General features: G+C 44.4%; 2 long non-coding RNA genes across 2 annotated transcripts in view; one reads left to right on the top strand and one right to left on the bottom strand.

Annotated features, from left to right (window-relative positions):
• LOC144992071 (uncharacterized) overlaps positions 1-328 on the top strand; it is a 10,459-nt gene extending 10,131 nt beyond the window's left edge. Inside the window, exon 2 of the long non-coding RNA XR_013655859.1 lies at positions 1-328. This exon is cut by the window's left edge and continues 4,990 nt beyond it. This is a non-coding gene — a long non-coding RNA (uncharacterized LOC144992071).
• A 40,774-nt stretch (positions 329-41,102) lies between these two features.
• Positions 41,103-59,145, bottom strand: LOC144992070 (uncharacterized). The gene is made up of 3 exons (XR_013655858.1): positions 56,456-59,145; positions 42,023-42,084; positions 41,103-41,169 (listed from the first exon to the last, which is right to left on the bottom strand). It is a non-coding gene; the product is annotated as an uncharacterized LOC144992070 (long non-coding RNA).
• Positions 59,146-70,690: the final 11,545 nt, after the last annotated feature.

Here is a 70,690-nt window from a genome sequence, read left to right as displayed (position 1 = left end):
GTTTAGCAACTCCCTCTGCTGGACAAAAAGGGGGAAAAAAAAGTGGTTAAGTGTCTCCAATTAGAATAATGGTGTTTTTTTCTCATTTAGGCCTCTAGGATGAAGGGTGTCTAATTTAGAAATCCAAATTCTTTCATTTTTTCTTCTCTCAGGGGCTGACCATCTGGGATTCATCTGAACGATCGTTGCTCTAACTGAATCCCATCCGTGAAGCATAAAGTGTTGTACCAGGTAAGTGTCTGTGTTTTTTTGTTTTGTGATGTTGTGTCTGTGTTGGGTGAATCTAACTAAGAGAGTGTTTCCAGTCTCCCCAACGTACTGTATCCCACAGGTGGAGCAGGAGATAATATAAATGCAGTTTTGAGAGTGGGGGCTCCCCCTGCATAGAGACGGAAACACATTTTTGTTGTGGTGGCTGCAAATCCAATCCAAATGTTTGAAAAAAGAGGTGAGTGCTCTGGATTTTGGTTGTGTAGGGGGAGGAAGTTTGGCTCTAATTAAAATGTCCTTAAGATTCTTGTTTCTCCTGTAGGCTGGCAGAAATCTGTGCTCCTCGAGCAGCCCCTGGCTCTGAACAAGATCCCGGAAGTTCCTCCTGAGGACTCTCACCATCCTGCACGTGGCTGCCGAATGTGTTGTGACAATGGGTAAAAGGGGGGCTGTATCAATAGGTTTAATTTCTTGAAATGACTTAAAACACTTTCTTAAAAAGGAGCGGGAATAACCCCTTGTGTATAATGCCGAAAAAAGAATTTTGGTGGCCTTTTTAAAGTCTGCCTGTTGGGTGCAGATTCTGTGGAAGCGGAGCAGCTGGGATTTAACCAGACCTGCAAATGTGTGTTTGGGATGAAAACTGGTTTTATGTAACAGTGCATGTGTGTCTGTGGGTTTAAAATAAACTTTAATGTCCAATTTGTGTGTGGTGTGAAAGTCACTTCCCTTAAATGTGGTTGTGTCTAGAAAGTCGACTGAAGAGGCGTGGCATGTTGATTTGAGTTTGATGGAAGGGTTGTGGCTGTTGAGAGTCCCCAGGAAGGTCCCAAACTCCTGCTCAGAGTGCGTCCACACGCCCCAGATGTCGTCGAGGTACCTGTAATAACAGAGCGGCTTTAAAGCACATTTCTGTAGTGCAGAGGATTCCCATTCTGCCATGAATATGTTGGCATAAGCCGGTGCAAATTTTTTGCCCATAGCTGTGCCCTTAATTTGAACAAAAAATTCCCCATTAAATTCAAAATCATTTCTGTTTAAATTAATCTCTAATAATTGGAGAAGTTCTTTATCTGGTCGTTTTTTGTCTGGGTATTTTTGAAAAATTCTTTTAATACTGTCAATGCCCTCTTTGTGGTCAATATTGGTATATAAGCTATCAATATCCATAGTGAAAAGAAAAGAGTCTGCTGGGATTACTAGCTGTTTAATTTTTTCAATAAAATGATATGTATCTTTAAGGTAACTGTCATGTTTATTAGATAAGGGATTCAGAAAAAAGTCCAAATATTCTGCTGTATAATAGGTTTCACTCTCACAGTCTGAAACAATGGGTCTGCCAGGAGGAATTTTAGATGGAACGGTCCATTTTTGGGGATCTTTATGGATTTTGGGTAACATATAAAAACGTCTGGGCCTCGGTTGCGAGTTGCCCTGCAGGTAAGTTTTTTGTTTTTTATTAATAAATTTCTTTTTCAATAAATTATTAATAATTGTATCTACTAGGGGGATTGTATCTAAATAAATGGGTTTATTGAGTTTATGATAATAGGTTACATCATTTAACTGTCTGTAACCTTCATATAAATAATCTTTTTTATCCATAATTACTGTTAGACTGCCCTTATCGGCTGGTTTGATCACTATATCTTTATTTTGGGCTAATTCTTTTAGAGCTTTGGTTTCCTCACCACTCAAATTTGGAGTGTTATGAATGATTTTAAAATCATTCTCAAAGTATGAAATATCCTGGTCTATTAAATGGTTAATTTGTGGTGGGAGAGTAGCAGATGGGGGTGTCCAGTCAGATTTCAGTGTAAATGGCTGAGGTTGGATGCTGCTTTTGTCCTTATAGTGAACAGTTAACTTAATTCTGCGATGGTACTCCTGTAAGTCATGTCTGGATTGAAAGGTCAAATTCTTACTGTTACATTTGGATGGGATGAAAGTAAGACCTCTGCTCAGTAGGGAAAGCTGTGTAAGAGAAAGAACAAAGTTATTACATAGATTCATAACTCCATCTTTCCCCTCCCTCTGTGAGAGGCTTAAGGGGAGCTTCAGTTTAACCAGGAAGACCAATGTTCGAGCATCCTCTTCGCGGTAGCTGCCGTCCAGTGGATGCTGTCAGTTTGGGTCTCAAAGAAGCCACTGAGTGGGGGGATGTAGTCTGTCAGTTCTTGGATGTGTTGATTTAAATGGATAAGGACGACTTTTTCATCTGGTGAAAGGTGAGGTGAAAAACTGACGTGAGGGACGAGGATCGTGGCGTCTGGGAATCTCTGTCCTGCTACAGTCAGGGCTTTGATCATCTCTTTGACTGGAGCTTTTTTATCCCTCTGGGATCTGTTGTTGAGACCGAAGGATAGCAGGAGAACCTCTGGTTTCGTCTGGAAGGTGGCCGTCTTCAGGAGAAATTCTGCATGATGCCATCTGGCGCCAGGAAAACTGTCCAACTGTACATTTCCACCTTTGAAAGGTGGAAGGCGGCTGATGTTTGAGTCTCCTATGATGACCTTCTTATGTTGTATGTGCAGGTGCCACTCTGTAAACTTGCGGGGTGTGTTGTCGTGTCGTGTTGGAGCACACACCTGCATTTCTGCTGCAGAAGTTGTCGTCTGCTCTGCTGGCTCGATGGCTAGGCGAGATTGCACGCTGGATCTCAGCTTGGAGAGAGTGGCAGGGGTGAGTGTGTGGTACCCTCTGCTCTCCATGGTGCTGGTTTGGACAGGAGGAGGAGGACTCCCTTCTCTGTGGGAGGAGCGTTGGCTTACTCTTCTCTGGCTCAGCGCTGTGATCTGCTCATCTGCTGGTTCTGGCTCCAGAGTGATTTCCTCTTCGGCTTCAGGGTCAGCCTTCTGCATGTCGAGAACTCGTACGACACTTTCTGCCGTAGAGCTTATTTGAGAGCGATTTATGCGTGCTGGAAGAGGTATTACAGGAGAAAGGCGAGACGGAGATGTGGGAGGAGAAAGTTCTGTTTCACTTGCCTCCTCCAGGTCAAACAGAGGTGACCAGTCCTCCTGCTGGGGTTCAGTCATAGTCTCCACTGAAACCCGGGAGATTGGCGCAGGTGGAGGCGCTGCGTGGATTTGGGCGATCGTGGTGATCTGATGACTGCTGTTTTGTGGTGAAGGGGGTGGCCGTGCTGCAGCTGGGCTCTGTGGTCTCGTGGAGGGAGGCTGGTTCACTGGGGGTGATGATGGAGCCAGCTCAATCACAACATGTGGGTCCTCTTCTGCTGTCTGGTCAGCTGTCTGCGTTGGGAGAGAAGAAACGGCAGCAGCAGCAGGAAGAGGAACAGGAGGTGCTGTTTCTGTCGTCCTGGCAATGATGACCGCCTGGGCACGGTCTATTGTATCCTGTCTCAGGCGTCTGCCTAAATTACGTTTCGCCCACGTTGTGGCTATTTCAAAGGGGCCTCTCCAGTCTGGTGAAGGAAACTGGGTGAGCTTTTGCATTTCAGAGTCAATGTTCTTTTGATAATGCTCTCTGAGGATGAGCACGGTCGTGAAGGCCCAATTTCTAGCATTGCCGTCAATCAAAGTCTGTGTTTGTAGATTTGGGGATGCTGGTTTGATAATTGTAGCTAGATTGTTTGTTATTTTGTCCAGGGAGGGAGGATGAGCCTCTCTGGACACATTGGTGAGGTGGTGTACAGCTTTAATCAGTCTGTTCATTACACGCACCTTCTCTGTGAAATCAGGGTCATTAGACTGTACCCTGTGGGGGGGGGCTTCATTCCGAGCACCTGCTGGTACAAAGACGTAGCGGCCATTTTGGTTGGAGGGACCGCGTGGCCTAGGTCTCGGCGCACGCCGAGCGCCATCTTGAAATGGGTAGCGCGGCCCGCTATAGAACGGCTGCGGTGCAGGGCGATGTCTCACCTGCTGTCTGCCGTAAAAGGTCGGCTCCAGAAAATGGGCTCCCTCTCTGGTGACGTCCGCATAGGATCGGCGTCCGTCTCGGCGTGGGTAGCTGGAAAAATCCGCAGCTGCACGTCTGTTCTGTGGCCTGTCGCGTTCATAGGCCCGTTCCCTCCGTCTGCCTCCTCTGGACTGCACCAGTATCCATCCGTCGTCGTGTGGGCGCGGTGGCATGGCTTACTGTGGTCCTTGTGTAATTCGGCCCGTTGCAGAAGGTACCTCCGTCACACGTGGCTAACAAGCTATGCTAATACTGGGAGGCTATGCTAATAATAAACTAGGAAACGTGATTTACCGATCAACTTCGGTTTAATAAAAAAATAATACAAGCCAAGGTTGCAACGTTTCGAACAAACTTAGTCTTCTTCAGGCTGGCTTGCAAACAATCAATATAAATGTCTCTTCATACGAACGGGAGTCTGCTCCAAGCGAGTCTTCGTGAGGTAATGAGCTGTAACCCATCATGCACCTGGGCTGCCCATCCAATCCGCAGGTGTTGTCGGGCAGGCTGTCGCCTTCAGGGGTCGCTGGGACTCAGATGCTCGGAGCGTTGCATTCAAGTGCATTCGTACATTGGCGTTTTAATATAAAAATAAATACTTTTTATAAAAATTAAATCTAAACATCTTAAAATGTATTGTAAACAAATAAAGTATATGTTAAACATTGTATTTTCCAGAACTAAATACAAGAAGCATACTGTAAATGAAACAAATAAATTATAATGCTATATATATTATAATGCTATATGCTATATAGCGATTCTGCACAGGACAATCCATTTCTGCAAAAGAGCACCATCCAAACATGCATTTGTTATATAAAAAATATTTTTCGTTTAATATCTATAGTCAAAAATTTGAACTAGATTCTCTATTGTTTTTTAAAAAAATATAATTAAGGCTCCAGTGGCAGAGGTGAGAACATCCCTTTAAAAGAAAGAATTGTGATAGATGTTAGTGTTTAAATTCCAGTCATGAATACACAAAACATGGCAATATTCATCTTTTTTAGAAAAAAGAGAACCAAAAAAAATGTTTTTTAATTTGAGGGGATAGAGAGAAGAGAGGCAGAGACCCTGCAGGGAATCAGAAGGTTCAGGCTAGTTAGGTGTTGGGGTTAGGGTTCCAAGCTGTACGCCTGGAGCCCTCATGCACGGACCATTTCTGTCCCCACTCAGATCTCGCTCTCCTGCAGGAAATATAGGATCAATAATTTTGTTTTTTCAATATCTAATTAGGTTTAGGGCTCATGGTGAATTTGGTTAGGGTTAGAGTTAGAACCTTTGGGGCAGGGCCATATGGAAACAGATTCTGGGGATTCATAAACTCCCTCTGCTGGAAAAAGAATTTACAGGGGGGTTAGAAAATCTGGTCATGCAGAGGGACTGTTTAGCAACTCCCTCTGCTGGACAAAAAGGGGGAAAAAAAAGTGGTTAAGTGTCTCCAATTAGAATAATGGTGTTTTTTTCTCATTTAGGCCTCTAGGATGAAGGGTGTCTAATTTAGAAATCCAAATTCTTTCATTTTTTCTTCTCTCAGGGGCTGACCATCTGGGATTCATCTGAACGATCGTTGCTCTAACTGAATCCCATCCGTGAAGCATAAAGTGTTGTACCAGGTAAGTGTCTGTGTTTTTTTGTTTTGTGATGTTGTGTCTGTGTTGGGTGAATCTAACTAAGAGAGTGTTTCCAGTCTCCCCAACGTACTGTATCCCACAGGTGGAGCAGGAGATAATATAAATGCAGTTTTGAGAGTGGGGGCTCCCCCTGCATAGAGACGGAAACACATTTTTGTTGTGGTGGCTGCAAATCCAATCCAAATGTTTGAAAAAAGAGGTGAGTGCTCTGGATTTTGGTTGTGTAGGGGGAGGAAGTTTGGCTCTAATTAAAATGTCCTTAAGATTCTTGTTTCTCCTGTAGGCTGGCAGAAATCTGTGCTCCTCGAGCAGCCCCTGGCTCTGAACAAGATCCCGGAAGTTCCTCCTGAGGACTCTCACCATCCTGCACGTGGCTGCCGAATGTGTTGTGACAATGGGTAAAAGGGGGGCTGTATCAATAGGTTTAATTTCTTGAAATGACTTAAAACACTTTCTTAAAAAGGAGCGGGAATAACCCCTTGTGTATAATGCCGAAAAAAGAATTTTGGTGGCCTTTTTAAAGTCTGCCTGTTGGGTGCAGATTCTGTGGAAGCGGAGCAGCTGGGATTTAACCAGACCTGCAAATGTGTGTTTGGGATGAAAACTGGTTTTATGTAACAGTGCATGTGTGTCTGTGGGTTTAAAATAAACTTTAATGTCCAATTTGTGTGTGGTGTGAAAGTCACTTCCCTTAAATGTGGTTGTGTCTAGAAAGTCGACTGAAGAGGCGTGGCATGTTGATTTGAGTTTGATGGAAGGGTTGTGGCTGTTGAGAGTCCCCAGGAAGGTCCCAAACTCCTGCTCAGAGTGCGTCCACACGCCCCAGATGTCGTCGAGGTACCTGTAATAACAGAGCGGCTTTAAAGCACATTTCTGTAGTGCAGAGGATTCCCATTCTGCCATGAATATGTTGGCATAAGCCGGTGCAAATTTTTTGCCCATAGCTGTGCCCTTAATTTGAACAAAAAATTCCCCATTAAATTCAAAATCATTTCTGTTTAAATTAATCTCTAATAATTGGAGAAGTTCTTTATCTGGTCGTTTTTTGTCTGGGTATTTTTGAAAAATTCTTTTAATACTGTCAATGCCCTCTTTGTGGTCAATATTGGTATATAAGCTATCAATATCCATAGTGAAAAGAAAAGAGTCTGCTGGGATTACTAGCTGTTTAATTTTTTCAATAAAATGATATGTATCTTTAAGGTAACTGTCATGTTTATTAGATAAGGGATTCAGAAAAAAGTCCAAATATTCTGCTGTATAATAGGTTTCACTCTCACAGTCTGAAACAATGGGTCTGCCAGGAGGAATTTTAGATGGAACGGTCCATTTTTGGGGATCTTTATGGATTTTGGGTAACATATAAAAACGTCTGGGCCTCGGTTGCGAGTTGCCCTGCAGGTAAGTTTTTTGTTTTTTATTAATAAATTTCTTTTTCAATAAATTATTAATAATTGTATCTACTAGGGGGATTGTATCTAAATAAATGGGTTTATTGAGTTTATGATAATAGGTTACATCATTTAACTGTCTGTAACCTTCATATAAATAATCTTTTTTATCCATAATTACTGTTAGACTGCCCTTATCAGCTGGTTTAATAACTATATCATTATTTTGGGCTAATTCTTTTAGAGCTTTGGTTTCCTCACCACTCAAATTTGGAGTGTTATGAATGATTTTAAAATCATTCTCAAAGTATGAAATATCCTGGTCTATTAAATGGTTAATTTGTGGTGGGAGAGTAGCAGATGGGGGTGTCCAGTCAGATTTCAGTGTAAATGGCTGAGGTTGGATGCTGCTTTTGTCCTTATAGTGAACAGTTAACTTAATTCTGCGATGGTACTCCTGTAAGTCATGTCTGGATTGAAAGGTCAAATTCTTACTGTTACATTTGGATGGGATGAAAGTAAGACCTCTGCTCAGTAGGGAAAGCTGTGTAAGAGAAAGAACAAAGTTATTACATAGATTCATAACTCCATCTTTCCCCTCCCTCTGTGAGAGGCTTAAGGGGAGCTTCAGTTTAACCAGGAAGACCAATGTTCGAGCATCCTCTTCGCGGTAGCTGCCGTCCAGTGGATGCTGTCAGTTTGGGTCTCAAAGAAGCCACTGAGTGGGGGGATGTAGTCTGTCAGTTCTTGGATGTGTTGATTTAAATGGATAAGGACGACTTTTTCATCTGGTGAAAGGTGAGGTGAAAAACTGACGTGAGGGACGAGGATCGTGGCGTCTGGGAATCTCTGTCCTGCTACAGTCAGGGCTTTGATCATCTCTTTGACTGGAGCTTTTTTATCCCTCTGGGATCTGTTGTTGAGACCGAAGGATAGCAGGAGAACCTCTGGTTTCGTCTGGAAGGTGGCCGTCTTCAGGAGAAATTCTGCATGATGCCATCTGGCGCCAGGAAAACTGTCCAACTGTACATTTCCACCTTTGAAAGGTGGAAGGCGGCTGATGTTTGAGTCTCCTATGATGACCTTCTTATGTTGTATGTGCAGGTGCCACTCTGTAAACTTGCGGGGTGTGTTGTCGTGTCGTGTTGGAGCACACACCTGCATTTCTGCTGCAGAAGTTGTCGTCTGCTCTGCTGGCTCGATGGCTAGGCGAGATTGCACGCTGGATCTCAGCTTGGAGAGAGTGGCAGGGGTGAGTGTGTGGTACCCTCTGCTCTCCATGGTGCTGGTTTGGACAGGAGGAGGAGGACTCCCTTCTCTGTGGGAGGAGCGTTGGCTTACTCTTCTCTGGCTCAGCGCTGTGATCTGCTCATCTGCTGGTTCTGGCTCCAGAGTGATTTCCTCTTCGGCTTCAGGGTCAGCCTTCTGCATGTCGAGAACTCGTACGACACTTTCTGCCGTAGAGCTTATTTGAGAGCGATTTATGCGTGCTGGAAGAGGTATTACAGGAGAAAGGCGAGACGGAGATGTGGGAGGAGAAAGTTCTGTTTCACTTGCCTCCTCCAGGTCAAACAGAGGTGACCAGTCCTCCTGCTGGGGTTCAGTCATAGTCTCCACTGAAACCCGGGAGATTGGCGCAGGTGGAGGCGCTGCGTGGATTTGGGCGATCGTGGTGATCTGATGACTGCTGTTTTGTGGTGAAGGGGGTGGCCGTGCTGCAGCTGGGCTCTGTGGTCTCGTGGAGGGAGGCTGGTTCACTGGGGGTGATGATGGAGCCAGCTCAATCACAACATGTGGGTCCTCTTCTGCTGTCTGGTCAGCTGTCTGCGTTGGGAGAGAAGAAACGGCAGCAGCAGCAGGAAGAGGAACAGGAGGTGCTGTTTCTGTCGTCCTGGCAATGATGACCGCCTGGGCACGGTCTATTGTATCCTGTCTCAGGCGTCTGCCTAAATTACGTTTCGCCCACGTTGTGGCTATTTCAAAGGGGCCTCTCCAGTCTGGTGAAGGAAACTGGGTGAGCTTTTGCATTTCAGAGTCAATGTTCTTTTGATAATGCTCTCTGAGGATGAGCACGGTCGTGAAGGCCCAATTTCTAGCATTGCCGTCAATCAAAGTCTGTGTTTGTAGATTTGGGGATGCTGGTTTGATAATTGTAGCTAGATTGTTTGTTATTTTGTCCAGGGAGGGAGGATGAGCCTCTCTGGACACATTGGTGAGGTGGTGTACAGCTTTAATCAGTCTGTTCATTACACGCACCTTCTCTGTGAAATCAGGGTCATTAGACTGTACCCTGTGGGGGGGGGCTTCATTCCGAGCACCTGCTGGTACAAAGACGTAGCGGCCATTTTGGTTGGAGGGACCGCGTGGCCTAGGTCTCGGCGCACGCCGAGCGCCATCTTGAAATGGGTAGCGCGGCCCGCTATAGAACGGCTGCGGTGCAGGGCGATGTCTCACCTGCTGTCTGCCGTAAAAGGTCGGCTCCAGAAAATGGGCTCCCTCTCTGGTGACGTCCGCATAGGATCGGCGTCCGTCTCGGCGTGGGTAGCTGGAAAAATCCGCAGCTGCACGTCTGTTCTGTGGCCTGTCGCGTTCATAGGCCCGTTCCCTCCGTCTGCCTCCTCTGGACTGCACCAGTATCCATCCGTCGTCGTGTGGGCGCGGTGGCATGGCTTACTGTGGTCCTTGTGTAATTCGGCCCGTTGCAGAAGGTACCTCCGTCACACGTGGCTAACAAGCTATGCTAATACTGGGAGGCTATGCTAATAATAAACTAGGAAACGTGATTTACCGATCAACTTCGGTTTAATAAAAAAATAATACAAGCCAAGGTTGCAACGTTTCGAACAAACTTAGTCTTCTTCAGGCTGGCTTGCAAACAATCAATATAAATGTCTCTTCATACGAACGGGAGTCTGCTCCAAGCGAGTCTTCGTGAGGTAATGAGCTGTAACCCATCATGCACCTGGGCTGCCCATCCAATCCGCAGGTGTTGTCGGGCAGGCTGTCGCCTTCAGGGGTCGCTGGGACTCAGATGCTCGGAGCGTTGCATTCAAGTGCATTCGTACATTGGCGTTAGGGTTAGGGTTAGGGTTAGGGGTTAGGGTTAGGGTTAGGGTTAGGCATAGGGTTAGGGGTTAGGGTTAGGGTTAGGGTTAGGGTTAGGGGTTAGGGTTAGGGTTAGGGTTAGGGTTAGGGTTAGGGGAAGAAAATTAGAAACTCACTGCCAAAGGCGGTGAGTTTCAAGTGCATTGACCATCCTCTCGTCCAGAAAGCCAGAATTATTTGCCCCACACTCAAAAATTAGGATAAAAGGACTTACATGTTCAAAAATTAGGCTCTAATGTCCTTGGAAAACTTGTATCTTCAATTGTGGTTCCTCTTCTTTTTTCTTTGCTTCTTCAGGTAAGTAGTCTTTTTCTGCAGGATCTTTTTCCTTTTTTCTTTCAGGTTCCTCTTGGATTCCTTTGTCGCCCAGAGCTTATGCATAATATTTCGAACTTTTTGGTTCTTCTTCAGATGCTGAACTGAGCGAAATTTGTTTGTTTCTCCTTTGTCCATACGAGCTTGGATGGAATAAAAATTATTTGTCCATGAATCCTGGCTTGGTTGCCTTCTGTTGTATTTTGCCTCTGTTGCAGGGCTGGAAGATGAGTGAGTGAGATGGAGAAAGCAGGCCAGCTTATAAAGAGCAGGTGGGCGGAGTTTGCCTTTGTATTCCTCCTATACGGCTGGTGGATCCATGCTATTCCGAAATTGTCCGTAACTTTATGGATATTTGACTTATAGACTCACTTATAGTTTTTAGGAGTGGGAGCACACCCCTCCTCACCATGATGAGGTCTAAACAGATAAGGAAGCCATCCAGCTGAACAAATATTATTTCTTTTCCTCTTCAGTCATTCCTCCTCCGAAAATCCTCTCAGAATTGGTTTTTTTAGGCTCTTCACTGAGGTTAGGGTTAGGATAGGTTGACTGGAAAGGCATGTAAAGTCCAACATCATGTCTGAGAAAAGGTGTCTTCTTCTGCAGCATGGTAGAAAGTGGGGCTCCAAACTCTGGCACCAGACCGACAAAGGGGCGCGAGCTTGTCAGGGGAAGAAAATTAGAAACTCACTGCCAAAGGCGGTGAGTTTCAAGTGCATTGACCATCCTCTCGTCCAGAAAGCCAGAATTATTTGCCCCACACTCAAAAATTAGGATAAAAGGACTTACATGTTCAAAAATTAGGCTCTAATGTCCTTGGAAAACTTGTATCTTCAATTGTGGTTCCTCTTCTTTTTTCTTTGCTTCTTCAGGTAAGTAGTCTTTTTCTGCAGGATCTTTTTCCTTTTTTCTTTCAGGTTCCTCTTGGATTCCTTTGTCGCCCAGAGCTTATGCATAATATTTCGAACTTTTTGGTTCTTCTTCAGATGCTGAACTGAGCGAAATTTGTTTGTTTCTCCTTTGTCCATACGAGCTTGGATGGAATAAAAATTATTTGTCCATGAATCCTGGCTTGGTTGCCTTCTGTTGTATTTTGCCTCTGTTGCAGGGCTGGAAGATGAGTGAGTGAGATGGAGAAAGCAGGCCAGCTTATAAAGAGCAGGTGGGCGGAGTTTGCCTTTGTATTCCTCCTATACGGCTGGTGGATCCATGCTATTCCGAAATTGTCCGTAACTTTATGGATATTTGACTTATAGACTCACTTATAGTTTTTAGGAGTGGGAGCACACCCCTCCTCACCATGATGAGGTCTAAACAGATAAGGAAGCCATCCAGCTGAACAAATATTATTTCTTTTCCTCTTCAGTCATTCCTCCTCCGAAAATCCTCTCAGAATTGGTTTTTTTAGGCTCTTCACTGAGGTTAGGGTTAGGATAGGTTGACTGGAAAGGCATGTAAAGTCCAACATCATGTCTGAGAAAAGGTGTCTTCTTCTGCAGCATGGTAGAAAGTGGGGCTCCAAACTCTGGCACCAGACCGACAAAGGGGCGCGAGCTTGTCAGGGGAAGAAAATTAGAAACTCACTGCCAAAGGCGGTGAGTTTCAAGTGCATTGACCATCCTCTCGTCCAGAAAGCCAGAATTATTTGCCCCACACTCAAAAATTAGGATAAAAGGACTTACATGTTCAAAAATTAGGCTCTAATGTCCTTGGAAAACTTGTATCTTCAATTGTGGTTCCTCTTCTTTTTTCTTTGCTTCTTCAGGTAAGTAGTCTTTTTCTGCAGGATCTTTTTCCTTTTTTCTTTCAGGTTCCTCTTGGATTCCTTTGTCGCCCAGAGCTTATGCATAATATTTCGAACTTTTTGGTTCTTCTTCAGATGCTGAACTGAGCGAAATTTGTTTGTTTCTCCTTTGTCCATACGAGCTTGGATGGAATAAAAATTATTTGTCCATGAATCCTGGCTTGGTTGCCTTCTGTTGTATTTTGCCTCTGTTGCAGGGCTGGAAGATGAGTGAGTGAGATGGAGAAAGCAGGCCAGCTTATAAAGAGCAGGTGGGCGGAGTTTGCCTTTGTATTCCTCCTATACGGCTGGTGGATCCATGCTATTCCGAAATTGTCCGTAACTTTATGGATATTTGACTTATAGACTCACTTATAGTTTTTAGGAGTGGGAGCACACCCCTCCTCACCATGATGAGGTCTAAACAGATAAGGAAGCCATCCAGCTGAACAAATATTATTTCTTTTCCTCTTCAGTCATTCCTCCTCCGAAAATCCTCTCAGAATTGGTTTTTTTAGGCTCTTCACTGAGGTTAGGGTTAGGATAGGTTGACTGGAAAGGCATGTAAAGTCCAACATCATGTCTGAGAAAAGGTGTCTTCTTCTGCAGCATGGTAGAAAGTGGGGCTCCAAACTCTGGCACCAGACCGACAAAGGGGCGCGAGCTTGTCAGGGGAAGAAAATTAGAAACTCACTGCCAAAGGCGGTGAGTTTCAAGTGCATTGACCATCCTCTCGTCCAGAAAGCCAGAATTATTTGCCCCACACTCAAAAATTAGGATAAAAGGACTTACATGTTCAAAAATTAGGCTCTAATGTCCTTGGAAAACTTGTATCTTCAATTGTGGTTCCTCTTCTTTTTTCTTTGCTTCTTCAGGTAAGTAGTCTTTTTCTGCAGGATCTTTTTCCTTTTTTCTTTCAGGTTCCTCTTGGATTCCTTTGTCGCCCAGAGCTTATGCATAATATTTCGAACTTTTTGGTTCTTCTTCAGATGCTGAACTGAGCGAAATTTGTTTGTTTCTCCTTTGTCCATACGAGCTTGGATGGAATAAAAATTATTTGTCCATGAATCCTGGCTTGGTTGCCTTCTGTTGTATTTTGCCTCTGTTGCAGGGCTGGAAGATGAGTGAGTGAGATGGAGAAAGCAGGCCAGCTTATAAAGAGCAGGTGGGCGGAGTTTGCCTTTGTATTCCTCCTATACGGCTGGTGGATCCATGCTATTCCGAAATTGTCCGTAACTTTATGGATATTTGACTTATAGACTCACTTATAGTTTTTAGGAGTGGGAGCACACCCCTCCTCACCATGATGAGGTCTAAACAGATAAGGAAGCCATCCAGCTGAACAAATATTATTTCTTTTCCTCTTCAGTCATTCCTCCTCCGAAAATCCTCTCAGAATTGGTTTTTTTAGGCTCTTCACTGAGGTTAGGGTTAGGATAGGTTGACTGGAAAGGCATGTAAAGTCCAACATCATGTCTGAGAAAAGGTGTCTTCTTCTGCAGCATGGTAGAAAGTGGGGCTCCAAACTCTGGCACCAGACCGACAAAGGGGCGCGAGCTTGTCAGGGGAAGAAAATTAGAAACTCACTGCCAAAGGCGGTGAGTTTCAAGTGCATTGACCATCCTCTCGTCCAGAAAGCCAGAATTATTTGCCCCACACTCAAAAATTAGGATAAAAGGACTTACATGTTCAAAAATTAGGCTCTAATGTCCTTGGAAAACTTGTATCTTCAATTGTGGTTCCTCTTCTTTTTTCTTTGCTTCTTCAGGTAAGTAGTCTTTTTCTGCAGGATCTTTTTCCTTTTTTCTTTCAGGTTCCTCTTGGATTCCTTTGTCGCCCAGAGCTTATGCATAATATTTCGAACTTTTTGGTTCTTCTTCAGATGCTGAACTGAGCGAAATTTGTTTGTTTCTCCTTTGTCCATACGAGCTTGGATGGAATAAAAATTATTTGTCCATGAATCCTGGCTTGGTTGCCTTCTGTTGTATTTTGCCTCTGTTGCAGGGCTGGAAGATGAGTGAGTGAGATGGAGAAAGCAGGCCAGCTTATAAAGAGCAGGTGGGCGGAGTTTGCCTTTGTATTCCTCCTATACGGCTGGTGGATCCATGCTATTCCGAAATTGTCCGTAACTTTATGGATATTTGACTTATAGACTCACTTATAGTTTTTAGGAGTGGGAGCACACCCCTCCTCACCATGATGAGGTCTAAACAGATAAGGAAGCCATCCAGCTGAACAAATATTATTTCTTTTCCTCTTCAGTCATTCCTCCTCCGAAAATCCTCTCAGAATTGGTTTTTTTAGGCTCTTCACTGAGGTTAGGGTTAGGATAGGTTGACTGGAAAGGCATGTAAAGTCCAACATCATGTCTGAGAAAAGGTGTCTTCTTCTGCAGCATGGTAGAAAGTGGGGCTCCAAACTCTGGCACCAGACCGACAAAGGGGCGCGAGCTTGTCAGGGGAAGAAAATTAGAAACTCACTGCCAAAGGCGGTGAGTTTCAAGTGCATTGACCATCCTCTCGTCCAGAAAGCCAGAATTATTTGCCCCACACTCAAAAATTAGGATAAAAGGACTTACATGTTCAAAAATTAGGCTCTAATGTCCTTGGAAAACTTGTATCTTCAATTGTGGTTCCTCTTCTTTTTTCTTTGCTTCTTCAGGTAAGTAGTCTTTTTCTGCAGGATCTTTTTCCTTTTTTCTTTCAGGTTCCTCTTGGATTCCTTTGTCGCCCAGAGCTTATGCATAATATTTCGAACTTTTTGGTTCTTCTTCAGATGCTGAACTGAGCGAAATTTGTTTGTTTCTCCTTTGTCCATACGAGCTTGGATGGAATAAAAATTATTTGTCCATGAATCCTGGCTTGGTTGCCTTCTGTTGTATTTTGCCTCTGTTGCAGGGCTGGAAGATGAGTGAGTGAGATGGAGAAAGCAGGCCAGCTTATAAAGAGCAGGTGGGCGGAGTTTGCCTTTGTATTCCTCCTATACGGCTGGTGGATCCATGCTATTCCGAAATTGTCCGTAACTTTATGGATATTTGACTTATAGACTCACTTATAGTTTTTAGGAGTGGGAGCACACCCCTCCTCACCATGATGAGGTCTAAACAGATAAGGAAGCCATCCAGCTGAACAAATATTATTTCTTTTCCTCTTCAGTCATTCCTCCTCCGAAAATCCTCTCAGAATTGGTTTTTTTAGGCTCTTCACTGAGGTTAGGGTTAGGATAGGTTGACTGGAAAGGCATGTAAAGTCCAACATCATGTCTGAGAAAAGGTGTCTTCTTCTGCAGCATGGTAGAAAGTGGGGCTCCAAACTCTGGCACCAGACCGACAAAGGGGCGCGAGCTTGTCAGGGGAAGAAAATTAGAAACTCACTGCCAAAGGCGGTGAGTTTCAAGTGCATTGACCATCCTCTCGTCCAGAAAGCCAGAATTATTTGCCCCACACTCAAAAATTAGGATAAAAGGACTTACATGTTCAAAAATTAGGCTCTAATGTCCTTGGAAAACTTGTATCTTCAATTGTGGTTCCTCTTCTTTTTTCTTTGCTTCTTCAGGTAAGTAGTCTTTTTCTGCAGGATCTTTTTCCTTTTTTCTTTCAGGTTCCTCTTGGATTCCTTTGTCGCCCAGAGCTTATGCATAATATTTCGAACTTTTTGGTTCTTCTTCAGATGCTGAACTGAGCGAAATTTGTTTGTTTCTCCTTTGTCCATACGAGCTTGGATGGAATAAAAATTATTTGTCCATGAATCCTGGCTTGGTTGCCTTCTGTTGTATTTTGCCTCTGTTGCAGGGCTGGAAGATGAGTGAGTGAGATGGAGAAAGCAGGCCAGCTTATAAAGAGCAGGTGGGCGGAGTTTGCCTTTGTATTCCTCCTATACGGCTGGTGGATCCATGCTATTCCGAAATTGTCCGTAACTTTATGGATATTTGACTTATAGACTCACTTATAGTTTTTAGGAGTGGGAGCACACCCCTCCTCACCATGATGAGGTCTAAACAGATAAGGAAGCCATCCAGCTGAACAAATATTATTTCTTTTCCTCTTCAGTCATTCCTCCTCCGAAAATCCTCTCAGAATTGGTTTTTTTAGGCTCTTCACTGAGGTTAGGGTTAGGATAGGTTGACTGGAAAGGCATGTAAAGTCCAACATCATGTCTGAGAAAAGGTGTCTTCTTCTGCAGCATGGTAGAAAGTGGGGCTCCAAACTCTGGCACCAGACCGACAAAGGGGCGCGAGCTTGTCAGGGGAAGAAAATTAGAAACTCACTGCCAAAGGCGGTGAGTTTCAAGTGCATTGACCATCCTCTCGTCCAGAAAGCCAGAATTATTTGCCCCACACTCAAAAATTAGGATAAAAGGACTTACATGTTCAAAAATTAGGCTCTAATGTCCTTGGAAAACTTGTATCTTCAATTGTGGTTCCTCTTCTTTTTTCTTTGCTTCTTCAGGTAAGTAGTCTTTTTCTGCAGGATCTTTTTCCTTTTTTCTTTCAGGTTCCTCTTGGATTCCTTTGTCGCCCAGAGCTTATGCATAATATTTCGAACTTTTTGGTTCTTCTTCAGATGCTGAACTGAGCGAAATTTGTTTGTTTCTCCTTTGTCCATACGAGCTTGGATGGAATAAAAATTATTTGTCCATGAATCCTGGCTTGGTTGCCTTCTGTTGTATTTTGCCTCTGTTGCAGGGCTGGAAGATGAGTGAGTGAGATGGAGAAAGCAGGCCAGCTTATAAAGAGCAGGTGGGCGGAGTTTGCCTTTGTATTCCTCCTATACGGCTGGTGGATCCATGCTATTCCGAAATTGTCCGTAACTTTATGGATATTTGACTTATAGACTCACTTATAGTTTTTAGGAGTGGGAGCACACCCCTCCTCACCATGATGAGGTCTAAACAGATAAGGAAGCCATCCAGCTGAACAAATATTATTTCTTTTCCTCTTCAGTCATTCCTCCTCCGAAAATCCTCTCAGAATTGGTTTTTTTAGGCTCTTCACTGAGGTTAGGGTTAGGATAGGTTGACTGGAAAGGCATGTAAAGTCCAACATCATGTCTGAGAAAAGGTGTCTTCTTCTGCAGCATGGTAGAAAGTGGGGCTCCAAACTCTGGCACCAGACCGACAAAGGGGCGCGAGCTTGTCAGGGGAAGAAAATTAGAAACTCACTGCCAAAGGCGGTGAGTTTCAAGTGCATTGACCATCCTCTCGTCCAGAAAGCCAGAATTATTTGCCCCACACTCAAAAATTAGGATAAAAGGACTTACATGTTCAAAAATTAGGCTCTAATGTCCTTGGAAAACTTGTATCTTCAATTGTGGTTCCTCTTCTTTTTTCTTTGCTTCTTCAGGTAAGTAGTCTTTTTCTGCAGGATCTTTTTCCTTTTTTCTTTCAGGTTCCTCTTGGATTCCTTTGTCGCCCAGAGCTTATGCATAATATTTCGAACTTTTTGGTTCTTCTTCAGATGCTGAACTGAGCGAAATTTGTTTGTTTCTCCTTTGTCCATACGAGCTTGGATGGAATAAAAATTATTTGTCCATGAATCCTGGCTTGGTTGCCTTCTGTTGTATTTTGCCTCTGTTGCAGGGCTGGAAGATGAGTGAGTGAGATGGAGAAAGCAGGCCAGCTTATAAAGAGCAGGTGGGCGGAGTTTGCCTTTGTATTCCTCCTATACGGCTGGTGGATCCATGCTATTCCGAAATTGTCCGTAACTTTATGGATATTTGACTTATAGACTCACTTATAGTTTTTAGGAGTGGGAGCACACCCCTCCTCACCATGATGAGGTCTAAACAGATAAGGAAGCCATCCAGCTGAACAAATATTATTTCTTTTCCTCTTCAGTCATTCCTCCTCCGAAAATCCTCTCAGAATTGGTTTTTTTAGGCTCTTCACTGAGGTTAGGGTTAGGATAGGTTGACTGGAAAGGCATGTAAAGTCCAACATCATGTCTGAGAAAAGGTGTCTTCTTCTGCAGCATGGTAGAAAGTGGGGCTCCAAACTCTGGCACCAGACCGACAAAGGGGCGCGAGCTTGTCAGGGGAAGAAAATTAGAAACTCACTGCCAAAGGCGGTGAGTTTCAAGTGCATTGACCATCCTCTCGTCCAGAAAGCCAGAATTATTTGCCCCACACTCAAAAATTAGGATAAAAGGACTTACATGTTCAAAAATTAGGCTCTAATGTCCTTGGAAAACTTGTATCTTCAATTGTGGTTCCTCTTCTTTTTTCTTTGCTTCTTCAGGTAAGTAGTCTTTTTCTGCAGGATCTTTTTCCTTTTTTCTTTCAGGTTCCTCTTGGATTCCTTTGTCGCCCAGAGCTTATGCATAATATTTCGAACTTTTTGGTTCTTCTTCAGATGCTGAACTGAGCGAAATTTGTTTGTTTCTCCTTTGTCCATACGAGCTTGGATGGAATAAAAATTATTTGTCCATGAATCCTGGCTTGGTTGCCTTCTGTTGTATTTTGCCTCTGTTGCAGGGCTGGAAGATGAGTGAGTGAGATGGAGAAAGCAGGCCAGCTTATAAAGAGCAGGTGGGCGGAGTTTGCCTTTGTATTCCTCCTATACGGCTGGTGGATCCATGCTATTCCGAAATTGTCCGTAACTTTATGGATATTTGACTTATAGACTCACTTATAGTTTTTAGGAGTGGGAGCACACCCCTCCTCACCATGATGAGGTCTAAACAGATAAGGAAGCCATCCAGCTGAACAAATATTATTTCTTTTCCTCTTCAGTCATTCCTCCTCCGAAAATCCTCTCAGAATTGGTTTTTTTAGGCTCTTCACTGAGGTTAGGGTTAGGATAGGTTGACTGGAAAGGCATGTAAAGTCCAACATCATGTCTGAGAAAAGGTGTCTTCTTCTGCAGCATGGTAGAAAGTGGGGCTCCAAACTCTGGCACCAGACCGACAAAGGGGCGCGAGCTTGTCAGGGGAAGAAAATTAGAAACTCACTGCCAAAGGCGGTGAGTTTCAAGTGCATTGACCATCCTCTCGTCCAGAAAGCCAGAATTATTTGTCCCACACTCAAAAATTAGGATAAAAGGACTTACATGTTCAAAAATTAGGCTCTAATGTCCTTGGAAAACTTGTATCTTCAATTGTGGTTCCTCTTCTTTTTTCTTTGCTTCTTCAGGTAAGTAGTCTTTTTCTGCAGGATCTTTTTCCTTTTTTCTTTCAGGTTCCTCTTGGATTCCTTTGTCGCCCAGAGCTTATGCATAATATTTCGAACTTTTTGGTTCTTCTTCAGATGCTGAACTGAGCGAAATTTGTTTGTTTCTCCTTTGTCCATACGAGCTTGGATGGAATAAAAATTATTTGTCCATGAATCCTGGCTTGGTTGCCTTCTGTTGTATTTTGCCTCTGTTGCAGGGCTGGAAGATGAGTGAGTGAGATGGAGAAAGCAGGCCAGCTTATAAAGAGCAGGTGGGCGGAGTTTGCCTTTGTATTCCTCCTATACGGCTGGTGGATCCATGCTATTCCGAAATTGTCCGTAACTTTATGGATATTTGACTTATAGACTCACTTATAGTTTTTAGGAGTGGGAGCACACCCCTCCTCACCATGATGAGGTCTAAACAGATAAGGAAGCCATCCAGCTGAACAAATATTATTTCTTTTCCTCTTCAGTCATTCCTCCTCCGAAAATCCTCTCAGAATTGGTTTTTTTAGGCTCTTCACTGAGGTTAGGGTTAGGATAGGTTGACTGGAAAGGCATGTAAAGTCCAACATCATGTCTGAGAAAAGGTGTCTTCTTCTGCAGCATGGTAGAAAGTGGGGCTCCAAACTCTGGCACCAGACCGACAAAGGGGCGCGAGCTTGTCAGGGGTTAGGGTTAGGGTTAGGGTTAGGGTTAGGGTTAGGGTTAGGGTTAGGGTTAGGGGGTTAGGGTTAGGGTTAGGTGTTAGGGTTGGGGCGAGAGCTCCACGCTGTAAACCTGGAACCCCCATATGTACAGACCATTTCTGTCTCCACTCAGATCTCGCCCTCCTCTCCAGACCATATAGAATATTTAAAATTTAGTATTTTTTGTGTTGAATCTAAATTCTCACAATCTGATTAGGCTTAGGGCCTTCAAGTCAGAGACGGTTAGGTTTAGGGGCAGAAATCTTTGGGCAGGGCTATATGGAGATGGATTGTGTCAATTATTGGTCTCCCTCTGCTGGACACAAAAATGAAAGGGGGTTACAAAATATGAATGTGTAGAGGGAATGTTTAGCATCTCCCTCTGCTGGACAATGGAAGGAAGAGCAGCCAAGCGTCACCTATGAGAACAAAGATGGTTTTTTCTCATTAAGACCTTTTGGATGGAGGGTGTCTAATTTAGAAATCCAAATTCTTTCATTTTTTCTTCTCTCAGGGGTTGACCATCTGGGATTCATCTGAACGATCGTTGCTCTAACTGAATCCCATCCGTGAAGCATAAAGTGTTGGACCAGGTAAGTGTCTGTGTTTTTTTGTTTTGTGATGTTGTGTCTGTGTTGGGTGAATCTAACTAAGAGAGTGTTTCCAGTCTCCCCAACGTACTGTATCCCACAGGTGGAGCAGGAGATAATATAAATGCAGTTTTGAGAGTGGGGGCTCCCCCTGCATAGAGACGGAAACACATTTTTGTTGTGGTGGCTGCAAATCCAATCCAAATGTTTGAAAAAAGAGGTGAGTGCTCTGGATTTTGGTTGTGTAGGGGGAGGAAGTTTGGCTCTAATTAAAATGTCCTTAAGATTTTTGTTTCTCCTGTAGGCTGGCAGAAATCTGTGCTCCTCGAGCAGCCCCTGGCTCTGAACAAGATCCCGGAAGTTCCTCCTGAGGACTCTCACCATCCTGCACGTGGCTGCCGAATGTGTTGTGACAATGGGTAAAAGGGGGGCTGTATCAATAGGTTTAATTTGTTGAAATGACTTAAAACACTTTCTTAGAAAGGAGCGGGAATAACCCCTTGTGTATAATGCCGAAAAAAGAATTTTGGTGGCCTTTTTAAAGTCTGCCTGTTGGGTGCAGATTCTGTGGAAGCGGAGCAGCTGGGATTTAACCAGACCTGCAAATGTGTGTTTGGGATGAAAACTGGTTTTATGTAACAGTGCATGTGTGTCTGTGGGTTTAAAATAAACTTTAATGTCCAATTTGTGTGTGGTGTGAAAGTCACTTCCCTTAAATGTGGTCGTGTCTAGAAAGTCGACTGAAGAGGCGTGGCATGTTGATTTGAGTTTGATGGAAGGGTTGTGGCTGTTGAGAGTCCCCAGGAAGGTCCCAAACTCCTGCTCAGAGTGGGTCCACACGCCCCAGATGTCGTCGAGGTACCTGTAATAACAGAGCGGCTTTAAAGCACATTTCTGTAGTGCAGAGGATTCCCACTCTGCCATGAATATGTTGGCATAAGCCGGTGCAAATTTTTTGCCCATAGCTGTGCCCTTAATTTGAACAAAAAATTCTCCATTAAATTCAAAATCATTTCTGTTTAGATTAATCTCTAATAATTGGAGAAGTTCTTTATCTGGTCGTTTTTTGTCTGGGTATTTATGAAAGATTCTTTTAATACTGTCAATGCCCTCTTTGTGGTCAATATTGGTATATAAGCTATCAATATCCATAGTGAAAAGAAAAGAGTCTGCTGGGATTACTAGCTGTTTAATTTTTTCAATAAAATGATATGTATCTTTAAGGTAACTGTCATGTTTATTAGATAATGGATTCAGAAAAAAGTCCAAATATTCTGCTGTATAATAGGTTTCACTCTCACAGTCTGAAACAATGGGTCTGCCAGGAGGAATTTTAGATGGAACGGTCCATTTTTGGGGATCCTTATGGATTTTGGGTAACATATAAAAACGTCTGGGCCTCGGTTGCGAGTTGCCCTGCAGGTAAGTTTTTTGTTTTTTATTAATAAATTTCTTTTTCCATAAATTATTAATAATTGTATCTACTAGGGGGATTGTATCTAAATAAATGGGTTTATTGAGTTTATGATAATAAGTTACATCATTTAACTGTCTGTAACCTTCATATAAATAATCTTTTTTATCCATAATTACAGTTAGACTGCCCTTATCGGCTGGTTTGATCACTATATCTTTATTTTGGGCTAATTCTTTTAAAGCTTTGGTTTCCTCCCCATTCAAATTTGGAGTGTTATGAGTGATTTTAAAATCATTCTCAAAGTATGAAATATCCTGGTCTATTAAACGGTTAATTTGTAGTGGGAGAGTAGCAGATGGGGGGGTCCAGTCAGATTTCAATGTAAATGGCTGAGGTTGGATGCTGTTTTTGTCCTTATAGTGAACGATTAACTTAATTCTGCGATGGTACTCCTGTAAGTCATGTCTGGATTGAAAGGTCAAATTCTTACTGTTACATTTGGATGGGATGAAAGTAAGACCTCTGCTCAGCAGGGAAAGCTGTGTAAGAGAAAGAACAAAGTTATCACATAGATTCATAACTCCATCTTTCCCCTCCCTCTGTGAGAGGCTTAGAGGGAGCTTCAGTTTAACCACGAAGCCCAGTGTTCCAGAATCCTCTTCGCGGTAGCTGCCGTCCAGTGGATGCTGTCAGTTTGGGTCTCAAAGAAGCCACTGAGTGGGGGGATGTAGTCTGTCAGTTCTTGGATGTGTTGATTTAAATGGATAAGGACGACTTTTTCATCTGGTGAAAGGTGAGGTGAAAAACTGACGTGAGGGACGAGGATCGTGGCGTCTGGGAATCTCTGTCCTGCCACCGTCAGGGCTTTGATCATCTCTTTGACTGGAGCTTTTTTATCCCTCTGGGATCTGTTGTTGAGACCGAAGGATAGCAGGAGAACCTCTGGTTCCGTTTGGAAGGTGGCCGTCTTCAGGAGAAATTCTGCATGATGCCATCTGGCGCCAGGAAAACTGTCCAATTGTACATTTCCACCTTTGAAAGGTGGGAGGCGGCTGATGTTTGAGTCTCCTATGATGACCTTCTTCTGTTGTATGTGCAGGTGCCATTCTGTAAATTTGCGGGGCGTGTTGTCGTGTCGTGTTGGAGCACACACCTGCATTTCTGCTGCAGAAGTTGTCGTCTGCTCTGCTCGCTCGATGGCTAGGCGAGATTGCACGCTGGATCTCAGCTTGGAGAGAGTGGCAGGGGTGAGTGTGTGGTACCCTCTGCTTTCCATGGTGCTGGTTTGGACGGGAGGAGGAGGACTCCCTTCTCTGTGGGGGGAGCGTTGGCTTACTCTTCTCTGGCTCAGCGCTGTGATCTGCTCATCTGCTGGTTCTGGCTCCAGAGTGATTTCCTCTTCGGCTTCAGAGTCAGCCTTCTGCATGTCGAGAACTCGTACGACACTTTCTGCCGTAGAGCTTATTTGAGAGCGATTTATGCGTGGTGGAAGAGGAATTACAGGAGAAAGACGAGATGGAGAATTGGGAGGAGAAAGTTCTGTTTCACTTGCCTCCTCAAGGTCAAACAGAGGTGACCAGTCCTCCTGTTGTGGTTCTGTCATGGTCTCCACTGAAACCCGGGAGATTGGCGCAGGTGGAGGCGCTGCGTGGATTTGGGCGATCGTGGTGATCTGATGACTGCTGCTTTGTGGTGAAGGGGGTGGCTGTGCTGCAGCTGAGCTCGGTGGTCTCGTGGAGGGAGGCTGGTTCACTGGAGGTGATGATGGAGCCAGCTCAATCACAGCATGTGGGTCCTCTTCTGCTGTCTGGTCAGCTGTCTGCGTTGGGAGAGAAGAAACGGCAGCAGCAACAGGAAGTGGAGCAGGAGGTGCTGTTTCTGTCGTCCTGGCAATGATGACCGCCTGGGCACGGTCTATTGTATCCTGTCTCAGGCGTCTGCCTAAATTACGTTTCGCCCACGTTGTGGCTATTTCAAAGGGGCCTCTCCAGTCTGGTGAAGGAAACTGGGTGAGCTTTTGAACTTCAGAGTCAATGTTCTTTTGATAATGCTCTCTGAGGATGAGAACGGTAGTGAAGGCCCAATTTCTAGCATTGCCGTCAATCAAAGTCTGTGTTTGTAGATTTGGGGATGCTGGTTTGATAATTGTAGCTAGATTGTTTGTTATTTTGTCCAGGGAGGGAGGATGAGCCTCTCTGGACACATTGGTGAGGTGGTGTACAGCTTTAATCAGTCTGTTCATTACACGCACCTTCTCTGTGAAATCAGGGTCATTAGACTGTACCCTGTGGGGGGGGGCTTCATTCCGAGCACCTGCTGGTACAAAGACGTAGCGGCCATTTTGGTTGGAGGGACCGCGTGGCCTAGGTCTTGGCGCACGTTGAGCGCCATCTTGAAATGGGTAGCGCGGCCCGCTATAGAACGGCTGCGGTGCAGGGCGATGTCTCACCTGCTGTCTGCCGTAGAAGGTCGGCTCCAGAAAATGGGCTCCCTCTCTGGTGACGTCCGCATAGGATCGGCGTCCGTCTCGGCGTGGGTAGCTGGAAAAATCCGCAGCTGCACGTCTGTTCTGTGGCCTGTCGCGTTCATAGGCCCGTTCCCTCCGTCTGCCTCCTCTGGACTGCACCAGTATCCATCCGTCGTCGTGTGGGCGCGGTGGCATGGCTTACTGTGGTCCTGGTGTACTTAGGCCCGTTGCAGAAGGTACCTCCGTCACACGTGGCTAAGAAGCTATGCTAATACTAGGAGGCTATGCTAATAATAAACTAGGAAACGTGATATACCGATCAACTTCGGTTTAATAATAAAAAAATAATACAAGCCAAGGTTGCAACGTTTCGATCAAAATAAATCTTCTTCAGGCTGGCTTATCAACAATAAACATGTAAGTAGGCATACACACGAAGAACAGCTCCGAGCGTGCGCTTCCTCACAGTGTTGGAAGCAACTGTTTGTAAGATGGCGGACCATGTCCCATCCTGCACCTGGGCTGCTCATCCAATCCGGAGGCGTTGCTGGGTAGAATGTTGCCTTCACAGGTCGCTGGGTCATGAAGGCTCGGAGCGTTGCATTCAAATGCATACGAACATTTGTAATTTCATATAAAATTAAACTTTTTTTATATAAAAAAATCTCAACATTTTAAAGAGTATTGTAAATAAATGAACAATATATTTAAACATTACATTTTCAAGAATTGAATGCAAAAAAATAGTAAGTGAATATAATAAATTACAACGCTATGGAAATTCTGCACAGGATCAATCACTGTGTTCTGTGTAAAAAAACATTCAACTATGCATTTATTGTATATTGTTCTTAATGTAACAGTGATAACCAAAAAATGAACTAGAGTATTGTTTTTTATCCAATATAATTAAGGCTGCAGTGGCAAAGGTGAGAGTAATCCCTTTAAAAGAAAAAGATGTGATAGATGTTAGTTTTAAATTGCAGTCATGAAAATAAAGAACATGGCAATATTCAATTTTTTTAAAAAAATAGAAAGAAGTGATTTGGGGGGGAGAGAAGAGAGACAGAGACCCTGCGGAGAAGCAGAAGGTTCAGACGAGTTAGGTGTTAGGGTTGGGGCGAGAGCTCCACGCTGTAAACCTGGAACCCCCATATGTACAGACCATTTCTGTCTCCACTCAGATCTCGCCCTCCTCTCCAGACCATATAGAATATTTAAAATTTAGTATTTTTTGTGTTGAATCTAAATTCTCACAATCTGATTAGGCTTAGGGCCTTCAAGTCAGAGACGGTTAGGTTTAGGGGCAGAAATCTTTGGGCAGGGCTATATGGAGATGGATTGTGTCAATTATTGGTCTCCCTCTGCTGGACACAAAAATGAAAGGGGGTTACAAAATATGAATGTGTAGAGGGAATGTTTAGCATCTCCCTCTGCTGGACAATGGAAGGAAGAGCAGCCAAGCGTCACCTATGAGAACAAAGATGGTTTTTTCTCATTAAGACCTTTTGGATGGAGGGTGTCTAATTTAGAAATCCAAATTCTTTCATTTTTTCTTCTCTCAGGGGTTGACCATCTGGGATTCATCTGAACGATCGTTGCTCTAACTGAATCCCATCCGTGAAGCATAAAGTGTTGGACCAGGTAAGTGTCTGTGTTTTTTTGTTTTGTGATGTTGTGTCTGTGTTGGGTGAATCTAACTAAGAGAGTGTTTCCAGTCTCCCCAACGTACTGTATCCCACAGGTGGAGCAGGAGATAATATAAATGCAGTTTTGAGAGTGGGGGCTCCCCCTGCATAGAGACGGAAACACATTTTTGTTGTGGTGGCTGCAAATCCAATCCAAATGTTTGAAAAAAGAGGTGAGTGCTCTGGATTTTGGTTGTGTAGGGGGAGGAAGTTTGGCTCTAATTAAAATGTCCTTAAGATTTTTGTTTCTCCTGTAGGCTGGCAGAAATCTGTGCTCCTCGAGCAGCCCCTGGCTCTGAACAAGATCCCGGAAGTTCCTCCTGAGGACTCTCACCATCCTGCACGTGGCTGCCGAATGTGTTGTGACAATGGGTAAAAGGGGGGCTGTATCAATAGGTTTAATTTGTTGAAATGACTTAAAACACTTTCTTAGAAAGGAGCGGGAATAACCCCTTGTGTATAATGCCGAAAAAAGAATTTTGGTGGCCTTTTTAAAGTCTGCCTGTTGGGTGCAGATTCTGTGGAAGCGGAGCAGCTGGGATTTAACCAGACCTGCAAATGTGTGTTTGGGATGAAAACTGGTTTTATGTAACAGTGCATGTGTGTCTGTGGGTTTAAAATAAACTTTAATGTCCAATTTGTGTGTGGTGTGAAAGTCACTTCCCTTAAATGTGGTCGTGTCTAGAAAGTCGACTGAAGAGGCGTGGCATGTTGATTTGAGTTTGATGGAAGGGTTGTGGCTGTTGAGAGTCCCCAGGAAGGTCCCAAACTCCTGCTCAGAGTGGGTCCACACGCCCCAGATGTCGTCGAGGTACCTGTAATAACAGAGCGGCTTTAAAGCACATTTCTGTAGTGCAGAGGATTCCCACTCTGCCATGAATATGTTGGCATAAGCCGGTGCAAATTTTTTGCCCATAGCTGTGCCCTTAATTTGAACAAAAAATTCTCCATTAAATTCAAAATCATTTCTGTTTAGATTAATCTCTAATAATTGGAGAAGTTCTTTATCTGGTCGTTTTTTGTCTGGGTATTTATGAAAGATTCTTTTAATACTGTCAATGCCCTCTTTGTGGTCAATATTGGTATATAAGCTATCAATATCCATAGTGAAAAGAAAAGAGTCTGCTGGGATTACTAGCTGTTTAATTTTTTCAATAAAATGATATGTATCTTTAAGGTAACTGTCATGTTTATTAGATAATGGATTCAGAAAAAAGTCCAAATATTCTGCTGTATAATAGGTTTCACTCTCACAGTCTGAAACAATGGGTCTGCCAGGAGGAATTTTAGATGGAACGGTCCATTTTTGGGGATCCTTATGGATTTTGGGTAACATATAAAAACGTCTGGGCCTCGGTTGCGAGTTGCCCTGCAGGTAAGTTTTTTGTTTTTTATTAATAAATTTCTTTTTCCATAAATTATTAATAATTGTATCTACTAGGGGGATTGTATCTAAATAAATGGGTTTATTGAGTTTATGATAATAAGTTACATCATTTAACTGTCTGTAACCTTCATATAAATAATCTTTTTTATCCATAATTACAGTTAGACTGCCCTTATCGGCTGGTTTGATCACTATATCTTTATTTTGGGCTAATTCTTTTAAAGCTTTGGTTTCCTCCCCATTCAAATTTGGAGTGTTATGAGTGATTTTAAAATCATTCTCAAAGTATGAAATATCCTGGTCTATTAAACGGTTAATTTGTAGTGGGAGAGTAGCAGATGGGGGGGTCCAGTCAGATTTCAATGTAAATGGCTGAGGTTGGATGCTGTTTTTGTCCTTATAGTGAACGATTAACTTAATTCTGCGATGGTACTCCTGTAAGTCATGTCTGGATTGAAAGGTCAAATTCTTACTGTTACATTTGGATGGGATGAAAGTAAGACCTCTGCTCAGCAGGGAAAGCTGTGTAAGAGAAAGAACAAAGTTATCACATAGATTCATAACTCCATCTTTCCCCTCCCTCTGTGAGAGGCTTAGAGGGAGCTTCAGTTTAACCACGAAGCCCAGTGTTCCAGAATCCTCTTCGCGGTAGCTGCCGTCCAGTGGATGCTGTCAGTTTGGGTCTCAAAGAAGCCACTGAGTGGGGGGATGTAGTCTGTCAGTTCTTGGATGTGTTGATTTAAATGGATAAGGACGACTTTTTCATCTGGTGAAAGGTGAGGTGAAAAACTGACGTGAGGGACGAGGATCGTGGCGTCTGGGAATCTCTGTCCTGCCACCGTCAGGGCTTTGATCATCTCTTTGACTGGAGCTTTTTTATCCCTCTGGGATCTGTTGTTGAGACCGAAGGATAGCAGGAGAACCTCTGGTTCCGTTTGGAAGGTGGCCGTCTTCAGGAGAAATTCTGCATGATGCCATCTGGCGCCAGGAAAACTGTCCAATTGTACATTTCCACCTTTGAAAGGTGGGAGGCGGCTGATGTTTGAGTCTCCTATGATGACCTTCTTCTGTTGTATGTGCAGGTGCCATTCTGTAAATTTGCGGGGCGTGTTGTCGTGTCGTGTTGGAGCACACACCTGCATTTCTGCTGCAGAAGTTGTCGTCTGCTCTGCTCGCTCGATGGCTAGGCGAGATTGCACGCTGGATCTCAGCTTGGAGAGAGTGGCAGGGGTGAGTGTGTGGTACCCTCTGCTTTCCATGGTGCTGGTTTGGACGGGAGGAGGAGGACTCCCTTCTCTGTGGGGGGAGCGTTGGCTTACTCTTCTCTGGCTCAGCGCTGTGATCTGCTCATCTGCTGGTTCTGGCTCCAGAGTGATTTCCTCTTCGGCTTCAGAGTCAGCCTTCTGCATGTCGAGAACTCGTACGACACTTTCTGCCGTAGAGCTTATTTGAGAGCGATTTATGCGTGGTGGAAGAGGAATTACAGGAGAAAGACGAGATGGAGAATTGGGAGGAGAAAGTTCTGTTTCACTTGCCTCCTCAAGGTCAAACAGAGGTGACCAGTCCTCCTGTTGTGGTTCTGTCATGGTCTCCACTGAAACCCGGGAGATTGGCGCAGGTGGAGGCGCTGCGTGGATTTGGGCGATCGTGGTGATCTGATGACTGCTGCTTTGTGGTGAAGGGGGTGGCTGTGCTGCAGCTGAGCTCGGTGGTCTCGTGGAGGGAGGCTGGTTCACTGGAGGTGATGATGGAGCCAGCTCAATCACAGCATGTGGGTCCTCTTCTGCTGTCTGGTCAGCTGTCTGCGTTGGGAGAGAAGAAACGGCAGCAGCAACAGGAAGTGGAGCAGGAGGTGCTGTTTCTGTCGTCCTGGCAATGATGACCGCCTGGGCACGGTCTATTGTATCCTGTCTCAGGCGTCTGCCTAAATTACGTTTCGCCCACGTTGTGGCTATTTCAAAGGGGCCTCTCCAGTCTGGTGAAGGAAACTGGGTGAGCTTTTGAACTTCAGAGTCAATGTTCTTTTGATAATGCTCTCTGAGGATGAGAACGGTAGTGAAGGCCCAATTTCTAGCATTGCCGTCAATCAAAGTCTGTGTTTGTAGATTTGGGGATGCTGGTTTGATAATTGTAGCTAGATTGTTTGTTATTTTGTCCAGGGAGGGAGGATGAGCCTCTCTGGACACATTGGTGAGGTGGTGTACAGCTTTAATCAGTCTGTTCATTACACGCACCTTCTCTGTGAAATCAGGGTCATTAGACTGTACCCTGTGGGGGGGGGCTTCATTCCGAGCACCTGCTGGTACAAAGACGTAGCGGCCATTTTGGTTGGAGGGACCGCGTGGCCTAGGTCTTGGCGCACGTTGAGCGCCATCTTGAAATGGGTAGCGCGGCCCGCTATAGAACGGCTGCGGTGCAGGGCGATGTCTCACCTGCTGTCTGCCGTAGAAGGTCGGCTCCAGAAAATGGGCTCCCTCTCTGGTGACGTCCGCATAGGATCGGCGTCCGTCTCGGCGTGGGTAGCTGGAAAAATCCGCAGCTGCACGTCTGTTCTGTGGCCTGTCGCGTTCATAGGCCCGTTCCCTCCGTCTGCCTCCTCTGGACTGCACCAGTATCCATCCGTCGTCGTGTGGGCGCGGTGGCATGGCTTACTGTGGTCCTGGTGTACTTAGGCCCGTTGCAGAAGGTACCTCCGTCACACGTGGCTAAGAAGCTATGCTAATACTAGGAGGCTATGCTAATAATAAACTAGGAAACGTGATATACCGATCAACTTCGGTTTAATAATAAAAAAATAATACAAGCCAAGGTTGCAACGTTTCGATCAAAATAAATCTTCTTCAGGCTGGCTTATCAACAATAAACATGTAAGTAGGCATACACACGAAGAACAGCTCCGAGCGTGCGCTTCCTCACAGTGTTGGAAGCAACTGTTTGTAAGATGGCGGACCATGTCCCATCCTGCACCTGGGCTGCTCATCCAATCCGGAGGCGTTGCTGGGTAGAATGTTGCCTTCACAGGTCGCTGGGTCATGAAGGCTCGGAGCGTTGCATTCAAATGCATACGAACATTTGTAATTTCATATAAAATTAAACTTTTTTTATATAAAAAAATCTCAACATTTTAAAGAGTATTGTAAATAAATGAACAATATATTTAAACATTACATTTTCAAGAATTGAATGCAAAAAAATAGTAAGTGAATATAATAAATTACAACGCTATGGAAATTCTGCACAGGATCAATCACTGTGTTCTGTGTAAAAAAAACATTCAACTATGCATTTATTGTATATTGTTCTTAATGTAACAGTGATAACCAAAAAATGAACTAGAGTATTGTTTTTTATCCAATATAATTAAGGCTGCAGTGGCAAAGGTGAGAGTAATCCCTTTAAAAGAAAAAGATGTGATAGATGTTAGTTTTAAATTGCAGTCATGAAAATAAAGAACATGGCAATATTCAATTTTTTTAAAAAAATAGAAAGAAGTGATTTGGGGGGGAGAGAAGAGAGACAGAGACCCTGCGGAGAAGCAGAAGGTTCAGACGAGTTAGGTGTTAGGGTTGGGGCGAGAGCTCCACGCTGTAAACCTGGAACCCCCATATGTACAGACCATTTCTGTCTCCACTCAGATCTCGCCCTCCTCTCCAGACCATATAGAATATTTAAAATTTAGTATTTTTTGTGTTGAATCTAAATTCTCACAATCTGATTAGGCTTAGGGCCTTCAAGTCAGAGACGGTTAGGTTTAGGGGCAGAAATCTTTGGGCAGGGCTATATGGAGATGGATTGTGTCAATTATTGGTCTCCCTCTGCTGGACACAAAAATGAAAGGGGGTTACAAAATATGAATGTGTAGAGGGAATGTTTAGCATCTCCCTCTGCTGGACAATGGAAGGAAGAGCAGCCAAGCGTCACCTATGAGAACAAAGATGGTTTTTTCTCATTAAGACCTTTTGGATGGAGGGTGTCTAATTTAGAAATCCAAATTCTTTCATTTTTTCTTCTCTCAGGGGTTGACCATCTGGGATTCATCTGAACGATCGTTGCTCTAACTGAATCCCATCCGTGAAGCATAAAGTGTTGGACCAGGTAAGTGTCTGTGTTTTTTTGTTTTGTGATGTTGTGTCTGTGTTGGGTGAATCTAACTAAGAGAGTGTTTCCAGTCTCCCCAACGTACTGTATCCCACAGGTGGAGCAGGAGATAATATAAATGCAGTTTTGAGAGTGGGGGCTCCCCCTGCATAGAGACGGAAACACATTTTTGTTGTGGTGGCTGCAAATCCAATCCAAATGTTTGAAAAAAGAGGTGAGTGCTCTGGATTTTGGTTGTGTAGGGGGAGGAAGTTTGGCTCTAATTAAAATGTCCTTAAGATTTTTGTTTCTCCTGTAGGCTGGCAGAAATCTGTGCTCCTCGAGCAGCCCCTGGCTCTGAACAAGATCCCGGAAGTTCCTCCTGAGGACTCTCACCATCCTGCACGTGGCTGCCGAATGTGTTGTGACAATGGGTAAAAGGGGGGCTGTATCAATAGGTTTAATTTGTTGAAATGACTTAAAACACTTTCTTAGAAAGGAGCGGGAATAACCCCTTGTGTATAATGCCGAAAAAAGAATTTTGGTGGCCTTTTTAAAGTCTGCCTGTTGGGTGCAGATTCTGTGGAAGCGGAGCAGCTGGGATTTAACCAGACCTGCAAATGTGTGTTTGGGATGAAAACTGGTTTTATGTAACAGTGCATGTGTGTCTGTGGGTTTAAAATAAACTTTAATGTCCAATTTGTGTGTGGTGTGAAAGTCACTTCCCTTAAATGTGGTCGTGTCTAGAAAGTCGACTGAAGAGGCGTGGCATGTTGATTTGAGTTTGATGGAAGGGTTGTGGCTGTTGAGAGTCCCCAGGAAGGTCCCAAACTCCTGCTCAGAGTGGGTCCACACGCCCCAGATGTCGTCGAGGTACCTGTAATAACAGAGCGGCTTTAAAGCACATTTCTGTAGTGCAGAGGATTCCCACTCTGCCATGAATATGTTGGCATAAGCCGGTGCAAATTTTTTGCCCATAGCTGTGCCCTTAATTTGAACAAAAAATTCTCCATTAAATTCAAAATCATTTCTGTTTAGATTAATCTCTAATAATTGGAGAAGTTCTTTATCTGGTCGTTTTTTGTCTGGGTATTTATGAAAGATTCTTTTAATACTGTCAATGCCCTCTTTGTGGTCAATATTGGTATATAAGCTATCAATATCCATAGTGAAAAGAAAAGAGTCTGCTGGGATTACTAGCTGTTTAATTTTTTCAATAAAATGATATGTATCTTTAAGGTAACTGTCATGTTTATTAGATAATGGATTCAGAAAAAAGTCCAAATATTCTGCTGTATAATAGGTTTCACTCTCACAGTCTGAAACAATGGGTCTGCCAGGAGGAATTTTAGATGGAACGGTCCATTTTTGGGGATCCTTATGGATTTTGGGTAACATATAAAAACGTCTGGGCCTCGGTTGCGAGTTGCCCTGCAGGTAAGTTTTTTGTTTTTTATTAATAAATTTCTTTTTCCATAAATTATTAATAATTGTATCTACTAGGGGGATTGTATCTAAATAAATGGGTTTATTGAGTTTATGATAATAAGTTACATCATTTAACTGTCTGTAACCTTCATATAAATAATCTTTTTTATCCATAATTACAGTTAGACTGCCCTTATCGGCTGGTTTGATCACTATATCTTTATTTTGGGCTAATTCTTTTAAAGCTTTGGTTTCCTCCCCATTCAAATTTGGAGTGTTATGAGTGATTTTAAAATCATTCTCAAAGTATGAAATATCCTGGTCTATTAAACGGTTAATTTGTAGTGGGAGAGTAGCAGATGGGGGGGTCCAGTCAGATTTCAATGTAAATGGCTGAGGTTGGATGCTGTTTTTGTCCTTATAGTGAACGATTAACTTAATTCTGCGATGGTACTCCTGTAAGTCATGTCTGGATTGAAAGGTCAAATTCTTACTGTTACATTTGGATGGGATGAAAGTAAGACCTCTGCTCAGCAGGGAAAGCTGTGTAAGAGAAAGAACAAAGTTATCACATAGATTCATAACTCCATCTTTCCCCTCCCTCTGTGAGAGGCTTAGAGGGAGCTTCAGTTTAACCACGAAGCCCAGTGTTCCAGAATCCTCTTCGCGGTAGCTGCCGTCCAGTGGATGCTGTCAGTTTGGGTCTCAAAGAAGCCACTGAGTGGGGGGATGTAGTCTGTCAGTTCTTGGATGTGTTGATTTAAATGGATAAGGACGACTTTTTCATCTGGTGAAAGGTGAGGTGAAAAACTGACGTGAGGGACGAGGATCGTGGCGTCTGGGAATCTCTGTCCTGCCACCGTCAGGGCTTTGATCATCTCTTTGACTGGAGCTTTTTTATCCCTCTGGGATCTGTTGTTGAGACCGAAGGATAGCAGGAGAACCTCTGGTTCCGTTTGGAAGGTGGCCGTCTTCAGGAGAAATTCTGCATGATGCCATCTGGCGCCAGGAAAACTGTCCAATTGTACATTTCCACCTTTGAAAGGTGGGAGGCGGCTGATGTTTGAGTCTCCTATGATGACCTTCTTCTGTTGTATGTGCAGGTGCCATTCTGTAAATTTGCGGGGCGTGTTGTCGTGTCGTGTTGGAGCACACACCTGCATTTCTGCTGCAGAAGTTGTCGTCTGCTCTGCTCGCTCGATGGCTAGGCGAGATTGCACGCTGGATCTCAGCTTGGAGAGAGTGGCAGGGGTGAGTGTGTGGTACCCTCTGCTTTCCATGGTGCTGGTTTGGACGGGAGGAGGAGGACTCCCTTCTCTGTGGGGGGAGCGTTGGCTTACTCTTCTCTGGCTCAGCGCTGTGATCTGCTCATCTGCTGGTTCTGGCTCCAGAGTGATTTCCTCTTCGGCTTCAGAGTCAGCCTTCTGCATGTCGAGAACTCGTACGACACTTTCTGCCGTAGAGCTTATTTGAGAGCGATTTATGCGTGGTGGAAGAGGAATTACAGGAGAAAGACGAGATGGAGAATTGGGAGGAGAAAGTTCTGTTTCACTTGCCTCCTCAAGGTCAAACAGAGGTGACCAGTCCTCCTGTTGTGGTTCTGTCATGGTCTCCACTGAAACCCGGGAGATTGGCGCAGGTGGAGGCGCTGCGTGGATTTGGGCGATCGTGGTGATCTGATGACTGCTGCTTTGTGGTGAAGGGGGTGGCTGTGCTGCAGCTGAGCTCGGTGGTCTCGTGGAGGGAGGCTGGTTCACTGGAGGTGATGATGGAGCCAGCTCAATCACAGCATGTGGGTCCTCTTCTGCTGTCTGGTCAGCTGTCTGCGTTGGGAGAGAAGAAACGGCAGCAGCAACAGGAAGTGGAGCAGGAGGTGCTGTTTCTGTCGTCCTGGCAATGATGACCGCCTGGGCACGGTCTATTGTATCCTGTCTCAGGCGTCTGCCTAAATTACGTTTCGCCCACGTTGTGGCTATTTCAAAGGGGCCTCTCCAGTCTGGTGAAGGAAACTGGGTGAGCTTTTGAACTTCAGAGTCAATGTTCTTTTGATAATGCTCTCTGAGGATGAGAACGGTAGTGAAGGCCCAATTTCTAGCATTGCCGTCAATCAAAGTCTGTGTTTGTAGATTTGGGGATGCTGGTTTGATAATTGTAGCTAGATTGTTTGTTATTTTGTCCAGGGAGGGAGGATGAGCCTCTCTGGACACATTGGTGAGGTGGTGTACAGCTTTAATCAGTCTGTTCATTACACGCACCTTCTCTGTGAAATCAGGGTCATTAGACTGTACCCTGTGGGGGGGGGCTTCATTCCGAGCACCTGCTGGTACAAAGACGTAGCGGCCATTTTGGTTGGAGGGACCGCGTGGCCTAGGTCTTGGCGCACGTTGAGCGCCATCTTGAAATGGGTAGCGCGGCCCGCTATAGAACGGCTGCGGTGCAGGGCGATGTCTCACCTGCTGTCTGCCGTAGAAGGTCGGCTCCAGAAAATGGGCTCCCTCTCTGGTGACGTCCGCATAGGATCGGCGTCCGTCTCGGCGTGGGTAGCTGGAAAAATCCGCAGCTGCACGTCTGTTCTGTGGCCTGTCGCGTTCATAGGCCCGTTCCCTCCGTCTGCCTCCTCTGGACTGCACCAGTATCCATCCGTCGTCGTGTGGGCGCGGTGGCATGGCTTACTGTGGTCCTGGTGTACTTAGGCCCGTTGCAGAAGGTACCTCCGTCACACGTGGCTAAGAAGCTATGCTAATACTAGGAGGCTATGCTAATAATAAACTAGGAAACGTGATATACCGATCAACTTCGGTTTAATAATAAAAAAATAATACAAGCCAAGGTTGCAACGTTTCGATCAAAATAAATCTTCTTCAGGCTGGCTTATCAACAATAAACATGTAAGTAGGCATACACACGAAGAACAGCTCCGAGCGTGCGCTTCCTCACAGTGTTGGAAGCAACTGTTTGTAAGATGGCGGACCATGTCCCATCCTGCACCTGGGCTGCTCATCCAATCCGGAGGCGTTGCTGGGTAGAATGTTGCCTTCACAGGTCGCTGGGTCATGAAGGCTCGGAGCGTTGCATTCAAATGCATACGAACATTTGTAATTTCATATAAAATTAAACTTTTTTTATATAAAAAAATCTCAACATTTTAAAGAGTATTGTAAATAAATGAACAATATATTTAAACATTACATTTTCAAGAATTGAATGCAAAAAAATAGTAAGTGAATATAATAAATTACAACGCTATGGAAATTCTGCACAGGATCAATCACTGTGTTCTGTGTAAAAAAACATTCAACTATGCATTTATTGTATATTGTTCTTAATGTAACAGTGATAACCAAAAAATGAACTAGAGTATTGTTTTTTATCCAATATAATTAAGGCTGCAGTGGCAAAGGTGAGAGTAATCCCTTTAAAAGAAAAAGATGTGATAGATGTTAGTTTTAAATTGCAGTCATGAAAATAAAGAACATGGCAATATTCAATTTTTTTAAAAAAATAGAAAGAAGTGATTTGGGGGGGAGAGAAGAGAGACAGAGACCCTGCGGAGAAGCAGAAGGTTCAGACGAGTTAGGTGTTAGGGTTGGGGCGAGAGCTCCACGCTGTAAACCTGGAACCCCCATATGTACAGACCATTTCTGTCTCCACTCAGATCTCGCCCTCCTCTCCAGACCATATAGAATATTTAAAATTTAGTATTTTTTGTGTTGAATCTAAATTCTCACAATCTGATTAGGCTTAGGGCCTTCAAGTCAGAGACGGTTAGGTTTAGGGGCAGAAATCTTTGGGCAGGGCTATATGGAGATGGATTGTGTCAATTATTGGTCTCCCTCTGCTGGACACAAAAATGAAAGGGGGTTACAAAATATGAATGTGTAGAGGGAATGTTTAGCATCTCCCTCTGCTGGACAATGGAAGGAAGAGCAGCCAAGCGTCACCTATGAGAACAAAGATGGTTTTTTCTCATTAAGACCTTTTGGATGGAGGGTGTCTAATTTAGAAATCCAAATTCTTTCATTTTTTCTTCTCTCAGGGGTTGACCATCTGGGATTCATCTGAACGATCGTTGCTCTAACTGAATCCCATCCGTGAAGCATAAAGTGTTGGACCAGGTAAGTGTCTGTGTTTTTTTGTTTTGTGATGTTGTGTCTGTGTTGGGTGAATCTAACTAAGAGAGTGTTTCCAGTCTCCCCAACGTACTGTATCCCACAGGTGGAGCAGGAGATAATATAAATGCAGTTTTGAGAGTGGGGGCTCCCCCTGCATAGAGACGGAAACACATTTTTGTTGTGGTGGCTGCAAATCCAATCCAAATGTTTGAAAAAAGAGGTGAGTGCTCTGGATTTTGGTTGTGTAGGGGGAGGAAGTTTGGCTCTAATTAAAATGTCCTTAAGATTTTTGTTTCTCCTGTAGGCTGGCAGAAATCTGTGCTCCTCGAGCAGCCCCTGGCTCTGAACAAGATCCCGGAAGTTCCTCCTGAGGACTCTCACCATCCTGCACGTGGCTGCCGAATGTGTTGTGACAATGGGTAAAAGGGGGGCTGTATCAATAGGTTTAATTTGTTGAAATGACTTAAAACACTTTCTTAGAAAGGAGCGGGAATAACCCCTTGTGTATAATGCCGAAAAAAGAATTTTGGTGGCCTTTTTAAAGTCTGCCTGTTGGGTGCAGATTCTGTGGAAGCGGAGCAGCTGGGATTTAACCAGACCTGCAAATGTGTGTTTGGGATGAAAACTGGTTTTATGTAACAGTGCATGTGTGTCTGTGGGTTTAAAATAAACTTTAATGTCCAATTTGTGTGTGGTGTGAAAGTCACTTCCCTTAAATGTGGTCGTGTCTAGAAAGTCGACTGAAGAGGCGTGGCATGTTGATTTGAGTTTGATGGAAGGGTTGTGGCTGTTGAGAGTCCCCAGGAAGGTCCCAAACTCCTGCTCAGAGTGGGTCCACACGCCCCAGATGTCGTCGAGGTACCTGTAATAACAGAGCGGCTTTAAAGCACATTTCTGTAGTGCAGAGGATTCCCACTCTGCCATGAATATGTTGGCATAAGCCGGTGCAAATTTTTTGCCCATAGCTGTGCCCTTAATTTGAACAAAAAATTCTCCATTAAATTCAAAATCATTTCTGTTTAGATTAATCTCTAATAATTGGAGAAGTTCTTTATCTGGTCGTTTTTTGTCTGGGTATTTATGAAAGATTCTTTTAATACTGTCAATGCCCTCTTTGTGGTCAATATTGGTATATAAGCTATCAATATCCATAGTGAAAAGAAAAGAGTCTGCTGGGATTACTAGCTGTTTAATTTTTTCAATAAAATGATATGTATCTTTAAGGTAACTGTCATGTTTATTAGATAATGGATTCAGAAAAAAGTCCAAATATTCTGCTGTATAATAGGTTTCACTCTCACAGTCTGAAACAATGGGTCTGCCAGGAGGAATTTTAGATGGAACGGTCCATTTTTGGGGAGGGTTAGGGTTAGGGTTAGGGTTAGGGTTAGGGTTAGGGGTTAGGGTTAGGGGTTAGGGTTAGGGTTAGGGTTAGGGGTTAGGGTTAGGGTTAGGGTTAGGGTTAGGGTTAGGTTAGGGTTAGGGTTAGGGTTAGGGTAGGGTTAGGGTTAGGGTTAGGGTTAGGGTTAGGGTTAGGGTTTAGGGTTTAGGGTTTAGGGTTTAGGGTTAGGGTTAGGGTTAGGGTTAGGGTTAGGGTTAGGGGTTAGGGTTAGGGGTTAGGGTTAGGGTTAGGGTTAGGGTTAGGGTTAGGGGTTAGGGTTAGGGTTAGGGTTAGGGTTAGGGGTTAGGGGTTAGGGTTAGGGTTAGGGTTAGGGGTTAGGAATATGAAAAATAAGAACCCCACGCTGTAAGCACGGGGCCCTGAGGCACTGGCCATTTCTGTCCCCACCATGGTTCCACCCTCATCCCCCTTGAATAAAATGTTTTCCTTGTGTTTCAGGATCATCCCGCTCATGAAAAGATCGGTCTGGTGGCCGCTGCAGGTAAGTAGATTACACACGGTTAGGGTTAGAGCAATTAAGTCACTTGGTTGGGGGTCATAAATCACAAATTAGGGTTGGGGGGGGCAAAAATTACACACGGTTAGGGTTAGAGCAATTAGGGTTAGGGTTAGGGTTAGGGTTAGGGGTTAGGGTTAGGGTTAGGGTTAGGGTTAGGGTTAGGGTTAGGGTAGGGTTAGGGTTAGGGTAGGGTTAGGGTTAGGGTTAGGGTTAGGGTTAGGGTTAGGGTAGGGTTAGGGTTAGGGTTAGGGTTAGGGTTAGGGTTAGGGGTAGGGTTAGGGGTAGGGTTAGGGTTAGGGGTAGGGTTAGGGTTAGGGTTAGGGTTAGGGTTAGGGTTAGGGGTTAGGGTTAGGGTTAGGGTTAGGGTTAGGGTTAGGGGGTTAGGGGGTTAGGGGTTAAAGATTAGAAATTCACCACCAAAGGCGGTGAATTTCGAAGGCATTGACCATCCTTTCGTCCAGAAGACCAGAGTCATCCGCCCCACACTCAAAAATTAGGAAAAGTGGACTTACATGGTCAAAAATTAGGCTCCTATATCCTTGGAAAACTTGAATGTTCAATTGTGGTTCCTCTTCATTTTCCTTTGCTTATTCAGGTAAGTAGGTTTCTTCTGCAGGACATTTTTCCTTTTTCCTTACAGGTTCCTCTTGTCATCCTTTGTCACTCAGAGCATATGCGCAATATTTCGGACGTTTTGGTCCTTCATCAGGTGCAGAACTGAGCGAAATTTGTTTGTTTGTCCGTGGTATATAAGAGCTTGGTCCTGGCTTGAATGCCTTCTGCTTTCTTGTGTCTCTGCATGGCAGGTTTGAAGGTGAGTGGGTTCGTGAGAGGCAGAGGACCAGCTTATATGGAGCAGGTGGGCGGAGATTGCCTTTGTGATCCTGTCATGTGGCTGTTGACTCTCTGCTCCTCCGAAATTTTCCGTAACTTTTTTTTTTTTTTTTTTTTTTTTTTTTTTTTTTTTTTTTTTTTTTTTGACTTGTGGCCTCACATATAGTTTTAAGGAGTAGGAGCTTACCCCCCCTCACGCACGCGTGAGGTCCAAGCAGATAAAGGATCCATCCAGCTTGCACAAACAATTCTTCTTGTTCCTCTTCAGCCATTTATCCTCCAGAAATCCTCTCAGAAAGGGCTTGTCTCTTCACTGAGGTTAGGCTTAGGATAAGGTGACTTGGGAGGCATGTATAGTCCAGCACATCATGTCTGAGAGAACGTGTTTTCTTCTGCAGCATGGTAGGAAGTGGGGCTTCAAACTCCGGCACCAGACCGACAAAGGGGCGCGAGCTAGTCAGGGGTTAAAGATTAGAAATTCACCACCAAAGGCGGTGAATTTCGAAGGCATTGACCATCCTTTCGTCCAGAAGACCAGAGTCATCCGCCCCACACTCAAAAATTAGGAAAAGTGGACTTACATGGTCAAAAATTAGGCTCCTATATCCTTGGAAAACTTGAATGTTCAATTGTGGTTCCTCTTCATTTTCCTTTGCTTATTCAGGTAAGTAGGTTTCTTCTGCAGGACATTTTTCCTTTTTCCTTACAGGTTCCTCTTGTCATCCTTTGTCACTCAGAGCATATGCGCAATATTTCGGACGTTTTGGTCCTTCATCAGGTGCAGAACTGAGCGAAATTTGTTTGTTTGTCCGTGGTATATAAGAGCTTGGTCCTGGCTTGAATGCCTTCTGCTTTCTTGTGTCTCTGCATGGCAGGTTTGAAGGTGAGTGGGTTCGTGAGAGGCAGAGGACCAGCTTATATGGAGCAGGTGGGCGGAGATTGCCTTTGTGATCCTGTCATGTGGCTGTTGACTCTCTGCTCCTCCGAAATTTTCCGTAACTTTTTTTTTTTTTTTTTTTTTTTTTTTTTTTTTTTTTTTTTTTTTTTTTTTTTTTTTTTTTTGACTTGTGGCCTCACATATAGTTTTAAGGAGTAGGAGCTTACCCCCCCTCACGCACGCGTGAGGTCCAAGCAGATAAAGGATCCATCCAGCTTGCACAAACAATTCTTCTTGTTCCTCTTCAGCCATTTATCCTCCAGAAATCCTCTCAGAAAGGGCTTGTCTCTTCACTGAGGTTAGGCTTAGGATAAGGTGACTTGGGAGGCATGTATAGTCCAGCACATCATGTCTGAGAGAACGTGTTTTCTTCTGCAGCATGGTAGGAAGTGGGGCTTCAAACTCCGGCACCAGACCGACAAAGGGGCGCGAGCTAGTCAGGGGTTAAAGATTAGAAATTCACCACCAAAGGCGGTGAATTTCGAAGGCATTGACCATCCTTTCGTCCAGAAGACCAGAGTCATCCGCCCCACACTCAAAAATTAGGAAAAGTGGACTTACATGGTCAAAAATTAGGCTCCTATATCCTTGGAAAACTTGAATGTTCAATTGTGGTTCCTCTTCATTTTCCTTTGCTTATTCAGGTAAGTAGGTTTCTTCTGCAGGACATTTTTCCTTTTTCCTTACAGGTTCCTCTTGTCATCCTTTGTCACTCAGAGCATATGCGCAATATTTCGGACGTTTTGGTCCTTCATCAGGTGCAGAACTGAGCGAAATTTGTTTGTTTGTCCGTGGTATATAAGAGCTTGGTCCTGGCTTGAATGCCTTCTGCTTTCTTGTGTCTCTGCATGGCAGGTTTGAAGGTGAGTGGGTTCGTGAGAGGCAGAGGACCAGCTTATATGGAGCAGGTGGGCGGAGATTGCCTTTGTGATCCTGTCATGTGGCTGTTGACTCTCTGCTCCTCCGAAATTTTCCGTAACTTTTTTTTTTTTTTTTTTTTTTTTTTTTTTTTTTTTTTTTTTTTTTTTTTTTTTTTTTTTGACTTGTGGCCTCACATATAGTTTTAAGGAGTAGGAGCTTACCCCCCCTCACGCACGCGTGAGGTCCAAGCAGATAAAGGATCCATCCAGCTTGCACAAACAATTCTTCTTGTTCCTCTTCAGCCATTTATCCTCCAGAAATCCTCTCAGAAAGGGCTTGTCTCTTCACTGAGGTTAGGCTTAGGATAAGGTGACTTGGGAGGCATGTATAGTCCAGCACATCATGTCTGAGAGAACGTGTTTTCTTCTGCAGCATGGTAGGAAGTGGGGCTTCAAACTCCGGCACCAGACCGACAAAGGGGCGCGAGCTAGTCAGGGGTTAAAGATTAGAAATTCACCACCAAAGGCGGTGAATTTCGAAGGCATTGACCATCCTTTCGTCCAGAAGACCAGAGTCATCCGCCCCACACTCAAAAATTAGGAAAAGTGGACTTACATGGTCAAAAATTAGGCTCCTATATCCTTGGAAAACTTGAATGTTCAATTGTGGTTCCTCTTCATTTTCCTTTGCTTATTCAGGTAAGTAGGTTTCTTCTGCAGGACATTTTTCCTTTTTCCTTACAGGTTCCTCTTGTCATCCTTTGTCACTCAGAGCATATGCGCAATATTTCGGACGTTTTGGTCCTTCATCAGGTGCAGAACTGAGCGAAATTTGTTTGTTTGTCCGTGGTATATAAGAGCTTGGTCCTGGCTTGAATGCCTTCTGCTTTCTTGTGTCTCTGCATGGCAGGTTTGAAGGTGAGTGGGTTCGTGAGAGGCAGAGGACCAGCTTATATGGAGCAGGTGGGCGGAGATTGCCTTTGTGATCCTGTCATGTGGCTGTTGACTCTCTGCTCCTCCGAAATTTTCCGTAACTTTTTTTTTTTTTTTTTTTTTTTTTTTTTTTTTTTTTTTTTTTTTGACTTGTGGCCTCACATATAGTTTTAAGGAGTAGGAGCTTACCCCCCCTCACGCACGCGTGAGGTCCAAGCAGATAAAGGATCCATCCAGCTTGCACAAACAATTCTTCTTGTTCCTCTTCAGCCATTTATCCTCCAGAAATCCTCTCAGAAAGGGCTTGTCTCTTCACTGAGGTTAGGCTTAGGATAAGGTGACTTGGGAGGCATGTATAGTCCAGCACATCATGTCTGAGAGAACGTGTTTTCTTCTGCAGCATGGTAGGAAGTGGGGCTTCAAACTCCGGCACCAGACCGACAAAGGGGCGCGAGCTAGTCAGGGGTTAAAGATTAGAAATTCACCACCAAAGGCGGTGAATTTCGAAGGCATTGACCATCCTTTCGTCCAGAAGACCAGAGTCATCCGCCCCACACTCAAAAATTAGGAAAAGTGGACTTACATGGTCAAAAATTAGGCTCCTATATCCTTGGAAAACTTGAATGTTCAATTGTGGTTCCTCTTCATTTTCCTTTGCTTATTCAGGTAAGTAGGTTTCTTCTGCAGGACATTTTTCCTTTTTCCTTACAGGTTCCTCTTGTCATCCTTTGTCACTCAGAGCATATGCGCAATATTTCGGACGTTTTGGTCCTTCATCAGGTGCAGAACTGAGCGAAATTTGTTTGTTTGTCCGTGGTATATAAGAGCTTGGTCCTGGCTTGAATGCCTTCTGCTTTCTTGTGTCTCTGCATGGCAGGTTTGAAGGTGAGTGGGTTCGTGAGAGGCAGAGGACCAGCTTATATGGAGCAGGTGGGCGGAGATTGCCTTTGTGATCCTGTCATGTGGCTGTTGACTCTCTGCTCCTCCGAAATTTTCCGTAACTTTTTTTTTTTTTTTTTTTTTTTTTTTTTTTTTTTTTTTTTTTTTTTTTTTTGACTTGTGGCCTCACATATAGTTTTAAGGAGTAGGAGCTTACCCCCCCTCACGCACGCGTGAGGTCCAAGCAGATAAAGGATCCATCCAGCTTGCACAAACAATTCTTCTTGTTCCTCTTCAGCCATTTATCCTCCAGAAATCCTCTCAGAAAGGGCTTGTCTCTTCACTGAGGTTAGGCTTAGGATAAGGTGACTTGGGAGGCATGTATAGTCCAGCACATCATGTCTGAGAGAACGTGTTTTCTTCTGCAGCATGGTAGGAAGTGGGGCTTCAAACTCCGGCACCAGACCGACAAAGGGGCGCGAGCTAGTCAGGGGTTAAAGATTAGAAATTCACCACCAAAGGCGGTGAATTTCGAAGGCATTGACCATCCTTTCGTCCAGAAGACCAGAGTCATCCGCCCCACACTCAAAAATTAGGAAAAGTGGACTTACATGGTCAAAAATTAGGCTCCTATATCCTTGGAAAACTTGAATGTTCAATTGTGGTTCCTCTTCATTTTCCTTTGCTTATTCAGGTAAGTAGGTTTCTTCTGCAGGACATTTTTCCTTTTTCCTTACAGGTTCCTCTTGTCATCCTTTGTCACTCAGAGCATATGCGCAATATTTCGGACGTTTTGGTCCTTCATCAGGTGCAGAACTGAGCGAAATTTGTTTGTTTGTCCGTGGTATATAAGAGCTTGGTCCTGGCTTGAATGCCTTCTGCTTTCTTGTGTCTCTGCATGGCAGGTTTGAAGGTGAGTGGGTTCGTGAGAGGCAGAGGACCAGCTTATATGGAGCAGGTGGGCGGAGATTGCCTTTGTGATCCTGTCATGTGGCTGTTGACTCTCTGCTCCTCCGAAATTTTCCGTAACTTTTTTTTTTTTTTTTTTTTTTTTTTTTTTTTTTTTTTGACTTGTGGCCTCACATATAGTTTTAAGGAGTAGGAGCTTACCCCCCCTCACGCACGCGTGAGGTCCAAGCAGATAAAGGATCCATCCAGCTTGCACAAACAATTCTTCTTGTTCCTCTTCAGCCATTTATCCTCCAGAAATCCTCTCAGAAAGGGCTTGTCTCTTCACTGAGGTTAGGCTTAGGATAAGGTGACTTGGGAGGCATGTATAGTCCAGCACATCATGTCTGAGAGAACGTGTTTTCTTCTGCAGCATGGTAGGAAGTGGGGCTTCAAACTCCGGCACCAGACCGACAAAGGGGCGCGAGCTAGTCAGGGGTTAAAGATTAGAAATTCACCACCAAAGGCGGTGAATTTCGAAGGCATTGACCATCCTTTCGTCCAGAAGACCAGAGTCATCCGCCCCACACTCAAAAATTAGGAAAAGTGGACTTACATGGTCAAAAATTAGGCTCCTATATCCTTGGAAAACTTGAATGTTCAATTGTGGTTCCTCTTCATTTTCCTTTGCTTATTCAGGTAAGTAGGTTTCTTCTGCAGGACATTTTTCCTTTTTCCTTACAGGTTCCTCTTGTCATCCTTTGTCACTCAGAGCATATGCGCAATATTTCGGACGTTTTGGTCCTTCATCAGGTGCAGAACTGAGCGAAATTTGTTTGTTTGTCCGTGGTATATAAGAGCTTGGTCCTGGCTTGAATGCCTTCTGCTTTCTTGTGTCTCTGCATGGCAGGTTTGAAGGTGAGTGGGTTCGTGAGAGGCAGAGGACCAGCTTATATGGAGCAGGTGGGCGGAGATTGCCTTTGTGATCCTGTCATGTGGCTGTTGACTCTCTGCTCCTCCGAAATTTTCCGTAACTTTTTTTTTTTTTTTTTTTTTTTTTTTTTTTTTTTTTTTTTTTGACTTGTGGCCTCACATATAGTTTTAAGGAGTAGGAGCTTACCCCCCCTCACGCACGCGTGAGGTCCAAGCAGATAAAGGATCCATCCAGCTTGCACAAACAATTCTTCTTGTTCCTCTTCAGCCATTTATCCTCCAGAAATCCTCTCAGAAAGGGCTTGTCTCTTCACTGAGGTTAGGCTTAGGATAAGGTGACTTGGGAGGCATGTATAGTCCAGCACATCATGTCTGAGAGAACGTGTTTTCTTCTGCAGCATGGTAGGAAGTGGGGCTTCAAACTCCGGCACCAGACCGACAAAGGGGCGCGAGCTAGTCAGGGGTTAAAGATTAGAAATTCACCACCAAAGGCGGTGAATTTCGAAGGCATTGACCATCCTTTCGTCCAGAAGACCAGAGTCATCCGCCCCACACTCAAAAATTAGGAAAAGTGGACTTACATGGTCAAAAATTAGGCTCCTATATCCTTGGAAAACTTGAATGTTCAATTGTGGTTCCTCTTCATTTTCCTTTGCTTATTCAGGTAAGTAGGTTTCTTCTGCAGGACATTTTTCCTTTTTCCTTACAGGTTCCTCTTGTCATCCTTTGTCACTCAGAGCATATGCGCAATATTTCGGACGTTTTGGTCCTTCATCAGGTGCAGAACTGAGCGAAATTTGTTTGTTTGTCCGTGGTATATAAGAGCTTGGTCCTGGCTTGAATGCCTTCTGCTTTCTTGTGTCTCTGCATGGCAGGTTTGAAGGTGAGTGGGTTCGTGAGAGGCAGAGGACCAGCTTATATGGAGCAGGTGGGCGGAGATTGCCTTTGTGATCCTGTCATGTGGCTGTTGACTCTCTGCTCCTCCGAAATTTTCCGTAACTTTTTTTTTTTTTTTTTTTTTTTTTTTTTTTTTTTTTTTTTTGACTTGTGGCCTCACATATAGTTTTAAGGAGTAGGAGCTTACCCCCCCTCACGCACGCGTGAGGTCCAAGCAGATAAAGGATCCATCCAGCTTGCACAAACAATTCTTCTTGTTCCTCTTCAGCCATTTATCCTCCAGAAATCCTCTCAGAAAGGGCTTGTCTCTTCACTGAGGTTAGGCTTAGGATAAGGTGACTTGGGAGGCATGTATAGTCCAGCACATCATGTCTGAGAGAACGTGTTTTCTTCTGCAGCATGGTAGGAAGTGGGGCTTCAAACTCCGGCACCAGACCGACAAAGGGGCGCGAGCTAGTCAGGGGTTAAAGATTAGAAATTCACCACCAAAGGCGGTGAATTTCGAAGGCATTGACCATCCTTTCGTCCAGAAGACCAGAGTCATCCGCCCCACACTCAAAAATTAGGAAAAGTGGACTTACATGGTCAAAAATTAGGCTCCTATATCCTTGGAAAACTTGAATGTTCAATTGTGGTTCCTCTTCATTTTCCTTTGCTTATTCAGGTAAGTAGGTTTCTTCTGCAGGACATTTTTCCTTTTTCCTTACAGGTTCCTCTTGTCATCCTTTGTCACTCAGAGCATATGCGCAATATTTCGGACGTTTTGGTCCTTCATCAGGTGCAGAACTGAGCGAAATTTGTTTGTTTGTCCGTGGTATATAAGAGCTTGGTCCTGGCTTGAATGCCTTCTGCTTTCTTGTGTCTCTGCATGGCAGGTTTGAAGGTGAGTGGGTTCGTGAGAGGCAGAGGACCAGCTTATATGGAGCAGGTGGGCGGAGATTGCCTTTGTGATCCTGTCATGTGGCTGTTGACTCTCTGCTCCTCCGAAATTTTCCGTAACTTTTTTTTTTTTTTTTTTTTTTTTTTTTTTTTTTTTTTTTTTTTTTTTTTTTGACTTGTGGCCTCACATATAGTTTTAAGGAGTAGGAGCTTACCCCCCCTCACGCACGCGTGAGGTCCAAGCAGATAAAGGATCCATCCAGCTTGCACAAACAATTCTTCTTGTTCCTCTTCAGCCATTTATCCTCCAGAAATCCTCTCAGAAAGGGCTTGTCTCTTCACTGAGGTTAGGCTTAGGATAAGGTGACTTGGGAGGCATGTATAGTCCAGCACATCATGTCTGAGAGAACGTGTTTTCTTCTGCAGCATGGTAGGAAGTGGGGCTTCAAACTCCGGCACCAGACCGACAAAGGGGCGCGAGCTAGTCAGGGGTTAAAGATTAGAAATTCACCACCAAAGGCGGTGAATTTCGAAGGCATTGACCATCCTTTCGTCCAGAAGACCAGAGTCATCCGCCCCACACTCAAAAATTAGGAAAAGTGGACTTACATGGTCAAAAATTAGGCTCCTATATCCTTGGAAAACTTGAATGTTCAATTGTGGTTCCTCTTCATTTTCCTTTGCTTATTCAGGTAAGTAGGTTTCTTCTGCAGGACATTTTTCCTTTTTCCTTACAGGTTCCTCTTGTCATCCTTTGTCACTCAGAGCATATGCGCAATATTTCGGACGTTTTGGTCCTTCATCAGGTGCAGAACTGAGCGAAATTTGTTTGTTTGTCCGTGGTATATAAGAGCTTGGTCCTGGCTTGAATGCCTTCTGCTTTCTTGTGTCTCTGCATGGCAGGTTTGAAGGTGAGTGGGTTCGTGAGAGGCAGAGGACCAGCTTATATGGAGCAGGTGGGCGGAGATTGCCTTTGTGATCCTGTCATGTGGCTGTTGACTCTCTGCTCCTCCGAAATTTTCCGTAACTTTTTTTTTTTTTTTTTTTTTTTTTTTTTTTTTTTTTTTTTTTTTTTTTTTGACTTGTGGCCTCACATATAGTTTTAAGGAGTAGGAGCTTACCCCCCCTCACGCACGCGTGAGGTCCAAGCAGATAAAGGATCCATCCAGCTTGCACAAACAATTCTTCTTGTTCCTCTTCAGCCATTTATCCTCCAGAAATCCTCTCAGAAAGGGCTTGTCTCTTCACTGAGGTTAGGCTTAGGATAAGGTGACTTGGGAGGCATGTATAGTCCAGCACATCATGTCTGAGAGAACGTGTTTTCTTCTGCAGCATGGTAGGAAGTGGGGCTTCAAACTCCGGCACCAGACCGACAAAGGGGCGCGAGCTAGTCAGGGGTTAAAGATTAGAAATTCACCACCAAAGGCGGTGAATTTCGAAGGCATTGACCATCCTTTCGTCCAGAAGACCAGAGTCATCCGCCCCACACTCAAAAATTAGGAAAAGTGGACTTACATGGTCAAAAATTAGGCTCCTATATCCTTGGAAAACTTGAATGTTCAATTGTGGTTCCTCTTCATTTTCCTTTGCTTATTCAGGTAAGTAGGTTTCTTCTGCAGGACATTTTTCCTTTTTCCTTACAGGTTCCTCTTGTCATCCTTTGTCACTCAGAGCATATGCGCAATATTTCGGACGTTTTGGTCCTTCATCAGGTGCAGAACTGAGCGAAATTTGTTTGTTTGTCCGTGGTATATAAGAGCTTGGTCCTGGCTTGAATGCCTTCTGCTTTCTTGTGTCTCTGCATGGCAGGTTTGAAGGTGAGTGGGTTCGTGAGAGGCAGAGGACCAGCTTATATGGAGCAGGTGGGCGGAGATTGCCTTTGTGATCCTGTCATGTGGCTGTTGACTCTCTGCTCCTCCGAAATTTTCCGTAACTTTTTTTTTTTTTTTTTTTTTTTTTTTTTTTTTTTTTTTTTTTTTTTGACTTGTGGCCTCACATATAGTTTTAAGGAGTAGGAGCTTACCCCCCCTCACGCACGCGTGAGGTCCAAGCAGATAAAGGATCCATCCAGCTTGCACAAACAATTCTTCTTGTTCCTCTTCAGCCATTTATCCTCCAGAAATCCTCTCAGAAAGGGCTTGTCTCTTCACTGAGGTTAGGCTTAGGATAAGGTGACTTGGGAGGCATGTATAGTCCAGCACATCATGTCTGAGAGAACGTGTTTTCTTCTGCAGCATGGTAGGAAGTGGGGCTTCAAACTCCGGCACCAGACCGACAAAGGGGCGCGAGCTAGTCAGGGGTTAAAGATTAGAAATTCACCACCAAAGGCGGTGAATTTCGAAGGCATTGACCATCCTTTCGTCCAGAAGACCAGAGTCATCCGCCCCACACTCAAAAATTAGGAAAAGTGGACTTACATGGTCAAAAATTAGGCTCCTATATCCTTGGAAAACTTGAATGTTCAATTGTGGTTCCTCTTCATTTTCCTTTGCTTATTCAGGTAAGTAGGTTTCTTCTGCAGGACATTTTTCCTTTTTCCTTACAGGTTCCTCTTGTCATCCTTTGTCACTCAGAGCATATGCGCAATATTTCGGACGTTTTGGTCCTTCATCAGGTGCAGAACTGAGCGAAATTTGTTTGTTTGTCCGTGGTATATAAGAGCTTGGTCCTGGCTTGAATGCCTTCTGCTTTCTTGTGTCTCTGCATGGCAGGTTTGAAGGTGAGTGGGTTCGTGAGAGGCAGAGGACCAGCTTATATGGAGCAGGTGGGCGGAGATTGCCTTTGTGATCCTGTCATGTGGCTGTTGACTCTCTGCTCCTCCGAAATTTTCCGTAACTTTTTTTTTTTTTTTTTTTTTTTTTTTTTTTTTTTTTTTTTTTTTTTTTGACTTGTGGCCTCACATATAGTTTTAAGGAGTAGGAGCTTACCCCCCCTCACGCACGCGTGAGGTCCAAGCAGATAAAGGATCCATCCAGCTTGCACAAACAATTCTTCTTGTTCCTCTTCAGCCATTTATCCTCCAGAAATCCTCTCAGAAAGGGCTTGTCTCTTCACTGAGGTTAGGCTTAGGATAAGGTGACTTGGGAGGCATGTATAGTCCAGCACATCATGTCTGAGAGAACGTGTTTTCTTCTGCAGCATGGTAGGAAGTGGGGCTTCAAACTCCGGCACCAGACCGACAAAGGGGCGCGAGCTAGTCAGGGGTTAAAGATTAGAAATTCACCACCAAAGGCGGTGAATTTCGAAGGCATTGACCATCCTTTCGTCCAGAAGACCAGAGTCATCCGCCCCACACTCAAAAATTAGGAAAAGTGGACTTACATGGTCAAAAATTAGGCTCCTATATCCTTGGAAAACTTGAATGTTCAATTGTGGTTCCTCTTCATTTTCCTTTGCTTATTCAGGTAAGTAGGTTTCTTCTGCAGGACATTTTTCCTTTTTCCTTACAGGTTCCTCTTGTCATCCTTTGTCACTCAGAGCATATGCGCAATATTTCGGACGTTTTGGTCCTTCATCAGGTGCAGAACTGAGCGAAATTTGTTTGTTTGTCCGTGGTATATAAGAGCTTGGTCCTGGCTTGAATGCCTTCTGCTTTCTTGTGTCTCTGCATGGCAGGTTTGAAGGTGAGTGGGTTCGTGAGAGGCAGAGGACCAGCTTATATGGAGCAGGTGGGCGGAGATTGCCTTTGTGATCCTGTCATGTGGCTGTTGACTCTCTGCTCCTCCGAAATTTTCCGTAACTTTTTTTTTTTTTTTTTTTTTTTTTTTTTTTTTTTTTTTTTTTTTTTTTTTTTGACTTGTGGCCTCACATATAGTTTTAAGGAGTAGGAGCTTACCCCCCCTCACGCACGCGTGAGGTCCAAGCAGATAAAGGATCCATCCAGCTTGCACAAACAATTCTTCTTGTTCCTCTTCAGCCATTTATCCTCCAGAAATCCTCTCAGAAAGGGCTTGTCTCTTCACTGAGGTTAGGCTTAGGATAAGGTGACTTGGGAGGCATGTATAGTCCAGCACATCATGTCTGAGAGAACGTGTTTTCTTCTGCAGCATGGTAGGAAGTGGGGCTTCAAACTCCGGCACCAGACCGACAAAGGGGCGCGAGCTAGTCAGGGGTTAAAGATTAGAAATTCACCACCAAAGGCGGTGAATTTCGAAGGCATTGACCATCCTTTCGTCCAGAAGACCAGAGTCATCCGCCCCACACTCAAAAATTAGGAAAAGTGGACTTACATGGTCAAAAATTAGGCTCCTATATCCTTGGAAAACTTGAATGTTCAATTGTGGTTCCTCTTCATTTTCCTTTGCTTATTCAGGTAAGTAGGTTTCTTCTGCAGGACATTTTTCCTTTTTCCTTACAGGTTCCTCTTGTCATCCTTTGTCACTCAGAGCATATGCGCAATATTTCGGACGTTTTGGTCCTTCATCAGGTGCAGAACTGAGCGAAATTTGTTTGTCCGTGGTATATAAGAGCTTGGTCCTGGCTTGAATGCCTTCTGCTTTCTTGTGTCTCTGCATGGCAGGTTTGAAGGTGAGTGGGTTCGTGAGAGGCAGAGGACCAGCTTATATGGAGCAGGTGGGCGGAGATTGCCTTTGTGATCCTGTCATGTGGCTGTTGACTCTCTGCTCCTCCGAAATTTTCCGTAACTTTTTTTTTTTTTTTTTTTTTTTTTTTTTTTTTTTTTTTTTTTTGACTTGTGGCCTCACATATAGTTTTAAGGAGTAGGAGCTTACCCCCCCTCACGCACGCGTGAGGTCCAAGCAGATAAAGGATCCATCCAGCTTGCACAAACAATTCTTCTTGTTCCTCTTCAGCCATTTATCCTCCAGAAATCCTCTCAGAAAGGGCTTGTCTCTTCACTGAGGTTAGGCTTAGGATAAGGTGACTTGGGAGGCATGTATAGTCCAGCACATCATGTCTGAGAGAACGTGTTTTCTTCTGCAGCATGGTAGGAAGTGGGGCTTCAAACTCCGGCACCAGACCGACAAAGGGGCGCGAGCTAGTCAGGGGTTAAAGATTAGAAATTCACCACCAAAGGCGGTGAATTTCGAAGGCATTGACCATCCTTTCGTCCAGAAGACCAGAGTCATCCGCCCCACACTCAAAAATTAGGAAAAGTGGACTTACATGGTCAAAAATTAGGCTCCTATATCCTTGGAAAACTTGAATGTTCAATTGTGGTTCCTCTTCATTTTCCTTTGCTTATTCAGGTAAGTAGGTTTCTTCTGCAGGACATTTTTCCTTTTTCCTTACAGGTTCCTCTTGTCATCCTTTGTCACTCAGAGCATATGCGCAATATTTCGGACGTTTTGGTCCTTCATCAGGTGCAGAACTGAGCGAAATTTGTTTGTTTGTCCGTGGTATATAAGAGCTTGGTCCTGGCTTGAATGCCTTCTGCTTTCTTGTGTCTCTGCATGGCAGGTTTGAAGGTGAGTGGGTTCGTGAGAGGCAGAGGACCAGCTTATATGGAGCAGGTGGGCGGAGATTGCCTTTGTGATCCTGTCATGTGGCTGTTGACTCTCTGCTCCTCCGAAATTTTCCGTAACTTTTTTTTTTTTTTTTTTTTTTTTTTTTTTTTTTTTTTTTTTTGACTTGTGGCCTCACATATAGTTTTAAGGAGTAGGAGCTTACCCCCCCTCACGCACGCGTGAGGTCCAAGCAGATAAAGGATCCATCCAGCTTGCACAAACAATTCTTCTTGTTCCTCTTCAGCCATTTATCCTCCAGAAATCCTCTCAGAAAGGGCTTGTCTCTTCACTGAGGTTAGGCTTAGGATAAGGTGACTTGGGAGGCATGTATAGTCCAGCACATCATGTCTGAGAGAACGTGTTTTCTTCTGCAGCATGGTAGGAAGTGGGGCTTCAAACTCCGGCACCAGACCGACAAAGGGGCGCGAGCTAGTCAGGGGTTAAAGATTAGAAATTCACCACCAAAGGCGGTGAATTTCGAAGGCATTGACCATCCTTTCGTCCAGAAGACCAGAGTCATCCGCCCCACACTCAAAAATTAGGAAAAGTGGACTTACATGGTCAAAAATTAGGCTCCTATATCCTTGGAAAACTTGAATGTTCAATTGTGGTTCCTCTTCATTTTCCTTTGCTTATTCAGGTAAGTAGGTTTCTTCTGCAGGACATTTTTCCTTTTTCCTTACAGGTTCCTCTTGTCATCCTTTGTCACTCAGAGCATATGCGCAATATTTCGGACGTTTTGGTCCTTCATCAGGTGCAGAACTGAGCGAAATTTGTTTGTTTGTCCGTGGTATATAAGAGCTTGGTCCTGGCTTGAATGCCTTCTGCTTTCTTGTGTCTCTGCATGGCAGGTTTGAAGGTGAGTGGGTTCGTGAGAGGCAGAGGACCAGCTTATATGGAGCAGGTGGGCGGAGATTGCCTTTGTGATCCTGTCATGTGGCTGTTGACTCTCTGCTCCTCCGAAATTTTCCGTAACTTTTTTTTTTTTTTTTTTTTTTTTTTTTTTTTTTTTTTTGACTTGTGGCCTCACATATAGTTTTAAGGAGTAGGAGCTTACCCCCCCTCACGCACGCGTGAGGTCCAAGCAGATAAAGGATCCATCCAGCTTGCACAAACAATTCTTCTTGTTCCTCTTCAGCCATTTATCCTCCAGAAATCCTCTCAGAAAGGGCTTGTCTCTTCACTGAGGTTAGGCTTAGGATAAGGTGACTTGGGAGGCATGTATAGTCCAGCACATCATGTCTGAGAGAACGTGTTTTCTTCTGCAGCATGGTAGGAAGTGGGGCTTCAAACTCCGGCACCAGACCGACAAAGGGGCGCGAGCTAGTCAGGGGTTAAAGATTAGAAATTCACCACCAAAGGCGGTGAATTTCGAAGGCATTGACCATCCTTTCGTCCAGAAGACCAGAGTCATCCGCCCCACACTCAAAAATTAGGAAAAGTGGACTTACATGGTCAAAAATTAGGCTCCTATATCCTTGGAAAACTTGAATGTTCAATTGTGGTTCCTCTTCATTTTCCTTTGCTTATTCAGGTAAGTAGGTTTCTTCTGCAGGACATTTTTCCTTTTTCCTTACAGGTTCCTCTTGTCATCCTTTGTCACTCAGAGCATATGCGCAATATTTCGGACGTTTTGGTCCTTCATCAGGTGCAGAACTGAGCGAAATTTGTTTGTTTGTCCGTGGTATATAAGAGCTTGGTCCTGGCTTGAATGCCTTCTGCTTTCTTGTGTCTCTGCATGGCAGGTTTGAAGGTGAGTGGGTTCGTGAGAGGCAGAGGACCAGCTTATATGGAGCAGGTGGGCGGAGATTGCCTTTGTGATCCTGTCATGTGGCTGTTGACTCTCTGCTCCTCCGAAATTTTCCGTAACTTTTTTTTTTTTTTTTTTTTTTTTTTTTTTTTTTTTTTTTTTTTTTTTGACTTGTGGCCTCACATATAGTTTTAAGGAGTAGGAGCTTACCCCCCCTCACGCACGCGTGAGGTCCAAGCAGATAAAGGATCCATCCAGCTTGCACAAACAATTCTTCTTGTTCCTCTTCAGCCATTTATCCTCCAGAAATCCTCTCAGAAAGGGCTTGTCTCTTCACTGAGGTTAGGCTTAGGATAAGGTGACTTGGGAGGCATGTATAGTCCAGCACATCATGTCTGAGAGAACGTGTTTTCTTCTGCAGCATGGTAGGAAGTGGGGCTTCAAACTCCGGCACCAGACCGACAAAGGGGCGCGAGCTAGTCAGGGGTTAAAGATTAGAAATTCACCACCAAAGGCGGTGAATTTCGAAGGCATTGACCATCCTTTCGTCCAGAAGACCAGAGTCATCCGCCCCACACTCAAAAATTAGGAAAAGTGGACTTACATGGTCAAAAATTAGGCTCCTATATCCTTGGAAAACTTGAATGTTCAATTGTGGTTCCTCTTCATTTTCCTTTGCTTATTCAGGTAAGTAGGTTTCTTCTGCAGGACATTTTTCCTTTTTCCTTACAGGTTCCTCTTGTCATCCTTTGTCACTCAGAGCATATGCGCAATATTTCGGACGTTTTGGTCCTTCATCAGGTGCAGAACTGAGCGAAATTTGTTTGTTTGTCCGTGGTATATAAGAGCTTGGTCCTGGCTTGAATGCCTTCTGCTTTCTTGTGTCTCTGCATGGCAGGTTTGAAGGTGAGTGGGTTCGTGAGAGGCAGAGGACCAGCTTATATGGAGCAGGTGGGCGGAGATTGCCTTTGTGATCCTGTCATGTGGCTGTTGACTCTCTGCTCCTCCGAAATTTTCCGTAACTTTTTTTTTTTTTTTTTTTTTTTTTTTTTTTTTTTTTTTTTTTTTTTTTTTGACTTGTGGCCTCACATATAGTTTTAAGGAGTAGGAGCTTACCCCCCCTCACGCACGCGTGAGGTCCAAGCAGATAAAGGATCCATCCAGCTTGCACAAACAATTCTTCTTGTTCCTCTTCAGCCATTTATCCTCCAGAAATCCTCTCAGAAAGGGCTTGTCTCTTCACTGAGGTTAGGCTTAGGATAAGGTGACTTGGGAGGCATGTATAGTCCAGCACATCATGTCTGAGAGAACGTGTTTTCTTCTGCAGCATGGTAGGAAGTGGGGCTTCAAACTCCGGCACCAGACCGACAAAGGGGCGCGAGCTAGTCAGGGGTTAAAGATTAGAAATTCACCACCAAAGGCGGTGAATTTCGAAGGCATTGACCATCCTTTCGTCCAGAAGACCAGAGTCATCCGCCCCACACTCAAAAATTAGGAAAAGTGGACTTACATGGTCAAAAATTAGGCTCCTATATCCTTGGAAAACTTGAATGTTCAATTGTGGTTCCTCTTCATTTTCCTTTGCTTATTCAGGTAAGTAGGTTTCTTCTGCAGGACATTTTTCCTTTTTCCTTACAGGTTCCTCTTGTCATCCTTTGTCACTCAGAGCATATGCGCAATATTTCGGACGTTTTGGTCCTTCATCAGGTGCAGAACTGAGCGAAATTTGTTTGTTTGTCCGTGGTATATAAGAGCTTGGTCCTGGCTTGAATGCCTTCTGCTTTCTTGTGTCTCTGCATGGCAGGTTTGAAGGTGAGTGGGTTCGTGAGAGGCAGAGGACCAGCTTATATGGAGCAGGTGGGCGGAGATTGCCTTTGTGATCCTGTCATGTGGCTGTTGACTCTCTGCTCCTCCGAAATTTTCCGTAACTTTTTTTTTTTTTTTTTTTTTTTTTTTTTTTTTTTTTTTTTTTTTTTTTTTTTTTTTGACTTGTGGCCTCACATATAGTTTTAAGGAGTAGGAGCTTACCCCCCCTCACGCACGCGTGAGGTCCAAGCAGATAAAGGATCCATCCAGCTTGCACAAACAATTCTTCTTGTTCCTCTTCAGCCATTTATCCTCCAGAAATCCTCTCAGAAAGGGCTTGTCTCTTCACTGAGGTTAGGCTTAGGATAAGGTGACTTGGGAGGCATGTATAGTCCAGCACATCATGTCTGAGAGAACGTGTTTTCTTCTGCAGCATGGTAGGAAGTGGGGCTTCAAACTCCGGCACCAGACCGACAAAGGGGCGCGAGCTAGTCAGGGGTTAAAGATTAGAAATTCACCACCAAAGGCGGTGAATTTCGAAGGCATTGACCATCCTTTCGTCCAGAAGACCAGAGTCATCCGCCCCACACTCAAAAATTAGGAAAAGTGGACTTACATGGTCAAAAATTAGGCTCCTATATCCTTGGAAAACTTGAATGTTCAATTGTGGTTCCTCTTCATTTTCCTTTGCTTATTCAGGTAAGTAGGTTTCTTCTGCAGGACATTTTTCCTTTTTCCTTACAGGTTCCTCTTGTCATCCTTTGTCACTCAGAGCATATGCGCAATATTTCGGACGTTTTGGTCCTTCATCAGGTGCAGAACTGAGCGAAATTTGTTTGTTTGTCCGTGGTATATAAGAGCTTGGTCCTGGCTTGAATGCCTTCTGCTTTCTTGTGTCTCTGCATGGCAGGTTTGAAGGTGAGTGGGTTCGTGAGAGGCAGAGGACCAGCTTATATGGAGCAGGTGGGCGGAGATTGCCTTTGTGATCCTGTCATGTGGCTGTTGACTCTCTGCTCCTCCGAAATTTTCCGTAACTTTTTTTTTTTTTTTTTTTTTTTTTTTTTTTTTTTTTTTTTTTTTTTTTTTGACTTGTGGCCTCACATATAGTTTTAAGGAGTAGGAGCTTACCCCCCCTCACGCACGCGTGAGGTCCAAGCAGATAAAGGATCCATCCAGCTTGCACAAACAATTCTTCTTGTTCCTCTTCAGCCATTTATCCTCCAGAAATCCTCTCAGAAAGGGCTTGTCTCTTCACTGAGGTTAGGCTTAGGATAAGGTGACTTGGGAGGCATGTATAGTCCAGCACATCATGTCTGAGAGAACGTGTTTTCTTCTGCAGCATGGTAGGAAGTGGGGCTTCAAACTCCGGCACCAGACCGACAAAGGGGCGCGAGCTAGTCAGGGGTTAAAGATTAGAAATTCACCACCAAAGGCGGTGAATTTCGAAGGCATTGACCATCCTTTCGTCCAGAAGACCAGAGTCATCCGCCCCACACTCAAAAATTAGGAAAAGTGGACTTACATGGTCAAAAATTAGGCTCCTATATCCTTGGAAAACTTGAATGTTCAATTGTGGTTCCTCTTCATTTTCCTTTGCTTATTCAGGTAAGTAGGTTTCTTCTGCAGGACATTTTTCCTTTTTCCTTACAGGTTCCTCTTGTCATCCTTTGTCACTCAGAGCATATGCGCAATATTTCGGACGTTTTGGTCCTTCATCAGGTGCAGAACTGAGCGAAATTTGTTTGTTTGTCCGTGGTATATAAGAGCTTGGTCCTGGCTTGAATGCCTTCTGCTTTCTTGTGTCTCTGCATGGCAGGTTTGAAGGTGAGTGGGTTCGTGAGAGGCAGAGGACCAGCTTATATGGAGCAGGTGGGCGGAGATTGCCTTTGTGATCCTGTCATGTGGCTGTTGACTCTCTGCTCCTCCGAAATTTTCCGTAACTTTTTTTTTTTTTTTTTTTTTTTTTTTTTTTTTTTTTGACTTGTGGCCTCACATATAGTTTTAAGGAGTAGGAGCTTACCCCCCCTCACGCACGCGTGAGGTCCAAGCAGATAAAGGATCCATCCAGCTTGCACAAACAATTCTTCTTGTTCCTCTTCAGCCATTTATCCTCCAGAAATCCTCTCAGAAAGGGCTTGTCTCTTCACTGAGGTTAGGCTTAGGATAAGGTGACTTGGGAGGCATGTATAGTCCAGCACATCATGTCTGAGAGAACGTGTTTTCTTCTGCAGCATGGTAGGAAGTGGGGCTTCAAACTCCGGCACCAGACCGACAAAGGGGCGCGAGCTAGTCAGGGGTTAAAGATTAGAAATTCACCACCAAAGGCGGTGAATTTCGAAGGCATTGACCATCCTTTCGTCCAGAAGACCAGAGTCATCCGCCCCACACTCAAAAATTAGGAAAAGTGGACTTACATGGTCAAAAATTAGGCTCCTATATCCTTGGAAAACTTGAATGTTCAATTGTGGTTCCTCTTCATTTTCCTTTGCTTATTCAGGTAAGTAGGTTTCTTCTGCAGGACATTTTTCCTTTTTCCTTACAGGTTCCTCTTGTCATCCTTTGTCACTCAGAGCATATGCGCAATATTTCGGACGTTTTGGTCCTTCATCAGGTGCAGAACTGAGCGAAATTTGTTTGTTTGTCCGTGGTATATAAGAGCTTGGTCCTGGCTTGAATGCCTTCTGCTTTCTTGTGTCTCTGCATGGCAGGTTTGAAGGTGAGTGGGTTCGTGAGAGGCAGAGGACCAGCTTATATGGAGCAGGTGGGCGGAGATTGCCTTTGTGATCCTGTCATGTGGCTGTTGACTCTCTGCTCCTCCGAAATTTTCCGTAACTTTTTTTTTTTTTTTTTTTTTTTTTTTTTTTTTTTTTTTTTTTTTTTTTTTTTTTTTTGACTTGTGGCCTCACATATAGTTTTAAGGAGTAGGAGCTTACCCCCCCTCACGCACGCGTGAGGTCCAAGCAGATAAAGGATCCATCCAGCTTGCACAAACAATTCTTCTTGTTCCTCTTCAGCCATTTATCCTCCAGAAATCCTCTCAGAAAGGGCTTGTCTCTTCACTGAGGTTAGGCTTAGGATAAGGTGACTTGGGAGGCATGTATAGTCCAGCACATCATGTCTGAGAGAACGTGTTTTCTTCTGCAGCATGGTAGGAAGTGGGGCTTCAAACTCCGGCACCAGACCGACAAAGGGGCGCGAGCTAGTCAGGGGTTAAAGATTAGAAATTCACCACCAAAGGCGGTGAATTTCGAAGGCATTGACCATCCTTTCGTCCAGAAGACCAGAGTCATCCGCCCCACACTCAAAAATTAGGAAAAGTGGACTTACATGGTCAAAAATTAGGCTCCTATATCCTTGGAAAACTTGAATGTTCAATTGTGGTTCCTCTTCATTTTCCTTTGCTTATTCAGGTAAGTAGGTTTCTTCTGCAGGACATTTTTCCTTTTTCCTTACAGGTTCCTCTTGTCATCCTTTGTCACTCAGAGCATATGCGCAATATTTCGGACGTTTTGGTCCTTCATCAGGTGCAGAACTGAGCGAAATTTGTTTGTTTGTCCGTGGTATATAAGAGCTTGGTCCTGGCTTGAATGCCTTCTGCTTTCTTGTGTCTCTGCATGGCAGGTTTGAAGGTGAGTGGGTTCGTGAGAGGCAGAGGACCAGCTTATATGGAGCAGGTGGGCGGAGATTGCCTTTGTGATCCTGTCATGTGGCTGTTGACTCTCTGCTCCTCCGAAATTTTCCGTAACTTTTTTTTTTTTTTTTTTTTTTTTTTTTTTTTTTTTTTTGACTTGTGGCCTCACATATAGTTTTAAGGAGTAGGAGCTTACCCCCCCTCACGCACGCGTGAGGTCCAAGCAGATAAAGGATCCATCCAGCTTGCACAAACAATTCTTCTTGTTCCTCTTCAGCCATTTATCCTCCAGAAATCCTCTCAGAAAGGGCTTGTCTCTTCACTGAGGTTAGGCTTAGGATAAGGTGACTTGGGAGGCATGTATAGTCCAGCACATCATGTCTGAGAGAACGTGTTTTCTTCTGCAGCATGGTAGGAAGTGGGGCTTCAAACTCCGGCACCAGACCGACAAAGGGGCGCGAGCTAGTCAGGGGTTAAAGATTAGAAATTCACCACCAAAGGCGGTGAATTTCGAAGGCATTGACCATCCTTTCGTCCAGAAGACCAGAGTCATCCGCCCCACACTCAAAAATTAGGAAAAGTGGACTTACATGGTCAAAAATTAGGCTCCTATATCCTTGGAAAACTTGAATGTTCAATTGTGGTTCCTCTTCATTTTCCTTTGCTTATTCAGGTAAGTAGGTTTCTTCTGCAGGACATTTTTCCTTTTTCCTTACAGGTTCCTCTTGTCATCCTTTGTCACTCAGAGCATATGCGCAATATTTCGGACGTTTTGGTCCTTCATCAGGTGCAGAACTGAGCGAAATTTGTTTGTTTGTCCGTGGTATATAAGAGCTTGGTCCTGGCTTGAATGCCTTCTGCTTTCTTGTGTCTCTGCATGGCAGGTTTGAAGGTGAGTGGGTTCGTGAGAGGCAGAGGACCAGCTTATATGGAGCAGGTGGGCGGAGATTGCCTTTGTGATCCTGTCATGTGGCTGTTGACTCTCTGCTCCTCCGAAATTTTCCGTAACTTTTTTTTTTTTTTTTTTTTTTTTTTTTTTTTTTTTTTTTTTTTTTTTTTGACTTGTGGCCTCACATATAGTTTTAAGGAGTAGGAGCTTACCCCCCCTCACGCACGCGTGAGGTCCAAGCAGATAAAGGATCCATCCAGCTTGCACAAACAATTCTTCTTGTTCCTCTTCAGCCATTTATCCTCCAGAAATCCTCTCAGAAAGGGCTTGTCTCTTCACTGAGGTTAGGCTTAGGATAAGGTGACTTGGGAGGCATGTATAGTCCAGCACATCATGTCTGAGAGAACGTGTTTTCTTCTGCAGCATGGTAGGAAGTGGGGCTTCAAACTCCGGCACCAGACCGACAAAGGGGCGCGAGCTAGTCAGGGGTTAAAGATTAGAAATTCACCACCAAAGGCGGTGAATTTCGAAGGCATTGACCATCCTTTCGTCCAGAAGACCAGAGTCATCCGCCCCACACTCAAAAATTAGGAAAAGTGGACTTACATGGTCAAAAATTAGGCTCCTATATCCTTGGAAAACTTGAATGTTCAATTGTGGTTCCTCTTCATTTTCCTTTGCTTATTCAGGTAAGTAGGTTTCTTCTGCAGGACATTTTTCCTTTTTCCTTACAGGTTCCTCTTGTCATCCTTTGTCACTCAGAGCATATGCGCAATATTTCGGACGTTTTGGTCCTTCATCAGGTGCAGAACTGAGCGAAATTTGTTTGTTTGTCCGTGGTATATAAGAGCTTGGTCCTGGCTTGAATGCCTTCTGCTTTCTTGTGTCTCTGCATGGCAGGTTTGAAGGTGAGTGGGTTCGTGAGAGGCAGAGGACCAGCTTATATGGAGCAGGTGGGCGGAGATTGCCTTTGTGATCCTGTCATGTGGCTGTTGACTCTCTGCTCCTCCGAAATTTTCCGTAACTTTTTTTTTTTTTTTTTTTTTTTTTTTTTTTTTTTTTTTTTTTTGACTTGTGGCCTCACATATAGTTTTAAGGAGTAGGAGCTTACCCCCCCTCACGCACGCGTGAGGTCCAAGCAGATAAAGGATCCATCCAGCTTGCACAAACAATTCTTCTTGTTCCTCTTCAGCCATTTATCCTCCAGAAATCCTCTCAGAAAGGGCTTGTCTCTTCACTGAGGTTAGGCTTAGGATAAGGTGACTTGGGAGGCATGTATAGTCCAGCACATCATGTCTGAGAGAACGTGTTTTCTTCTGCAGCATGGTAGGAAGTGGGGCTTCAAACTCCGGCACCAGACCGACAAAGGGGCGCGAGCTAGTCAGGGGTTAAAGATTAGAAATTCACCACCAAAGGCGGTGAATTTCGAAGGCATTGACCATCCTTTCGTCCAGAAGACCAGAGTCATCCGCCCCACACTCAAAAATTAGGAAAAGTGGACTTACATGGTCAAAAATTAGGCTCCTATATCCTTGGAAAACTTGAATGTTCAATTGTGGTTCCTCTTCATTTTCCTTTGCTTATTCAGGTAAGTAGGTTTCTTCTGCAGGACATTTTTCCTTTTTCCTTACAGGTTCCTCTTGTCATCCTTTGTCACTCAGAGCATATGCGCAATATTTCGGACGTTTTGGTCCTTCATCAGGTGCAGAACTGAGCGAAATTTGTTTGTTTGTCCGTGGTATATAAGAGCTTGGTCCTGGCTTGAATGCCTTCTGCTTTCTTGTGTCTCTGCATGGCAGGTTTGAAGGTGAGTGGGTTCGTGAGAGGCAGAGGACCAGCTTATATGGAGCAGGTGGGCGGAGATTGCCTTTGTGATCCTGTCATGTGGCTGTTGACTCTCTGCTCCTCCGAAATTTTCCGTAACTTTTTTTTTTTTTTTTTTTTTTTTTTTTTTTTTTTTTTTTTGACTTGTGGCCTCACATATAGTTTTAAGGAGTAGGAGCTTACCCCCCCTCACGCACGCGTGAGGTCCAAGCAGATAAAGGATCCATCCAGCTTGCACAAACAATTCTTCTTGTTCCTCTTCAGCCATTTATCCTCCAGAAATCCTCTCAGAAAGGGCTTGTCTCTTCACTGAGGTTAGGCTTAGGATAAGGTGACTTGGGAGGCATGTATAGTCCAGCACATCATGTCTGAGAGAACGTGTTTTCTTCTGCAGCATGGTAGGAAGTGGGGCTTCAAACTCCGGCACCAGACCGACAAAGGGGCGCGAGCTAGTCAGGGGTTAAAGATTAGAAATTCACCACCAAAGGCGGTGAATTTCGAAGGCATTGACCATCCTTTCGTCCAGAAGACCAGAGTCATCCGCCCCACACTCAAAAATTAGGAAAAGTGGACTTACATGGTCAAAAATTAGGCTCCTATATCCTTGGAAAACTTGAATGTTCAATTGTGGTTCCTCTTCATTTTCCTTTGCTTATTCAGGTAAGTAGGTTTCTTCTGCAGGACATTTTTCCTTTTTCCTTACAGGTTCCTCTTGTCATCCTTTGTCACTCAGAGCATATGCGCAATATTTCGGACGTTTTGGTCCTTCATCAGGTGCAGAACTGAGCGAAATTTGTTTGTTTGTCCGTGGTATATAAGAGCTTGGTCCTGGCTTGAATGCCTTCTGCTTTCTTGTGTCTCTGCATGGCAGGTTTGAAGGTGAGTGGGTTCGTGAGAGGCAGAGGACCAGCTTATATGGAGCAGGTGGGCGGAGATTGCCTTTGTGATCCTGTCATGTGGCTGTTGACTCTCTGCTCCTCCGAAATTTTCCGTAACTTTTTTTTTTTTTTTTTTTTTTTTTTTTTTTTTTTTTTTTTTTTTTGACTTGTGGCCTCACATATAGTTTTAAGGAGTAGGAGCTTACCCCCCCTCACGCACGCGTGAGGTCCAAGCAGATAAAGGATCCATCCAGCTTGCACAAACAATTCTTCTTGTTCCTCTTCAGCCATTTATCCTCCAGAAATCCTCTCAGAAAGGGCTTGTCTCTTCACTGAGGTTAGGCTTAGGATAAGGTGACTTGGGAGGCATGTATAGTCCAGCACATCATGTCTGAGAGAACGTGTTTTCTTCTGCAGCATGGTAGGAAGTGGGGCTTCAAACTCCGGCACCAGACCGACAAAGGGGCGCGAGCTAGTCAGGGGTTAAAGATTAGAAATTCACCACCAAAGGCGGTGAATTTCGAAGGCATTGACCATCCTTTCGTCCAGAAGACCAGAGTCATCCGCCCCACACTCAAAAATTAGGAAAAGTGGACTTACATGGTCAAAAATTAGGCTCCTATATCCTTGGAAAACTTGAATGTTCAATTGTGGTTCCTCTTCATTTTCCTTTGCTTATTCAGGTAAGTAGGTTTCTTCTGCAGGACATTTTTCCTTTTTCCTTACAGGTTCCTCTTGTCATCCTTTGTCACTCAGAGCATATGCGCAATATTTCGGACGTTTTGGTCCTTCATCAGGTGCAGAACTGAGCGAAATTTGTTTGTTTGTCCGTGGTATATAAGAGCTTGGTCCTGGCTTGAATGCCTTCTGCTTTCTTGTGTCTCTGCATGGCAGGTTTGAAGGTGAGTGGGTTCGTGAGAGGCAGAGGACCAGCTTATATGGAGCAGGTGGGCGGAGATTGCCTTTGTGATCCTGTCATGTGGCTGTTGACTCTCTGCTCCTCCGAAATTTTCCGTAACTTTTTTTTTTTTTTTTTTTTTTTTTTTTTTTTTTTTTTTTTTTTTTTTTGACTTGTGGCCTCACATATAGTTTTAAGGAGTAGGAGCTTACCCCCCCTCACGCACGCGTGAGGTCCAAGCAGATAAAGGATCCATCCAGCTTGCACAAAGGGTTAGGGTTAGGGTTGGGGTTAGGGTTAGGGTTAGGGTTAGGGTTAGGGTTAGGGTTAGGGTTAGGGTTAGGGTTAAGGGTTAGGGTTAGGGTTAGGGTTAGGGTTAGGGTTAGGGTTAGGGGGTTAGGGGGTTAGGGTTAGGGTTAGGGTTAGGGTTAGGGTTAGGGTTAGGGTTAGGGTTAGGGTTAGGTTAGGTGTTGGGGTTAGGGTTCCAAGCTGTACGCCTGGAGCCCTCATGCACGGACCATTTCTGTCCCCACTCAGATCTCGCTCTCCTGCAGGAAATATAGGATCAATAATTTTGTTTTTTCAATATCTAATTAGGTTTAGGGCTCATGGTGAATTTGGTTAGGGTTAGAGTTAGAACCTTTGGGGCAGGGCCATATGGAAACAGATTCTGGGGATTCATAAACTCCCTCTGCTGGAAAAAGAATTTACAGGGGGGTTAGAAAATCTGGTCATGCAGAGGGACTGTTTAGCAACTCCCTCTGCTGGACAAAAAGGGGGAAAAAAAGTGGTTAAGTGTCTCCAATTAGAATAATGGTGTTTTTTTCTCATTTAGGCCTCTAGGATGAAGGGTGTCTAATTTAGAAATCCAAATTCTTTCATTTTTTCTTCTCTCAGGGGCTGACCATCTGGGATTCATCTGAACGATCGTTGCTCTAACTGAATCCCATCCGTGAAGCATAAAGTGTTGTACCAGGTAAGTGTCTGTGTTTTTTTGTTTTGTGATGTTGTGTCTGTGTTGGGTGAATCTAACTAAGAGAGTGTTTCCAGTCTCCCCAACGTACTGTATCCCACAGGTGGAGCAGGAGATAATATAAATGCAGTTTTGAGAGTGGGGGCTCCCCCTGCATAGAGACGGAAACACATTTTTGTTGTGGTGGCTGCAAATCCAATCCAAATGTTTGAAAAAAGAGGTGAGTGCTCTGGATTTTGGTTGTGTAGGGGGAGGAAGTTTGGCTCTAATTAAAATGTCCTTAAGATTCTTGTTTCTCCTGTAGGCTGGCAGAAATCTGTGCTCCTCGAGCAGCCCCTGGCTCTGAACAAGATCCCGGAAGTTCCTCCTGAGGACTCTCACCATCCTGCACGTGGCTGCCGAATGTGTTGTGACAATGGGTAAAAGGGGGGCTGTATCAATAGGTTTAATTTCTTGAAATGACTTAAAACACTTTCTTAAAAAGGAGCGGGAATAACCCCTTGTGTATAATGCCGAAAAAAGAATTTTGGTGGCCTTTTTAAAGTCTGCCTGTTGGGTGCAGATTCTGTGGAAGCGGAGCAGCTGGGATTTAACCAGACCTGCAAATGTGTGTTTGGGATGAAAACTGGTTTTATGTAACAGTGCATGTGTGTCTGTGGGTTTAAAATAAACTTTAATGTCCAATTTGTGTGTGGTGTGAAAGTCACTTCCCTTAAATGTGGTTGTGTCTAGAAAGTCGACTGAAGAGGCGTGGCATGTTGATTTGAGTTTGATGGAAGGGTTGTGGCTGTTGAGAGTCCCCAGGAAGGTCCCAAACTCCTGCTCAGAGTGCGTCCACACGCCCCAGATGTCGTCGAGGTACCTGTAATAACAGAGCGGCTTTAAAGCACATTTCTGTAGTGCAGAGGATTCCCATTCTGCCATGAATATGTTGGCATAAGCCGGTGCAAATTTTTTGCCCATAGCTGTGCCCTTAATTTGAACAAAAAATTCCCCATTAAATTCAAAATCATTTCTGTTTAAATTAATCTCTAATAATTGGAGAAGTTCTTTATCTGGTCGTTTTTTGTCTGGGTATTTTTGAAAAATTCTTTTAATACTGTCAATGCCCTCTTTGTGGTCAATATTGGTATATAAGCTATCAATATCCATAGTGAAAAGAAAAGAGTCTGCTGGGATTACTAGCTGTTTAATTTTTTCAATAAAATGATATGTATCTTTAAGGTAACTGTCATGTTTATTAGATAAGGGATTCAGAAAAAAGTCCAAATATTCTGCTGTATAATAGGTTTCACTCTCACAGTCTGAAACAATGGGTCTGCCAGGAGGAATTTTAGATGGAACGGTCCATTTTTGGGGATCTTTATGGATTTTGGGTAACATATAAAAACGTCTGGGCCTCGGTTGCGAGTTGCCCTGCAGGTAAGTTTTTTGTTTTTTATTAATAAATTTATTTTTCAATAAATTATTAATAATTGTATCTACTAGGGGGATTGTATCTAAATAAATGGGTTTATTGAGTTTATGATAATAGGTTACATCATTTAACTGTCTGTAACCTTCATATAAATAATCTTTTTTATCCATAATTACTGTTAGACTGCCCTTATCAGCTGGTTTAATAACTATATCATTATTTTGGGCTAATTCTTTTAGAGCTTTGGTTTCCTCACCACTCAAATTTGGAGTGTTATGAATGATTTTAAAATCATTCTCAAAGTATGAAATATCCTGGTCTATTAAATGGTTAATTTGTGGTGGGAGAGTAGCAGATGGGGGTGTCCAGTCAGATTTCAGTGTAAATGGCTGAGGTTGGATGCTGCTTTTGTCCTTATAGTGAACAGTTAACTTAATTCTGCGATGGTACTCCTGTAAGTCATGTCTGGATTGAAAGGTCAAATTCTTACTGTTACATTTGGATGGGATGAAAGTAAGACCTCTGCTCAGTAGGGAAAGCTGTGTAAGAGAAAGAACAAAGTTATTACATAGATTCATAACTCCATCTTTCCCCTCCCTCTGTGAGAGGCTTAAGGGGAGCTTCAGTTTAACCAGGAAGACCAATGTTCGAGCATCCTCTTCGCGGTAGCTGCCGTCCAGTGGATGCTGTCAGTTTGGGTCTCAAAGAAGCCACTGAGTGGGGGGATGTAGTCTGTCAGTTCTTGGATGTGTTGATTTAAATGGATAAGGACGACTTTTTCATCTGGTGAAAGGTGAGGTGAAAAACTGACGTGAGGGACGAGGATCGTGGCGTCTGGGAATCTCTGTCCTGCTACAGTCAGGGCTTTGATCATCTCTTTCACTGGAGCTTTTTTATCCCTCTGGGATCTGTTGTTGAGCCCGAAGGATAGCAGGAGAACCTCTGGTTTCGTCTGGAAGGTGGCCGTCTTCAGGAGAAATTCTGCATGATGCCATCTGGCGCCAGGAAAACTGTCCAACTGTACATTTCCACCTTTGAAAGGTGGAAGGCGGCTGATGTTTGAGTCTCCTATGATGACCTTCTTATGTTGTATGTGCAGGTGCCACTCTGTAAACTTGCGGGGTGTGTTGTCGTGTCGTGTTGGAGCACACACCTGCATTTCTGCTGCAGAAGTTGTCGTCTGCTCTGCTGGCTTGATGGCTAGGCGAGATTGCACGCTGGATCTCAGCTTGGAGAGAGTGGCAGGGGTGAGTGTGTGGTACCCTCTGCTCTCCATGGTGCTGGTTTGGACAGGAGGAGGAGGACTCCCTTCTCTGTGGGAGGAGCGTTGGCTTACTCTTCTCTGGCTCAGCGCTGTGATCTGCTCATCTGCTGGTTCTGGCTCCAGAGTGATTTCCTCTTCGGCTTCAGGGTCAGCCTTCTGCATGTCGAGAACTCGTACGACACTTTCTGCCGTAGAGCTTATTTGAGAGCGATTTATGCGTGCTGGAAGAGGTATTACAGGAGAAAGGCGAGACGGAGATGTGGGAGGAGAAAGTTCTGTTTCACTTGCCTCCTCCAGGTCAAACAGAGGTGACCAGTCCTCCTGCTGGGGTTCAGTCATAGTCTCCACTGAAACCCGGGAGATTGGCGCAGGTGGAGGCGCTGCGTGGATTTGGGCGATCGTGGTGATCTGATGACTGCTGTTTTGTGGTGAAGGGGGTGGCCGTGCTGCAGCTGGGCTCTGTGGTCTCGTGGAGGGAGGCTGGTTCACTGGGGGTGATGATGGAGCCAGCTCAATCACAACATGTGGGTCCTCTTCTGCTGTCTGGTCAGCTGTCTGCGTTGGGAGAGAAGAAACGGCAGCAGCAGCAGGAAGAGGAACAGGAGGTGCTGTTTCTGTCGTCCTGGCAATGATGACCGCCTGGGCACGGTCTATTGTATCCTGTCTCAGGCGTCTGCCTAAATTACGTTTCGCCCACGTTGTGGCTATTTCAAAGGGGCCTCTCCAGTCTGGTGAAGGAAACTGGGTGAGCTTTTGCATTTCAGAGTCAATGTTCTTTTGATAATGCTCTCTGAGGATGAGCACGGTCGTGAAGGCCCAATTTCTAGCATTGCCGTCAATCAAAGTCTGTGTTTGTAGATTTGGGGATGCTGGTTTGATAATTGTAGCTAGATTGTTTGTTATTTTGTCCAGGGAGGGAGGATGAGCCTCTCTGGACACATTGGTGAGGTGGTGTACAGCTTTAATCAGTCTGTTCATTACACGCACCTTCTCTGTGAAATCAGGGTCATTAGACTGTACCCTGTGGGGGGGGGCTTCATTCCGAGCACCTGCTGGTACAAAGACGTAGCGGCCATTTTGGTTGGAGGGACCGCGTGGTCTAGGTCTCGGCGCACGCCGAGCGCCATCTTGAAATGGGTAGCGCGGCCCGCTATAGAACGGCTGCGGTGCAGGGCGATGTCTCACCTGCTGTCTGCCGTAAAAGGTCGGCTCCAGAAAATGGGCTCCCTCTCTGGTGACGTCCGCATAGGATCGGCGTCCGTCTCGGCGTGGGTAGCTGGAAAAATCCGCAGCTGCACGTCTGTTCTGTGGCCTGTCGCGTTCATAGGCCCGTTCCCTCCGTCTGCCTCCTCTGGACTGCACCAGTATCCATCCGTCGTCGTGTGGGCGCGGTGGCATGGCTTACTGTGGTCCTTGTGTAATTCGGCCCGTTGCAGAAGGTACCTCCGTCACACGTGGCTAACAAGCTATGCTAATACTGGGAGGCTATGCTAATAATAAACTAGGAAACGTGATTTACCGATCAACTTCGGTTTAATAAAAAAATAATACAAGCCAAGGTTGCAACGTTTCGAACAAACTTAGTCTTCTTCAGGCTGGCTTGCAAACAATCAATATAAATGTCTCTTCATACGAACGGGAGTCTGCTCCAAGCGAGTCTTCGTGAGGGTTAGGGTTAGGGTTAGGGTTAGGGTTAGGGTTAGGGGGTTAGGGGGTTAGGGTTAGGGTTAGGGTTAGGGTTAGGGTTAGGGTTAGGGTAGGGTTAGGGTAGGGTTAGGGTTAGGGTTAGGGTTAGGGTTAGGGTTAGGGTTAGGGTTAGGGGTTAGGGGTTAGGGGTTAGGGTTAGGGTTAGGGTTAGGGTTAGGGGTTAGGGGTTAGGGGTTAGGGTTAGGGTTAGGGTTAGGGTTAGGGTTAGGGTTAGGGTTAGGGTTAGGGGTTAGGGTTAGGGGTTAGGAGTGAGAAAATTAAGAACCCCATGCCGAGCATGGGGTCCTGATGCACGGGCCATCTCTGTCTCGACCATGGCTCCACCTTCATCTCCCCTTAACTTTATTTTTTTCTTTTTGTTTCAGGGTTGTGCTCGTGGATGGAGCTGTCTGGTAATCACAGCAGGTAGGTATGGGTCAAATTTTACCATTATTTTGGATCCAAATCTTTAAGTGGGTAAGTATAGGGCCTTATGGGTCCAAAGGGGTTAGGATTAGGGCAAAGTAATCATCCGGTTAGGGTTAGGGGACCAAACCCATCTGGTTAGGGTCAGAGGTAGGGACCAGGGACAGTTAAATGAAGATGGTTCAATGAAGGTCAAACAGCCATGGTTAAGCCCAAAGAAATTGACAGTCAAAATTAAGCATTCCGATTATGAGACTCTTTGGTTCCATCTGCTGGATAAAAAAGAAAGGTAAATCAACCTGATTGGTTTACACATTAAGTCCCTCTTCTGGATACAGAGGGAAAGACACTGGTTGCGAACCATCTTTTGTGCTGGAGCTGCTCTGAAAACAAAGAAACAGATGTAAATGAATGTTGATCACTCTGTATTTTCCCTCCCTCCAAAGCAGATTAAGGGGGAATTATTTTAACC

Source organism: Oryzias latipes, chromosome 5 (genome assembly GCF_053564925.1).
Source record: "Oryzias latipes strain Hd-rR chromosome 5, Olatipes_Hd-rR_3.1".
NCBI lineage: Eukaryota > Metazoa > Chordata > Actinopteri > Beloniformes > Adrianichthyidae > Oryzias > Oryzias latipes.
This window is presented reverse-complemented; position numbering and strand designations above follow the sequence as displayed.